A 72,089-nucleotide genomic window follows, 5' to 3' on the forward strand; every position below is an offset into this window, starting at 1 on the left:
CATGTGGTTTTGGACAGTTATCATGCAGACGTTACATGTGGTTTGGGTAGTTACCATGTAACTGTTACATTTGGTTTTACCTCCGCAAATAGTCGCCTGTTATAAACCACCTGGTTGGAGGGAACAACGCGTTGCCTGGAATTACATCCTCCCCGCCTATAATCGGCTTTTTGCACCACAGCTATGATTCCAGAGGTTTTCCATCGTTACAGGAAATGGGTTATCCACGTTAGGTCTCGACTGTAAATAAAAACAAACAGAGAGAGAGGGGAAAAATGTGTACGAGTTTGGCTGAATGGCTGAATAAGCTGAATATTGTAAAACAAATTTACCGGGCAAGGCTTAATCCTTTATTTAATTATTTGATTAACGTTACGCCATACTCAATAGGGTTACGCTATACTCACTATGGCGATCATGTTTATTGGCAGAGAAAAACAGGAAGTCACGAGAGGAAGATAACGTATCCTGCCAACTCGAGCACGAAACCTCACATCCAAAAGGTTATATTCGATCAAAACGAACACAATATAATTAAAGGCCCGCACACCAGGCTTGATGGCGAACTTTCCTAAAACAAGAAAATACTGCCACATGTAACCCTCTTAATGTCTAACAATCACATACCATTTGACATATACCAAACAGTTGACAGCCTTGACAGATAGAACGTACTGCACTTGTAAATCACGGCCTGTCTTGATCCTAACACCTTGTTTTCAGAGACAACTCACCTTGGGAAGGCTGCATTGGAATTACTCTGGTAGGGTTGCTATATCCCGTAACTGAGGGTTCTCCAACTGTTGTCCCTCCGCCAGCAAAACGACCAATCTCAACTTTGTTCTTTTTCATCATAATCTGCGCGAAAATTGGAAGAATTGGTGTGAAGCGTGCAACTAGGCATTACATCACTTTGTGCTGGTCGTCACATTACTGCACGTAATAGTTGACTTCTATTTCCTGAAATATTTATTCATATGATTTGAAAGGTAAGTTGGGAAATTGAACTCACCTTTTGTGGATAATTTAAGTCATGTATATGTCTGCCTATGTTGAATGCACTCCATAGTTGCTTAAATGGCCTCAAGGCACAATTAAAACACGTCACTATATTGCAGTAAGACCATAGCTAAAAACTTCTGAAGAATACTCAGGAATTTTAACCCCTAAATCACGCTCATTTTGAGATACAAATGCGCAATGCATACGTTCTTAGACTTCAGAAGTATGGATATGGACTGATACCTCACCTTAGGATAAAAGACCAGTGCAAGCGATGAGGTGGTGCAAAATACTATCAATGCGGACAGCAGGGCGTATCTGATGACGTACTGAACATCTGTGAGCACGTGACCAATGGGTACGGCAAAAGCACATAGAACAGTGACGTTGTACACGGACATCCCAATGGTCTTTGAATCGTTTAATCCTGGAACAGTGACTTGTCTGGTTTCCCATGCCAGAAAAGATCCCAGCAGCAGTAATAAACCTTTGTAGGAGTAAATAGCGATTTGGAACCATAATGCAGATTCACTGTGACATCGTGTGTACTCAGGCACGATGATGACGTCATCATCCTTTGAGTCTTTCTGGAAGGGCAATCATGCACACCACGATAAAAGCGAGGAGAACAAGTATCAAATTATTTCTGTTCTGAATATTTTAAGAATAATTTTGCTATTAATTGGTTTAAGTTTTATGATTTATTTATGCTAAATCCAATAGGGTGAAATCTCACATACATGAATGATCACAAGTATAACGGCAGTTTAGATAGAGACGGATAAACGTAGCTTCTTGATTAGAAACCCCATACAGCTTCAATTTAGACGACATGTGCGCGCGATTATCTTACAATTTCCGGTAAAATGACTTTCTCTCCCTTTAAAGTGTCGACGGCAATCCAGATGCCAAGGACGATGAGATCACAGATTGTCATCAGGCCGACGAAAATGAAGAGGCGAGAGTCTTTGATAACCTGGAGAAGACAGATCCAAGCGGGGGAAGATCAATAAGGTAAAGTGGATGACTTGTATCTTACACCAGACTTCACCTAGTGGTCAAGGGTTGTATATTGACACTGGCTCTACGTGAAGACTGATCGAAAACCGAGCTAGGTATTATCTGTAGGGCAGTTAGTCCATTTTCTTTCCTTGATCCCGGAAAGGAAACTAAGCAATTGTATTTCGTTAATCCCCGAAATGATTCTAAGGTTTACCACCGGATAAATCAGTGACGTGTGCTGTTGTAATCTTCCAGGAGGAAATCTGTCAATATTTATTATCATCCGAATACAAATGAAACCATGTCATTTTTTGATCTGCATGAGAAAATATTGAAAGCAGCTTTAAGTACTCACAACGAAATAAAACTCGTTTGCTTGATGATTTCCGTAAATCTCTTGAAAGACATAAAACCAAAGAACTTCTACCGTCAAGGTATTGTTATGTTTAAGAGTTTTCTTGTGAACCCACAAGTTACCTTTCTTTCTAGGGATTTGTTTGTGAAGAGCTGATGAACTCTCCACGTCTTGGAGAACATGGAGCCAAAGGCAACAGTAAAGGCCAACGTAACAAGCCACATTCGCAGCTGAAATATAAAAAGAACAAGGAGACATTCCCCAATAATATAGTTACGAGACTCCACTATATGAGAATGTGACCGCGCTGAGAAGGGTATGAACGGGGCTGCACTGTGAGGAGTATGGACGTGGCAGCTATTTGAGGAATATAAAAGTTGTCGCAATGTGAGAAGTATGGAAGTGTGTGCACCGTGAGAAGTATGGAAGTGTGTGCACCGTGAGGATCATGGAAGAGTGTGTAAACTGTGAGAGGCATGGAAGTGTGCGCCCCGTGATTATCATAAATGTGGCTGCAATATGAGCAGTTCGGAAGTGGGCTCGAAAACTCCAGTTGTTGAAAGTAGGACATTAATAAAATAAATCCATAAACAAAATTCAAAATATAAATAGTAAGGAAGAAACAAAGGGATAAAAAATAAAGATACAAGGTGGACATTTAAGTAAGTAACTGTTACCAACCCCAAAAATTTTCTTCAAACTTGTTCTGGCTTTCGCAAGGTTGAAGCCACGGCAGCTCGTTCAATGATTAACATGTAAGGCTGAATCTGGCTATCGAAATACGTGTTACTTACATGTACTTATATTTATGAAACTTGTGCTAGATCTGGAATTAATTGGATGTGGTGTATTCATGGATTTTGTGTACCACTTAACTGTTAATTTTATGTAAGCTGTGACAGAGGAATTAAAACATGGTTAAGTTGAAAATTGCCCAGAACGATCGACTTTCATCATCAGAAGTCTACAGCTGCCTTTTCGAGTACATCTGTTATACTTACATTACAAAAGAAAGTGAAGGCATCCATAGACAAGTACTTGGTGTCCAGACTGGCGATTAAAACTACCACATACATGAGCATACCACCGGTCAGTATTAGGTTGTTCAGGTTTGGACTGGACATCTTGATAACTCTACAAAACACACCAAAAGCAACACAACCAATCAGTGGAACAACAAGTTACAACAAGTCTTTTCAGTGGGTTTTCTCAACATCACACAGTCGAAATACAAGTTATATATATATAGATAAGGAATGTTCTCAACTTAATGGAGAAGCCCGGTAGAACTCGTAAATATATGTATCACTGATATCACAAAAGTCACCGCTCATGCTCATCCGACTTCAGACTCTCAGCACTTCCGTTCGTGAAGAACTATTACATTAGCGCGACATTACTCCAAGTATGCTCGTTAGAAATAACGAGCCCAATAAAGATGTTAGACCAACTTTTCATTGCGGAAGCGGATGTTGAAGACGAGGAGTGAGAGGGTGAGGATTATTCCTGCGCAGGCGATGGTGATGAACATCCACTGTAACCAGGTGGGAAGCTCCTGCTGTTCGTAACGTCGAATAAAGCTATCCTTTGGGACCTTACCACCTAGCAGAGGAAAAGGAAATGTGCATATATGACTCGCGAAGAACCTAAAACACCGTGGAAATGGATTGTCTAATTACTAACCGAGGTTATGAGAGATAGAATCATTATGGTATGCCAAATGCAATATAATTAAAAGAATAGGACTGACAGAAAACTCAGAACAATTGTTTTTTACTAGACGTCACTGGTCTGGGATTAATCAAAATGCTGTATTTTACAGACCCACTGAAGGTTTTATCCATTTATCAAGGGAGTGGTAGGTCGACAAGCTCATTGGTTTATGCTAATGAAACAATGGAAATTTCGTGACAAGGTAGCAAGATGACCTCACTCTATTCGCAAGGGAAGCTTAAAATACAGGAAATATTCATCTCCGTTTTATACTTAAGCCGAAATCTCACTGTCAACGGCGCAGTTCTTTGGCAGCATCTAATCCAAACGTGCTCAACGAATGTTCACTATAACAAATGTGGATATTTTGAGGAGCTTATAGACTTAGTAAGCAATATTAGGCCTTAAGGTAGACACTCACCAGGCCAGATGATACCGCTATCCGGGTACCATTTTAACTCGTACTGGATCTCATCAAATAGCCCCACCTCTACCATCTGTCGATCTGTGAAAAACACTTTTAATTTATGGGAATATTTGCCACTCATTTATCATCTTGATTCAGATTTATTGTCGCTGTGATAAGCATTGTGTTACAATGTAATGGCTCTAGGCTGATTTATTATCACGAAACTGTTGCGTAATTTACCGACTCTTACATCAGTCCATTATCAAGCATGGAATGCTACTCCATGTGGAGACAAAACCTAATGTTGATATCATCTCAAGTTTCATATTACAAACAGCAGAATACCGTAATTTCCGTTTTAGTTCCCACTAATGAATATATAGCCTAGGATGCCCCTCGTTTGGAAAAGGAAGGAGATAACATCATATTGTATCTAGGCGTTCAGCTGTTTGTGACAATCGGACAATTTCCTATCCAGCCCCAAATTACAAGTACAATGTGTACAACGTTCACACAAATTTTTCGAGGGCTTCAATGCATTAAGTGCATATATGGTGTATTCAAAATGAGCTTTAGATCTCATTATCAATATCTTACCTCTCCACTGGTTAATGAAGGTAATTCCGACACGACTGCCGTCTGGACGAAATGCCACAGGGCCCTAGGATGACAGAAGATGGTAAGACAAAACTTACGCCGACAGGAAATGGTTCAGCTGATCATATTCCTTTGTTAACAGTTAATAAGAACGTTGTTGATCGCCACATACCGACAGCCTTAATGAGAACTCGTGATTACACGCATTCTGTGATCGCAATGTCTAAATGCTTAACTTGAAAGGAGCTGGAATGGTAATGCGGAGAATCGGCCCCAGAGCACGAAACGGTGCACTTCAAGAAGTGAAACTGTCTATAGCTGTGATTGACAGCTGTTGACAAACTCGTACTGCTGATTCTGTTTCTGTTCTGTTTTACTCTTCTTTTCCTGTCATATGTCAAAGCATGTGACTTATAAAGCTTCCAGCATGCACTGAAGCAATGTATAGGTCATAAAATCGACAAATGGTAGCCTGTTCCAGTCACACTAAAATTAGTTTTTTTCTTTTTTTTGCATTAGACACTGTTGAGTGCGGAAATTACTTTCTGAAAAAAAAAACTCTTGAGCATACAGCTATGCACCAATCAAATTAAACACTTTTATACCAAATGTTCAGCCTTATAGTTCCGCTACGAATAACATGTTAATTTCAATGATAAATATGGCTACAGAACCGCATCTGCGCTCAACGAGGATTCACGTATGACTATTGTTACCACACCTTACGTATCACCATAATTAAACAATTATCCATTCTAATGCAAAATAACACTTACTTAATGCAAGACAGTCTATATCTTTACTCACACAAAAATATGTTGCGAAAGAAAAAAAGAAGAAAAACAAATATTCGAACTCTTCCAGCAGGTGCAACCTACTTTCCATAGTCACTGCGTTAGGACACTGTACTATGAAGGATAACTGATGGATTATGCCACAGATACGGATTTCTAACTTGCCAAAATATAACAAAACTGATCACATTATAAAGCTTAATTCTTACATATGAAGACAAGCCTTAACCAAACGAAACACTGACAGCACTCAGGAATACACACATGAAGGTTTCAGTAAAGATTTCAAAAGATATTTTTTGATCTCCATTAACGACACATTGCCTCGTTTGAACGAAAAATTGGCGTTTTTGATGGAGAGTGTATTTTCGGCGGGTTATTACTAAGCAATCATCTCTTTTATGGCAATATAGCTTTTATGGGTGATTCGACCCATACTCCTGATATGAAAATTTACAGAATTGTGCTGGGGTTTTGAAATTTGCCCCCTTCTTATCAGGTCTTTTATTGTTTATAACTGTCGTTGAAAATTTAGTCTTTTGGTCTTTTCCTTTGCAATGTACAAATATCCAACCCTCACCGATGCTCCAGCAAACTGTATTTCCTCCAACCCTTCACGAAATATCTGGCCCATTGCGAAGTCGGAATAAGTAAAGTCCTCCAGACGTTTGCCCAGTGGTACAAGTCTTTCTATGGAGTAGTTCAGGGCTAGTGCAATGGCCCAGGCGGCGTCGTAGGCATGCGGGTGGTTGTGGGGTAACTGTCCACCTGGGACAAGAGAGGAAAAGAGCCTATCCGAGCGATCCGCAATTTCCTTGGGTGTCTGGAAAACAGAAAAAAATCAGTTTCAGAGTTTAAACGGGTGACCCGTTTATTCGAGTCATAAGAGTTGTGCTGGACATATTGGACCTCTAATCGATGATTATAACGACCCTCCAGGTGTATTGTCAATATCTAATTTCGGTGCAGCCAGCTACACACTCGTGCAGCGCTTGTTGCCATGGTATTTACTTCGTGTAAGGTTATCAGTGTTGAAATTGTGGTGTATCTGACCTGAGAACAGAGTCTATATCTTATAAAATGTTAACCTCTGCTGATGACAAACGCGGTCGCTCAATAGTCAACGACCAAGCATTGCGATTATAAACAATTCATAGGGTTTCCATTAATTTGCGGCAGATATTGGCTAAGTCTGGTTTTACCGATTGCTATTAGTCTGACATGCAGACAGTTTGACATCAACAAGTCTGAAAACCCACAGGATCCGGCTATATTAATGCGATCCGTGCCATGACCTTGAACAGTTACAGATAACCTTGGGCAATGTAACTATATACAAATTCGACTACCTTAATCCTAATGCACATGCCATATGCATAAAACACACCTTGTTGTCTTCACAGTATTAATGCATTACCATTTCTCTACCAGCTAAGAAAAAAGAAAAATGCGCATAGAAAATAAACTTCAGAAAAACAGAACTAAAAACAGCAGACTCAAAAAATAACAAATCGAGATTGTGTGAATTATACTGGGTCCAAGCGGAGTTCCACCGAAAGTTCCTTAACCCTAGCCACTGGGATCACATTATCGATTGATGCTTTAAAAAGTCAGAATGTTGGTCAGGCAATTAGAGAGGTACTGTGGTTTCACATCGATTCGGCTTTGTCCGTCTTCCTTCACCCAGAAACCTAAAGCCCATCATAAAAGTGAAATATTATTGAGTACAGCATCAAACACCAATCAAGTAAATATAACAATTAATAATTAAAAAATCTGTTTTTATTACCATTCCGGCAATTGTTGGCTCCTCACTTGTGCTTAGGAATTGCTGTGACAGTCCCAGGTAGCCGTCAGCTGCTTCATGAAGCTGCTCTGTATTACAGCGAGACTCTGGTGGAGTCCCCCATGTGGTGTCGATAGAGTCAGGCCATCCCGGAGTCGCCGCCCAGTTCATCAAAATCCACACATAATTACGACCCGTTAAGCCTCTGAGGTACGCCTGTTGATAGAAGTAAGAGTCACTGAACAATTCCACAATACATCTTAGGTTGTTGACGGAATAAGGCCAGCCTTGAAACGCCGCCCTGTTCAACAAAATTAAAACGTAATTAAGCACCTGTGGTACACTTCGTGATAGAAATGAATCAGTTAACTGTTCTTCCAGAAACTGATGAAGCTGTCATATTTTTCATTTTAATGTACAACGCTATCTGTTCATGCTGAATGAACAACATCTGTGGTAAGTCGATGAACAGAGGCTGTATGTGTTGTTCACTTACAATGACAAATGTGTGTGTAGGGATCAGACAGCAGACTTGGCGTTTCTGCGTGTAAAAAAATTCTTTTGTCTGAAACGGAACAATTTTCGAAATTTGTTGACCCGTGTTTAGTAAATTACCAATTACAGACTGCTACAAAATTCCGAATTCATTCATGAAATATGATTAATGGAATGGTTGCGACTGATAAAAAACGGAAAAAAGAGCATCAAATACATCAAAAGATGAGAAACATGCATTGCCTACGCATGCTCTTTGATCATGGAATTGTAATGGCGTGCGTTTCTTGTGACTGCAGAGAAAGTCGATGATGGTGTACAAGCAACAAAACAACAACTTGCCAGAGATCTGGTAACAGAAACCTTACCAAGAGAAAGATGAACATTCAGCATAAGTGTTATCGAGCTCTGATAAGACGAACATAACTATTTCTGTCCCTGACATTTCTGTTCGTTTGTCGAATGTCAAACGGGACTATATCGGATATTTCTGTAATGAATAGGATGCGTGAATTCTTCCAGGAAGAGAGTCTGTATGCAGAAGTGGTTGGAGTAAGTCGAGTACAGTGCTTGTCGTATGCGTCACTCTGGACAACTCACCTCGCAAAACACCTGGCGGACATACAAGTCGTTAATATTGGCGACAATGATCCGGGCATCAAATTGCTGCAAGAAACCAGAATAAAGAATGTGTATTCTTTAATACTGGCCGTATCTGTGTTATCAAAACTCCGGGCGGCATCCGCGGCCGAGGTGATTAGCGTGCTAGCGCGGCGCAATGGCCCAGGTGACTCACCAAAGCGGTCGCCGTTGTCCAACTCATGTTGGGAATGTCTTTCCCTACGAGGGAAGGTCTTTCAGCAACCTGCGGATGGTCGTGGGTTTCCCTCGTGCTCTGCCCGGTTTCCTTCCGTCATAATACTGGCCGCCATCGTATAAGTGAAATATTCTTGAGCACGGCGTGAAACACTAATCAAATAAATAAATCAAAACTCAAAAAAAGGCTACTTGTGAGGTGCCTCCGTGGCCGAGGTGGCAAACAACCCTGGGCAATGCAATGACCTAGGAGACTCTCACCAAGGCAGTCACTGTGAGTTCTAGTACAGCTCATGCTGACATCCTCTCCGACCGTACGTTTGGAGGTCTACCAGCAATCTGCAGATGATCGTGGGTATCCCCGGGCTATGCCCGACTCTCCTCCCTTCCCCCGCCCCCACTTCAATGTTGACCGCTGTTGTATAAGTGAGATATCTTGAGTACGGCGTAAAATACCAATTAAATAAACGAACTAAATATATAAAGGTTACTTTGGTCTTTCAGACAAAACATTGTTCCATCATCCATCGTTAATAATATTAAGAATTAATTCCATAATAAAGGGTTTAATGAACAGGAAAAGTACAACAGCACTGCATGAAAATTAAAAAAGGGAACATCTGAAAACAATATTGACTGATGTGTAAATATAGGGTTAATCTGTTAATGATCCACTTCTGGCTTTCAATCGATTCCACGGCACACAACCAGCGGTTAAATTATCACAATTAAGGTGTTAATAACAGGTGGTTTAATTCCAGGTCGTAGGCACGTGGTCACGAAATCTATTCAGGTATGGGATATGCCATTGATCTAAGGACTAATCCGTGTTAGTACAGTTTGTATATCCAAAAGAATTGGGCCAGTGTAGCATAACGGGAATGAATCAGTGCAGGGAGAAATTCCATTCAATCCGTGCCTGGCAATTTTGACCATTTAGTTATTTTCTGTTGGCGTTACATGCTGGACACAAATGCCAGTGACATATTGGGAAAGTCAGTATACACTGAATACCTCTGCAAACAGATACAGCGAGGCTGTAGCTCTTATGGCACTCCAAAGCCCATACAAGTACTACAATTTGCCTTTGGTCAATGTCAGAAACATGTAAATCACAAGGTGGCCTTTGTCTACAGGCAGATCAGTGCAAAGCGTTTAAATAGGACATACAATATATAAACTGCTAAAGACTGGTGATGTGTATTGATTACAGATGGACAGACTGAATATGATCAATTCGTGTAGTGTGCTCACTAAGTATCCCTCGATCGCTACGAACAATACTAGTGGCAGCTGTGCCCAAAATACGAGTATATTTATTGATTTAAAACATTTACTGGACAAACATTTTAGTAACTGACGTCTTCGAGTTTAAAATATATCACAGCTACAGTCAACTTACCTTCAGTGTTTCAATATGTTGAGCTATGTAAGCGTTGGAGTTTTCAGTGAGCACTGATGACGTCACAACTGTGATATTGTTGTTTTTCATCACTTGGTGAAAGTCACTCATTTGCTGTAATGATATGATTTCAGTTAAGTGATATCAAAAGCAATTTATTTTGTCACACCTGTCAATTTCCGGTCCCCTGTAGGCGGGCAGAGAGCGCATGGAATCATCTCATAAAGCTTTTAAATAATTCATTGAACAGTTTCTGCACATGTCAACTTTTTATGGACTGTCAAGATTAGAAAAGTGCTAGTTTGCCGGAAGGAAATGTGATAAAAATGACGAAAGCACAAAATGATTGCTGGTTTATAATTAGACAGACAGCCCACTGGCTCGGAACTAAACTCTAAAGAACAGAACTTCTAAATGGAGTTGAAACCAAGGTAGACATCTTAAAAGCACGGAATTCTGGTGCAAAATCATATGCAGTATCAAGACACCCCATGATAACATAACACGATGGTATAAGTGCTACATGTTCCATCACAATGGACGTACCGAGGAAAAGGCTTCAGTGCTGAGTGTAATGGTGGCCACCTTTGTCCAGGAGAATCCCTTCATGATGGCGAGCCGCACAGGATTCAAGCTCTTGTCGATTGGATTCACGACATAGGTGCTGTTATACACAGCTCTGTTGTTAATGTCGGAAGAGCGTGCTGAGTAAATCAACTGAAGATAAACAAAATCAATTTATATACCGTCCTGCAATATATACATATACTCTGGGTTTCCCCCGGGCTTTGCCCGGTTTCCTCCCACCATGATGCTGGCCGCCGTCGTATAAGTGAAATATTCTTGAGTGCGGCGTAAAAGACAAATCAAATATAAAAATAAATGAATACACTCAGGGTTTTCGTCACATTGCCAGGCGACAACAGATTGCAAACCTTATGAAAATTGGACTGAAACACTGATATTACCCATCAGGCAATTTTTTGGAGGAGTCAATGGAAGTTTAAGCGCTGGTTCCGATTCGTAATAAAACTGCCTTTATCTTAAATAAGTTGATTCAATAAGTGATTTCCACATCCCACGGAAAAAGTATAGATGGATCTACAAAACTAAGGATTTTCTAAACTAACGGTTCTATTTGGCTTCCCAGATTCCGGATTACCTGCTAAGTGTAAACTATCATTATTTGTTAATTAACAATTATTAACCGAAAACTCTGGTGTTATACCCTTTACAGTTTTATAACCACAGAAAAACAGAGCGATATTGCTCAGATCTTATATCGAGTCCGGCTGGATTAAGCCGGGTTAACGACGGTCAAACGTCTTGTTTTGTTCTAACTCACACAGATAACTTAACAGTGAGTAACGTCTGGCATAACGAAGGGTTACTAACGACCTACAGTCATTAGTTCTCGGTGTACTGTCAAATACCGTATCATTGGTGAGCAGCAATTCTGCCATCCTGTGGAGTTCGCCAATAAGTCAAGGGGAACAAGAAAAGGAAATTACATGACAGCACAGAACTATTGATGTAAAACACCACCAGAGTCGGGACGTCTTAACGTTTTAAGTGCCCTGAAGTGTTCCCAGGATGCGAGGACAATTCATGACGATCCTCTGCTGACAGACAGCAAACTGGCATCATATCAAAGAAAGGCTATTTCAGACAGCCTCAGTATTGGCATCATGAATAATTCTAAATGGATCGTTTTGAGTTGACGTATTTTATAAAATCAAACGTACCAGACGTTTCACTCTAACATTCACTTAATTAACCTAGTACCACTGTCGTTATCGATGGCTGCTAAGGATTAAAACATGTATGCATAGGCTGGAGAAAAGATATTCTTGTTTTCTTAAAGATTAATTTATTCCGTCCTTATCTTCACCTACCAGAAGCAGGCAACACCATAAAATTCTTCCGTCGATATTTGCAAGAGAAATGCTTTGTATACTCTGAAGAGGCTCTAGACACCGTCTTCTATTTCCACTTAAGGAACACCCGACAACTACATGTTATGCTATAGGTCTTTCTACTACACTAATTCTCACCCAAGGTCGTTTCCATCAGAATATAGCTAGTTACATCGTTACACCTTGTGGCAGCCGTTTGGCGAGGAGTGGCCGTGAAAGGATTTATTTGTATACACGTTTCCCACTGGTCTAGTTCACATTTATGTGTCTGGTAAATCGTTATCTCAACAAATCAAACAGCTAATGCCGACAGACGGACTTTTCAAGTCAATATGTCGTTAAGGCAACGCACCATTTTTGTTCAGAGTATTTTTTTTCTCGCTTTGAAACTCTCTAGTTACAGTTTATAACGTATATAATATATTGGTTTTTGATCAGGTTTTTTGTTCGGTAAGCCCTGGAAACACCACAATTACGTAACTGTTATAAATGGATAGCTGCATTCTTCAGATAAAACTATTGTCAGTAGAATTCTTGTAATGGACAACCACTAATCCCAGTAAACACGTTTATGGTGAATTAAGGTAGCCTTTGTGAAGACACAAAACAACGTCAACAATTTTGTTTAAAAAAACTGAACTATTATACTGGAAATGCAGGATTTCCCTACGAAAAAAGTACAGTGACGTAAACTGTCAGGTGACATATTTCAGTAGTTTACTTTAATTTGTAGTCCAGCTTGATAACAACTTTAGCAAATGATTCTATAACCTGGGTGCAGGAATTGTTCAGAATGAAGAAGAAGTCTTCTTCTTTACAGTTATGAGCGTCTTATTGGTTGAATAACAGGAGTATGACACCTGTACAACACTCATTATATGCTGACTCATCAATATTTTCCCAGATCTCCCACGATTTATCGTGCGATCAGTCCAACATTTATACACCGAGAACCCGAGAATTTTCTGGCGCAGTTTGTCTGAACTGGTCGTAAGTGTAAACGTAACTGTGCCTTAATAGAGAAGACAACAAATAAAATAACCTGAGCTTTTTAGGAAGAGGAGTGAAAATAGACTTAAACAGTCATAAACATTTTATTAAGGTAACTCAATAACTTCTAATAAGGAATTTATTTATTAAGATAACTCTGTTATTTCTAATAAGGAATTTTAAACAACGCAATGGGATGCGCCATGTTTAGGCAACTGGAAACACACATGCTGTGTCACTCATACCTCACGCACATATGCTTAAAAGGTAAGACAAGGTTCCGTTAATGGTTCCGGTGATGGAAATAATTCGCACCTGATTGGACAGAAACTGTTAACAAGGTGACGCTTTTGATTGTTTCAGTGTGAGTGATCTGTTCTCTTTAAACTACGATTATTCCATTAAGACTTTTGTCTACCATTAACGTATATACCGATTCAGGTTTTTTATCAGGGTTTGAGAATCGGGTATACGGGCGATTATTAACTAATCTATCTTCAGAAAAAATGATAATGTTTTCCCTGCATGTCGTTATTAAATGTAAATTATATATATATAAATTGTGTAGAACGAAAGAAACATTGCAATCGTTATTTGGTGGTTTTAAACGTCTTTAATTCAAGGATATATACCCTTATCATGAAGCATCTTAGTCAACATAGTATGGAAATATATTTTCTTTAAAAAATGGTGGATCGTTCCGAAAAGACATTGAACGATTGAAGCACTGATATATAGGGTCACGAGAAAAGAGCTGAAAGGTTACCTTTCCTTTGGTTAATGATAAGCACGTGCAAGCAAAAGAAAAATCACACTAAACAGAACAGACATCTGGCAAATATTTCTTCGTTATGCAGAATGGATAAAACATTTCCATAATCACTATTTTGTGTTTGCGTTGAATAATTGATAACAGCCGGAAATGGCTTGTGGCTGAGTGACTACCATAATGTATCAAATTCAATATTTAATATGATGTAGGTTTTAGAGAAGTAATTAGATGATCTAGATAAGCTTTGTTGTATTTTATATTCGTATTGTTTGTGCTTCAATAAGACTAGAATATTGATAAGTGCTCATGTTGTGTTATATGCAGGATTTTATTGCGCATGAGCACAAATTCATTAAAACTATAACCAACACAATAAATATTTCAAAAGAATTTTTAGCAACGTTTCTTTCTTGAAACTCGACGTTATGAATCCGATTATGTTAAAAGGTTAGATATTTTTCAAATGGACGCTGCTGCAAATTTAAATTGAATATGCGCCTCGGGTCTTCAGTTCAGACAAACTGCTTACAATTTCCGCCTTTAGACCATACACACTAAATTGAACCCAAATAGTTAGACTTCAAAACGGATAAAAATCGTTTGGTTGAATCCGACCCAGATGGATATTTAGAATTATTTATCTATGGCAGTTTTCTGTGTATATTATCTAGCATTGCGGGAAATGATTGATAATCAAACCTTCCGCGATCTCATCATCTGTACTTGGCCTAGGTAGGTCTGCAATCCCAGCAGGGTATCACGGCAGACGTTATAGTATTAATCGACATCGAAAATGCGGGTTCTAGGAAGCTTATGAATCTACTGCTTGACATATTTTCATCGTGAGAAGAATTAGTCTAGGTTGTGTCTGTCGTTCACATCATCAACCTGGCAATATACTTTGTGTTTGCTTCCATTACTGTAGACTCAGCACTGAAGAGCATGCCACAGTAGTGAATGTAGCTGAGTATAAAGAGGAACAAAACCTTATAAAGCACGCTGCTATGAACTACCCTGAACTCACCTAGTTTTCCTTTTCTAACATATGAAGGATGCTTCCATTACTAGATTTATTGGCACAGGACTGATATTCGTTTATCAGCTCTTGCTGGCCTCCTCAGGGGTCGTACACGTGGGAGGTCTGTTTTCACTTATACGTTATCGTATAAGTGAAATGTTCTTGAGTACGGTGTAAAACAACAATGAAATAAATAAATCTTGTTTCCTAATACATAACAACAACATGCTGTTCGATCGTTATTTGCATTATTTGGGTCGCACACGGACAGCGTCTTCTTGTAACAAATTAACACAGTTTAAATGTATTGTGCTCCGCATAGTAAATGGTAAGTACCGTTGTGTTACAACCTGCTTGCAAACAACCATTCCACGTCATATCTTTCAGAGATGTCGGCACACATATTTTACACCGTTTGAAACAATGTATCATTCTAACACTTACAAAATGCTCATATTTTAAACCTCAGTTCTACGACAGTACCAGTACGCAAAGAGGACATGGAGATTATAGCCTTGGTACAAAGGTTGTTCGGCTATTGCCTCTGTTAGATCAGTGACACAAATGACCTTAAGTATATGTCCCATTAACTAAAGATGTCTCTTCCTCTGAGTGATCGATGGATGATCCTGTAAAGGACAGAAACATATTGTGGTCGTAGCTTACCGACATCAAATTCCACATGTGGGCCACCTGAGCAATAGCGTTGGTGGGTTCCGACTTGGCTGGCCCTATAATCATCAGTCTATTTGGGCCTTCACTGATGTATTCGAACAGTCCTTTCATGGCTAGCCCGGGATTTCCCTGAAATAAACAAGAAATAAAGTTTAATTAACACATTTAAGGGTTTGGACAAAGGGGCTGTTTTGTGGTTGGTTTTGGCATGATCGGTTGTGTGTTAATGCTTTCGAGCTATTTTCCAGCTGAACCGTTTAACGTAGTGGTATTGTTGAATTTGGGCAGAAAGCAATCCACTTGGGAGACCGTTCAGGAAAAGCCATAACCTCGCCTAGCATTGTACCATAACATTTTTATTGAATTATAAATGTATTTAAATAACACACAATTCTCCAACCATTTTTTTTTCAGAATGTGGATTTGAATACGCCCTGAAGTGATATAGAAACAAATGTCAATTAAGCTATGTCCCCAAATGGGACTAGAACAATGACATACACCACTCAGACTGCTGAACAACACACACGGACGTTTGCCGTAGGCACGTGCTTCAGACCAATATACCGAGCTGAAGAGCATTTATTACTCCATAGCACTGCTATAGCGTATGTCGAGCCCTAAAGCAGATGCTCTGTGCCAAAGGTCTCTCGAGTCGTTAACATATGGCTCCTGTAGTTAAAAATGAATATGAACTAAACAGTATGCATATGGAAATATTACCTGAGTAAAGAACACCAGACAACCAGATGTACTGAGGAAGATACAAAATTCCGGAACAGAAGGCGCAATTTAATTTACTGGAAGATCTGGAATACCAGAAGCATCAAAAAATTTCGAGCTGTTTCAAATAACTTTTTGTTTAGAAAATTGAGACATGTACATTGTTATCTAAATATAATCGGTTCAAAACGCTACATCTCCGCCCCACCGGAACCTGTCTGAAAGGCCAGAACTCTAATCCAGTTAAACATAGGATAAAGCAATTCGGACTTTTCATTAATGGTAAGGCCACTAAAATGAAAATAACGGTGATAACAAAGATCAGTGACAATTATACCAGAAAATTCATCTACTCATATTTTTAGATTTCTTTTCTCTCTCTCAGTCGAATGCACTATAATATTTACGTCCTCTGATGGACAATAATATTTACGTCCTCTGGTGGGCAATATAATATTTGTCCCTCTGGTTGGTACTATAATATTTAGATCCTCTGGTGGGCTCTATGTACACATTTCACTTGTACACATATGTTTACTTGATTCATTACTGAAGGTTCGTTTATATCATAAAGAAGATAAGCTTAGATTGATGTAATCTTTGATCAACCAGTTTAAATAGTATCATGTAGTAATATCTGAGATGAAATTATTATAGACAATGCGGCAGAATTTGGTTGATATGTAAGCGTATATTGGCCGTGGTCTTCACCGCCTTTATATTGGTCTCCGCCATGGTGTAAAAGCCCCAAGCACAAACCTGAAGACAGTCTTTCTCTGCGGATATCTAACTTCACATACTGGTTCTGACTGTGCGTTAACATTGCTTGCCTATTATCACGTGCCAGACACACAATATTCATGTAGGCCTACACAACATGCTGTCTTCCAATCGATGCAGTAGCGACTTCTTATTTGAAAACCGCGTTACGTTGGAGTGCTTTCTTTTGTGGGGTGAAATTAAAGGTAATGGAAGTTGGTGGAGAGTTGACAATAGACGGACGAGATAAGTAAACCCCGGAAACGTTGCAGTAAGTATGGTACAGCACAGGGAAAGCAAGGTTAATTGCATAAACAGCTGCAAGTAATTAAATATTAAGCTATTAAATATTAAAACTCGTCTTGATTGATTTCAGATGTTGCTATGAAACAGTAAATATTAATTTCAGACTCTTCAGCACAGGTCAGTTTACTGTTTTATTAATTTTTAGAGCGTCAGTGAGATTACGCCTTGGACGATTTAACTGACAGCATCCACTTGGGTCATTTTACCGCTAGTGTAATAGGTTGTTCGGTGTTGATCAGTTCAAAGCCTTCCTCATTTAACAGCGCCGAGAACAATACAAAGGTTTTTCTATTACAGCTTTTATGATGCAGTCTTGCTTCTGATTGTATAATTTTATTACATGGGTCATTTTATTGGTTTCATCCGATTATGGCTTGTTTCTGAAATTGATTATGTAATGCTCACGTTTTTGTTCTGGACATGTATAATATTGTCACAGAGACTATCCGTGCACTAGGTTTATCCCTTATTATTAAGCCTAGTCTTCACGTGACGGGATAAAGGGACGAGGAGTTTTATTGGCAGGGTGCCCTGAGTAACTATTGGATATGTCAACCACACAATAAACTCTTTAAATCAGACAGATGCATTTACGCCTGTGCTGATTTCTCGATTCTTTATTGACGTATAGTCGCGTAATTAACACTACACAGTAGAGAGTCACCCGCCAAATCACATCCATGCGGATCTAAAACATCCGCGTTTTGTGCGCCGGATGTAGGCTTTGACGGATTCCGCGGTTATTCCTCTCGAATGCAAAAGGAGCTTGTAATTATGTGGGCCAATACACAATGGTTAGCTAACTACTCAATATATGCCTGTCAAGAATAAAGCTTAAAAGGCACATGAAAAATTCTCTCAGCAGCTTTTCAGGGCTGCATTATTTTGAAATCATCACCTGAATATCATTTATATATGATCTATATGGCCAAGAGGTTTTTACGTGACATCAGCGGTTTAATTTTAAAAGATAAGTTAAAAGGGCACCAGATTAAAAACTAGCAGAACGATTGTGTATTACGTCTGCTAGACCCCTATCCCACGGTCCTGATCCACACAACGACAAAGGACTGGTAAATACTCCTATCCTACCGTTGCGATCTACACAGTGACAACGCGCTGGTAAGTACTCCTATCCTACCGTTCTGATTCACACACTGATCTGGCGCTGCTAAATACTCCTATCCTACTGTTCTGATCTCCCTAGTGACAACGTATTGGTAAATCCTCCTATCCTACGGTTCTGATCTACATAATGACAACGTGCTGGTAAATACTCCTATCCTACCGTTCTGATCTACATAATGACAACGTGCTGGTAAATACTCCTATCCTACCGTTCTGATCTATATAATGACAACGTGCTGGTAAATACTCCTATCCTACGGTTCTGAGTTACACAATGACAACGCGCTAGTAAAATACTCCTATCCTACTGTTCTGATCTACATAATGACAACGCGCTGGTAAAATACTCCTATCCTACTGTTCTGAGTTACACAATGACAACCCGCTGGTAAAATGCTCTCATCCTATGGTTCTCATCTACACAATGTCAGTAGTCCTATTCTACGGTTCTGGCCCATACAATGACAACGTGCTGGTAAATACTCCTATCCTACTGTTCTGATGTACACAAATGACAACGCGCCGGTGAATACTCCTATATTCCACCGTTCTGAGTTACACAATGACAACGCGCTGGTAAAATACTCTCATCCTATGGTTCTCATCCACACAATGTCAGTAGTCCTATTCTACGGTTCTGGCCCATACAATGACAACGCGCCGGTAAATACTACTATTCTACGGTTCTGAGTCACACAACGACAACACGTGGGTAAATGCTCCTATCCTACGGTTCTGACCTACACAATGATAACACGCGGGTAAATACTCCTATATTCTACGGTTATAAGTCACTCAATGGCATCGTGATGGTAAATACTCTTACATTCTACTGTTCCCATCCACACAATGACAACGCGCTGGTAAATACTCCTACATTCTACGGTTCTGAATCACAGTGACAACCCACTGGTGAATACTCCTACATTTTACGGTTCCTGCCCACACAATGACAACGGGCTGATAAATACTCTTACATTCTACAGTGCTGAGTCACACAATGACAACGCGCTGGTAAATACTCTTATATTCCACGGTTCCGATCCACACAATGACAACGCGCTGGTAAATACTCTTATATTCCACGGAGCTAAGTCACACAATGGCAACGCACTAGTAAATATTCTTATATTCCACGGTTCCGATCCACACAATGACAACGCACTAGTAAATACTCTTATATTCCACGGTTCTGAGTCACACAATGACAACGCGCTGGTAAATACTCTTATATTCCACGGTTCCGATCCACACAATGACAACGCACTAGTAAATACTCTTATATTCCACGGTTCTGAGTCACACAATGACAACGCGCTGGTAAATACTCTTATATTCCGCGGTTCCGATCCACACAATGACAACGCACTAGTAAATACTCTTATATTCCACGGTTCTGAGTCACACAATGACAACGCACTAGTAAATACTCTTATATTCCACGGTTCCGATCCACACAATGACAACGCACTAGTAAATACTCTTATATTCCACGGTTCTGAGTCACACAATGACAACGCACTAGTAAATACTCTTATATTCCACGGTTCCGATCCACACAATGACAACGCACTAGTAAATACTCTTATATTCCACGGTTCTGAGTCACACAATGACAACGCGCTGGTAAATACTCTTATATTCCACGGTTCCGATCCACACAATGACAACGCACTAGTAAATACTCTTATATTCCACGGTTCTGAGTCACACAATGACAACGCGCTGGTAAATACTCTTATATTCCACGGTTCCGATCCACACAATGACAACGCACTAGTAAATACTCTTATATTCCACGGTTCTGAGTCACACAATGACAACGCACTAGTAAATACTCTTATATTCCACGGTTCCGATCCACACAATGACAACGCACTAGTAAATACTCTTATATTCCACGGTTCTGAGTCACACAATGACAACGCACTAGTAAATACTCTTATATTCCACGGTTCTGAGTCACACAATGACAACGCACTAGTAAATACTCTTATATTCCACGGTTCTGAGTCACACATTGACAACGCGCTGGTAAATACTCTTATATTCCACGGTTCCGATCCACACAATGACAACGCACTAGTAAATACTCTTATATTCCACGGTTCTGAGTCACACAATGACAACGCGCTGGTAAATACTTCTATCCTACGGTTCTCATCTGTAGATAATGACAACGCGTTTGTAAAAATCATTTTACTGACATCAGTGAAATAATATCCCGACGCTATATCTCGAAAGGAACGAAATATTTATTTGGCTATATCTGAGGGGTTATGTCCAAAAACTACACCTGTAAAAGACTAGCAGACCCTTTGTCAGAAGAGTTGGTATTAAGGTGAAAACAGAAGTGAAAATTGCAAAATGTGAAAATCACCAGAAGTCCAGTCACGCTAGATATACGTAACTGTTCCTGAGATGGCATTTTCAATTAAGAGAGATTTGTCACGGAAATCAAAAAGGAAGTTACATACATACTATTTGGCCTTGTCAAACACTTATAACTTACAGTATTCACGAACTCCTAACTTAACAGGTATACCTGGCTGTTCCTAGTTTTTATTTACCCAGGCCTAGAGGAAGATGGACGGGGTTTTTTCATTTTATCTGACAGATAAAAGACACACCTGTCATGCTCATGAGTGATCAGTCGCTAAGCAATCAGATTTTGGTGAAAGGTGTGAGGCTTCTTCAGACATATGAGCTGAAGTTTTTGCCCTTCTATTAGCTTATTACTGACTAGATCTGATGAAATACCTACATTTAGTCCGTCCACTAATGGTCCAATCGAATTTTATTTCCGTATTTTTGGACGTGAACGCGGGTATTTATGTATTTGATGAATTTGATTGGTGCTTATAAGGTTTGGCCTGAGCAAACAGAGAGGGTCTACCGGATGGGTTTGGTGTAGGGTTGCCTGTGATCTAGTACAGGGAGTGGCTTCTATATATTTGGTTTAGGCAGATCTGACTACGGTGAAGGCTGATGTTTGAATATATTTGGATGTATTGGGATATGTGTCTAACTTACAACAGACCATAAGAGCTACATTCATGTCAAGCATAGCTAAGGCCTTTTCACGATGTTCCACTTATTGCGATTAATTTCTTGGATGAAACTTCGACTAATTCGTAGCATAAATGTAATTGGTGAACGTAAGCAAATGGTCGTAAAACCCCTTTACTTTTAGACTTGACAAAGTATGAAAGATATTAGTATATTAGTAAATTGTTTTTATCAACCGTATGCTATCTTCTTTCCTTGTCATGAGCATTTCCACGTCACAAAACCTGGACATTTCCACTGAGAAATAACATGGCAAAAACAATAACTATCGATCGTGTTGGGGGTAATTGCCCGTCGGGAGTATTACAAGTAACTTAACGGTATAATTAGGTACTTAATCATTAGTGACCACGACGAAGTGCAGTACTGTAGTACATCAACTCAACTGCCATTCGCGATGATTCTAATGATTCTACTAGATCCTCGTAATAAGTAGGTCCTCCGAAAATGCCAGACAGTGTGTGCGTGGAAAACTCCTTATTTATGACGTTTATTAACAGCCTTTGACTTCCATGACCAGCATGAAGTACCCGGATTTTCTGTAAATTTCCTTCAAAACATGTTTAGGTGAAACCGTTCCTCATTTTTCTTGCATGTTTCAAGCATTGGCCTCGGCAAAAAAAAACTTGACATTCCAGGAGAAAGTGCAACGACAAACAGGAAATAAAACAAAAAAATGCTCGGTATCTCTACAGTGTAATTTGCTTTAAAGCAGTAAAAAGATCTTACCTGGTCGTCGACCATGTCCAGGACTAACTCATAATCGGCCAGCACATCCGTGTTGTTGTTTATATCGTCAAAGGCGATTCTGATTATATCTGGAAAAACGCGGGCGTGCACAAACCAGTGGTTTGACAACGTACAAATTCCACCAATGTGAAGTTTCTGTTTTTGAGCCTGACAGACGAATAGTAAGAGAGCGAAACAATTCCCAAGAATCAGAAGTGCTAAACGGTCCTTGGCAGCCATGTTCATGGACGGAAGGCTGAGGTTGTAACGGTAAATCTGTACCGATGTTCCGCTTGTATTGATCTAAGCGCGCCGCTCTGCCTCTTTCTGATGATAGCCAGTGACTCCGCAATTGTGCAGCGTGATAGCTGCAGAAGCTCTCCAATCTCGGCCCACGCACCTGATTCACGAGTCGGGATTTTAACTTCGTTTCAGTCATGAAGAATCTACGCCATTACCCACCTAGACTTTAGTTTTTCAGGAAGCACAAGCTTCTCTTGCTACCAAGTTTCCCATTTAACATAAACTCTTATGCATAAACGCTCAAACATTGTCTAGTGTTGACGTAAAGCATGAGTGCCTGAGCCACAAACATGGTTGGAAAGCATTCAATTACATGCAGTTGTAAAAGGAACCTAGTTATAGAAAGAAAACACTTATTGGGAACTTTAAACCTTGATATATGCATGTTCATCAATCCGAAACAAAACACGAGTGCTGCTTGTAGGAATCAACGGAGGGATGGTTTCATGGCTTACAGATATGAATGAATGATTATGGCTTAACGCCACATCGGCAATATTTCAGCCATATCGTGGCGTCTTACAGATATGAGAAATTTTTTTATCGAAACACACCTCTAACGATGCTTATCTATGGAAGTGAAACAATTGAAATCATCCTCTTAGGACACTGATGTTTTAAGACTGCATTTCATAGAACATCATTTTACAATACAATTCCCGGCAAGTAGAGAAAATATAACAACTGCACTAATTTTTTTATCGATTGTTAATCAAATGTATAATTCACCGTAATGTTTCATACGCATCACAAAGCAACAAGGCATAATCAAAACCTTCCAATTTATGAGATGCAAAGTAACTTTTTTCAGTTGATGCTTAGGGTCATGTATCTTGTAATGTTAAAAGGCAGACTTGGTAACTGCAAGTTATAGGGGACTCCGTGGCTCAGTTGGTTAGCGCGCAAGCGCAGCGTAATGACCCAGGAGCCTCTCACCAATGCGGTCGCTGTGAGTTCATTTTATGGTGGCTTTCTCTCCGGGCGTACGTGAGAAGGTCTGCAGCAACCTGCTGATGGTCGTGGGTTTTCACCGGGCATTGCCCATCATAATGCTGGCCGCCGTCGTAAATAATCTTGAGTACGGCGTAAAACACCAATAAAATAAATAAATAAAATACTATAAACTGTATACCAAATTTGCTTGGCTACATTACGAGATGTACATGGTGACTGTGTGCATAAAATATTTCTATATCCAGCAGCATTCGTGCCAGCGTGGACAATTTTAATATACGTGCAGAAACCTATGATTTTGCTATGATTATTTACAATCATACAGTTGAGCAATCTCGATAACAAAGCTAACGGTAGTAGCAATGAAAGGTAAGCACTTCCTGTTTCAATGCTAACAGCGTATGTCTCAGCTAGCTATGGTCGACACACAAAGACAACAACATTACAATTGCTCGGCGAAGATCAAAACGAACAGCTGGGTGGAAATGAGATCTATCCATGTTGAATAACGACATTGTCTTGGGGATTGTGACATTAGGAAGTGGGTAAGGTGATATATGAAGACTATCGTCACAAATTACAGGATTTGACAAACTTCTAATTCAAAACGTGATAAGGCAACGAGCCACCAACTGAAGACAATTCCATTCAAAATTGAACAGTTTTTTGCTTCTACCTGTTTCCAAGACATTCAATTTTCTCGTATGTCTTTTGTCTGAGATTAATTCTATGCTCGTATCACAAAGTTCATGGAAATTGTCTTTGATCATCATTACAGGCCCAGATGAAAAATCTTCTGTTGCCAGTGGACTTCAAGACAACAAGTTGTTTGGTGGCACAAGTTATACACTGGGATACTGCTGTTTTAAGCCGTAAATCAAGCTTGCTTAAAATTAAGCTTAGATAAATCCCAGAAGTTCCCAATAGCAATGGCTTTATAAGACTATGGAACAGCGTGACCTATTTATCTGAGACAGTAGATCTGAATTAATGAAAATTGAGACGGTTCTTGGTGGTTCTCTGATTGCATAATTACAATGATTTCACTTGTTGTTTACCATTCCTTCTCTTTGTTCTGTGCGCGGCTAGATCATTGCTATTTATTACCAAGTACGTTGATTGGTAAGAATGTACTTTCTTTGACTACAAAATTTATTGTCTTTTGTCGATCTATCCAGATCTATTCTGTCAGGGACAGAAAATATTTATCATAGTATATTTTGGGTATGATAATGGGAAATGCCTCTCCGAACTTATATCGCCCTGACTTTCCGTCAGAACTTTCATGTTACTCAGTTAAAGTACAAGGACCTCAACTGTGGAACAGTGTGTCAAATCTATACGATCCATTGCATTATTCAAGGCTCGAAGCAGATCTGAAACGATGCAGTGCCGGTTGTAATCACTTACTATTGTTTATTCGATATAGCTTTAATAGATCATGGGTTTGTAACCTATATTCACTAGGTTTGTATTATTAAATTATTAACTCTTAAATGCTATGTTTCAACTTTCAACTATTCCTTTCATGAGGTCAACAGCTTACTCAATTTATCGAACTGTGACAAAACAAACCTCCCTGGGGTTTTTATATCGCCAGATATTACTTCATATATTTGATTATTGTCTTGGGAATTTATGCTTCTTGCAAGCTATCTTTATTTGTTGCATTATTTGCTTTGCTAACATATTATGCTGAATAAATCAAACTAATGCCGAGTGGATAGCTTACTTACATAGCACAGTGACTCAGGAGCTTCTCATCAGCATTTTCCTCCTGGTTCACTCCTGAGCTATTGTTCAAGGAGACTATCCACAATAGCCAGAAAGCAATTAGCTTTGTTTAAGTAGCTCCATTCGCTTTTTCTTTGTTTTTTTTTCCTTGTTTTTTCTTTTTCTTGATATCTGTAAACAGGTATAGTTGATGTAAACTGGTATAGTTGATGTACACTGGTATAGGTGATGTACACTGGTATAGCTGATGTAAACTGGTATAGGTGATGTAAACTGGTATAGCTGAGGTAAACTGGTATGCTGATGTAAACAGGTATAGCTGATGTAAACAGGTATAGCTGATGTAAACTGGTATAGTTGATGTAAACAGGTATAGCTGATGTAAACTGGTATAGTTGATGTAAACTGGTATAGTTCAAGGCGGATAGGTGGCTCAGTCATTAAGATTTATAATTAGAAAGCGTTACGTAACATAACCATGGTATTACTTTCAGCATGAAGGAACACTTAAATCATCAGGGGAAACAAAAGAACGTTACGAGACACAAAAAACGTTACCTGTCTGACGTAAAGGGGACATAGAAAACCAAAGCATACCAACATATACTTTCTCTAACAATACGCTAAGCAGGAAATATTGTTACAGGAAAGAACGAACTGAATAATGCATTATTTTCCGGCATCATCAAATGCCAACACGTAACCTACCTGAAAGAAGCAACAATCCTTCCAGCATTGTTTTCGGTGCAGTAGGATACATATGGTATGGTTTCAGAAATGTCAGTCGCTCGCATTTGTATTGTGAGATTACATTGAAAATGCACGAACATGACTGTATGAAACAAGGATTGTATTGAAGCATCCATGGATAAAGGCGCACATGAAGTTATGGTTAACAGATGTTTTTTGAGTCACTAAATGCATAACCAAATCACTACTACAAAGCATGGTTGGACTGAGCTGACGCACAATTTTCATCATAATGTTGTAAATTGACATCTGATGCTTCCGTGGCCGAGTGGTTAGCGTGTTAGCATAATGACTCAATAGCCTCTCAGCAATGCCGTAGCTGGTTATGCAGCTCATGCTTGATTTCTCTCCAGTCGCACATGAGAAGATCTGTAAGCAAGCCACTTAACTCTGTAAAAAGGGTGTTGGGTTTTGTATGTTGCATATCATTTGGGTTTTAAATGGTTATGTTAACGAAGTAAATCGTGACTCTTACATTATAAACTGAATATGTCTGATCCACAGGACTTCGGTCAACGTTCATTAAAACAAGGGTAGCAAAAACATTTCTCGGTCAAAGTTATTCACTAACGGCAGGTGTACTTATCTACTCTATTATTCTTAAATTTGGCAATAAAATAATTATGTTAATGCAATCGCATGTTGTTCAGGAAAAAACATGATAGCAATTTGGCATTGGGTAGTCCAGTTGAGTTAGTCTCTGTAACATTTCTTTGTGTGACGTTAAGTCATGATCATTCATTCATTCTCTGTAATAATTTTGTGTGTGACAAGCGGTATTTTCTCTGTTACCTTGAACGATTATTCATGCTGACGAACTGAACCATCACAGAGGCATGTACACTAAGCCAGCCACATGACAGGACCCTTGTGGTAACGGTAAATGTCCTAAATATTCGGAAACTCATTATTTATAAATATAGTGTAGTATTAGGTTTGGAATAAGCACACAAAATTTTGACCGTAATTTTAAACCTTATATCTCCCGAACAAGTGGTTTATTCTCTCTTCATCTTAATCTATGGACGTGGGAAGGTCTGGCAGCAACCTGCGGATGGTCGTGGGTTTCCCCCGGGCTGTGCCCGGTTTCCACCCACCATAATGCTGGCCGCCGTCGTATAAGTGAAATATTCTTAAGTAAGGCGTAAAACACCAATCAAATAAATAAATAAATTAATCTATAGATACGAATTTCCTTGCACAGTATTGTTAAATGTTAGGTGCCAATACTGCGTAAAAAGAAAGAAGAAGATTTACTGTACTACGAGTAAAAGTCACACGTGATATGTATCATTTAATGACGTTTTTACACTGTACTCGTTGACCTCTTCCTTGTTCCCCACTGACCTGAATGGCAGGGTTACCTACAGGTGGCCAAAATCGCGTGTGGACAAGTTTGTCTCGAACATGTAAAAACGTTGACACTTAATCGCAAATGCGTTCTATCCATGTCTGAGGGATTATACATGACGCTGACAATTGGACAGTAAAAGAAATTATACATGTTGTGTTTATCACAAATTTAGAATATAAGGGACCAATTGACGTTGTTGAATGGCCATTCTGTTCTTGTATCTTCGCGTGAATGTCACCACTCCATGCCAATGATCCGATCTACAGTGCTCACCTTACTTCTGCTGCTGCTGATTTCGTCTCAAGTCAACGGCCAATTCCGACGACGAGGTATTATAGATAATTAACTGGACTCATTGGGTCTTGCTTCTTCGCTAGTGAAAGATACAACAATTGTGAAAATTATTACATCATTCGTGATATGTTTTACTGTTCATCGAGCATCTAGAATAACTCATTGCAGAATTAACCCTTGTAGAACAGAATTACTATGATGGCTTTTGTTATACCTTCTCAGCCATACCATGTATGGGACGATTTCAAAGCATACCAAATAAGCATTATGCATGGCAATGAAATATGGGTCATTAGACTAAGCTTTTGAGAAGGCTTTTCCCGATAACAGAAGGATTCTTCTCTGTGGACCGGGTTAGGTTACCTGCTGTCTAATCCTTTAATTTGAAAAACGCACCTCCGTGAAAGTTAACGCTTCATCATTGTGATGTAGTGATGCGTCTTTGGTTTTGTCATTGTGCAGTGTAGTTAATTTTGGTCTGTACAGACGTTCCGTTTGACTCGTAAATTTTCGTACAAGTTACATTTAAGTATCTGGGCAACGCTATTTAAAAACCGCACATACTTCCTTCTGGACTATTTCATCCATTAACTGGAATCGATGAGCACTGATGCTTTGACTCATGATGATGAGTTCAATACCAGACCATGTGTAAAAATCACAATTAAGACTCAAACGCTTTGGCAATAGTGATGTTCTTCCAAACACAGAGAAACAGGTACAATGGCGTGAGAGTACTGTGTGTGTCCAATACTAAGGCAGGATAACAGTTGCATCCAGGTCTAACACAACCAAACCAGCCTACACACATACACACAGGTTATTCACATATACTGGTTTCCTCTCCGGCCGTATGTGGAAAGGTCTTACAGCAACCTGCGGATGGTCGTGGGTTTCCCCCGAAACCCACGGGCTGTGCCCGGTTTCCTCCCACCATAATAATGGCCGCCGTCGTATAAGTGAAATATTCTTGAGTACGGGGTAAAACACCAATCAAATAAATAAATAAATAAATTATTCACATATACATTTAAATCAACTTTTATTAGCTACTGGTGAATGTTTCAAACCTTGTTTCCGTCATTGTCCAATGCGCTTTACTTATAAGTCACACTTATTGGCACAATTCATTGCCATTTTTTCACATACAGATTCTCCAAACACAGTCCCATTGAGATTATAATTATGTATAAAACTGTGTTTACCAGGATATATATGACTCCTGGTTCTTGTGCTTGATTCTTCTTTTCATACCTTTCTGATATTGCCACTATGTTTATATTTCAGGATGCGCCGGGAACCTGGTACGCGCTGGTCAGATGTGCTGCAGCGGGAACCTTGTATCGCGACGAGGCCTTCGGCCTGCTTGCTGTAGCGGCAATGGTTACGACGCCAGCGTATTCACATGCTGTGGTAGGAGTTTGTATAGGACCATACCTATATTTCCCTGGCAAAGACGGTATATCTGTTGCGGGAGAGTGCCTATTCGAGTCACACCATTCAGAAGACGATGTTAACGTGCGCATTAAACTAGAGGAATATACTATATAGCACACATAAACGGTATATTTGACACAAAAATTGTACGCACCCTGACATATTCTGAGGAAGATCGGAAACCATGCATTTTTTTCTGAAAGTGTGGTTGACATATACTGTGAATCTTACAAGAGCTATTCATCCTCATTGTGGATTGTACGGAAAAGTCAATATTGTTAAAATATGAGGGCAAACTTTAAAGTTCATTAATAAATTTCAAGGACACGTATTTGTCAGCTTTATTAAAGTGACAACAGCCCAATTTGTGTATATTTGTCTCGTTTACTTTTCTAATCATTGTCTTTTTCAGTGTCATTGTAGTCATTATTTCAGTTAGATGATTAAGTAAAGCTTTTTGTTAAATGGTGACAAACTTTCTTTCAAAACCTCTTATAAATGAAAATAGCCATGGCTTATATCATGAAAATTAAAAATGTCGCGTTTGTACCTTATCTAAGCGTATGTTAGAATGTTGAGTTCAACAACGCAGATTTATCTACAGCAAAACAAACACACTCCCCCATGAAAAGTTGTCACAGAATACGACGTCGATCCACACAGATTCATTATTGCCAATGAAAAGATGCCCTTTATCAGGTACATGAACTAACAACGCCTCGATCAATACCCGACACATCTGTCATGCCTACATTTATACACCTCATAACACGTCGTCAAACACAGGCCTCAGGAGTCTCTTTCAAGAGATGCCCCTTGATTTGTGTGTCTGTATAACGAGTCAGAAGTCGGAAATATAGGAACAATTGTAAATGCGCCTCTATGCAAAACAAACGAAAAACAACATAAAAAGTCTGGTTGAAAGAGTCAACTCACTTGTAATGTTAATAGATGGAATTTGTGTAAAGGATTCAGATGTATTTTACGTGCTTCATTAATGTAGATTCTTGCTTTAATCTTCTGGCCTCATGTAGGTGATGTAACGTTAACACCAGTGTGTTCATTCAGATATCATTCAAAGGTGGGCTCATCTTTCTCATCTCGTCTCCAACATTAATGATTAGTGTTTCTCTGTTTGACCGAGAATTGTAAGTAATTCCAGGAAGTCATGATGGCACATATGCGAGGACGGGGGCCACGTTAAACTGTCACTGTTATTTAGCTGAATATAGATAAAGGCGGTAATGGAGCGGTGACTAACATCGTTTGTTTGTAATTAGTGGCAAAAAATGAACTTGGGATGACGCAATTTACATACACATCCAATAATCAAACATGAAGTATGAGTTAAGTTACAGTACTTTTTTATTACAAATTTGGAAATTACCACAATTTCATAACAAGCAAATAAAATATTAAATAACAAAAATTAACCATTACAACAAAAGAGTCACCCTATTTGACCATGAACCCTGCTTAATTAACTCTGGTATTGCCCATTTGAGACGACCAAATAACCATTGTATATTTTCTCTTCATTGAGTGCAGGCATAAGGCTACAGTTGACTTTCTTGGAAACATACGCTTTCTATGGCCGGTGAATGGCATTGATGACAAATTCCAAGCTGTGGTTTGCGTCGTCTGATGTTTAGCTGTGCAGAATACAAGTCAGTTTACATTCTTGGTTCCTGTTACATTCAGTTTCTATTGATACCGACTGACAGCCGCCTCTGGCTTCATCAAGTTTCCTTCTGTTCTGGCCACACGTCAGTTCACAATCGTGATACTCGTAACATTCAGTTTCTATTGGTGCTGACTGACATCAAATTTCAAGCCGTTACTGGATTCATCATATTCCTGGCTATACCAGAACACATGTTTGGCCAGTGTGGGAATACCGCTGACTTAGTGTTTGTCTCGTAATCCCAACTTATAAAAGCGCCAATATAGCAGTGGAGCAATTTTACTGCGGTCGTTAATTAGAATCAGGTGTTTCAGATTCGTCATGATCATGATGATGCTCGTGGTCGTGTATTAGTTGTAATAACCCGTCTCGTGGATTTCTTATTCGTTGTGATCAAAATGATGCTCGTTGTCGTTTAATAGCTGTGATAACCCGTCTCGTTGATTTTTCATTCGTTGTGATCATGATGATGTTTGTGGTTGTTTGTTAGCAGTGTCTCGTTGATTTCTGATTCGCCACGATCACGTTGATGCTCGTTCTTGTTTGTTAGCTGTGATAACCTGTCTCGTGGATTTCAAATTCGTCGTGATCATGACGATGCTCGTGGTCATCGTCCTCCCTGTCCCTCCCAAACTTCTCCGCACTTGAGGGATCCCCATGCCCCCGACCCTGACTGCCTGCCCCACACCCCTGCACTATACACACGGCTGAACCAATAGGTTCGCAAATACCTGCAACAACCAAAGACAAAGCGTCTGAACAAGCTGTATATACAAATGTTAACGTACAGGCAAAGAGTGATATGGGAGTCGTATTACGGAGAGTCCAAACTAGTGCCTAGCAAAGGAATGTAAGTAGGTATGTATCCTTAGGGGTTTAACGTCGTAATTAACAATGTTTCATATGACGACGAGGAATCATTAGGTGTGTATACATATTTTTTGTCTCCTTACGACAGGACGAGTCCATGCCGCCAAAGAGTTGCCACGACTGAAGTATCATGCCGAAGTCACCAGACATGACACCCCATCCAGTCACATTATACTGACACCGGGCCAATCAGTCTGCTATCTTAAAATCAGTGCTCTCAGTGCTGAACGCCAAGCGCGGGGCAGCAGCAAGTACTATAACAAGTCTTTGGTATGACCCGGCCCGGGTTTGATATCGAGGTTTCAAAACCTCGACTATATCTTTATTTATATACAAATACGCTTAATGGAGCGTTGTGACATCTCTGTAAAATGTTTCACAAGAAAACACTCTGGCCATGGTCTTTTCTATGCAACATTTCCTAATACGGGAAGGTATTACCACGTGATCGCGTGTAGCAACGGAAGCAGATTTTCAGTAGTTATTTTAGCAGTGACTAGTGAGAAGTTGTCTCTAGTTGATTTAGTGGAGTTCTCGAATTCGGATTGCGGATCCGGTGTGACCAAAGAGTATATCCTCTAGTTCTCTAAATAATGGTAATGTCTGCTCAATGTCGTCATGATGATGATGATATAGTTAATCGCGCCTGTCATGTCATATCGGGAAATGCTGCACCATCGTCCGTATGCATTATCTGTCGAAACAGTTCATATTGTTTCATAATTTTTTGGAGAAGGCAAGGCTTGTCTGCAAAATACTTGTTATTACATTTCATATTTGTTGTCTCCTTATTGCAGAAATTCTTAATACTTGGTCCATATACAGATGACAGAAGATACAATACAGAAGATTAGAGTTAATACAAGGAAAGGTGCACATGTTCACACTTCTGGAAGATCACTACACAACACACCGTTCACGTCCTTTCCAGTGATAAAACCAACTTGAACACGAACCACTGAGTTTCAGATGTATATACAAACAGAACATTTATTCAACTGAACAAATATACAGCTATTTTAAAATCACATGTTCGTATCACAAAATCGATTCTGCAACTAAATAATCAGTTACAATCACTGAACACAAGGGGCTACTTGGTTCCTGCACCTGCGAGAATTCAGAGGTTCACAAATACCTGGAAATCAGAAAAGAAACCAAAAAATCTAAGAATACATCAAGAGTTACAACAGCTGCTTCTTTGGAGTGATAATTAACCATTGTCGCGTGATGGTCAGCCTTGTTTGATAACCGTGTGCATGTGGAGAGAAATTTAGACGAATTCACCCTCAAAAAACAAAAACGATATCTCTTTCACAGGGTATGCATATGAAAAATAATCAGAGAAGAGTATCTGTAAACAACCTTTAATGGGTGATAAATTTATAAATTTTGACAGTTTCAATAAAATTATGTTGATGTCAATCTGCTCAGTTTCGCTCACGAAGCTGGGAATTGCTCAAACTGAGGGGTTTAGCAGAAACATGCAGAAAGGCATTTGTTATCACATGGCCCTGTTCGTCAACATGTACAACACAGCACAGAAATGGTTTTGGAACTTTAGAACAAACACAGAGTTGGAAGCAACTGTATGGTATCTTGTCAATTTCTGTATATACTTCCCTGAATCTGCATGATCATAAGTGGTATCATGCACAATCTACCAAAATAATACTCCATTAAAATCTAGTGTGATCAAGTAAAACAAATTACGACTTACAGTTGGATTAGTTCGATATTTCTCTGACGTGGATCGATTGAAGTCTATAATCGCACCAAATCCACATCCGAGTTCGCCCCATTTAAAAGCCTAATAGTTACCTGCCCTTGACAAATATGTCGAGGATGGCTATGAGAATTACCAAAAATCTGATTCTCAGACCCATACTGCTTTGAGAAATAACCTATCGACGTTGTATTTTTGAGAATTACCAAAAATCTGATTCTCAGACCCATGCTGCTTTGAGAAATAACCTATCGACGTTGTGTTTTCGGTAATTGGACAGACGTGAGGGTAAGGAAGAACATGTGCCAATGCAAACTTATTGAAGCCATGAAGACGTGTTTTACGGGATCTTTTGCCATAAACGCCGTGACAAACTGCTATCTATGACTGAAAAACTTTGGCAAACCTAACGTCAGAGTAATCTCAGGCAATAGGAGTAGCCGGCACGAGTTAAGTTATCTATCTAACTATAGGTGTGTCTGTAGATATATACAATCATACGTTTGATTTAAATATGGACTTGCGGCTGTCTGATGATGATAATATTATAGTCATGTGGATCTATCGACGACACACATGGAATGATCAGGATTCCGATAGTTACAATCGTTACGTGCAGAGAAGTCAACATAAAAAGGACAATTCAATGCTGAGACGTTATCTATAGATTTCCTGCACAACCGAGCAATGGTGTGCGTGAGGACTGTAACAAAACAAAGGAAAAATTGATCGATCGGCCAAGCACATTACGTAATTAAACAATTAAAGTGACAGGTAAAGCGTGAGGCTACCATCTCTATTATCTGTAAGAATGCAATTGTTTCCCGTCCATTTAAAAAAAGCCATGCACTCAATCATGCATACCTGGATGACCTGTGGGTCTGCCCAGGCGACGGTTTGACCCGGGGGTCCAGCGGCAGAGAGCGTCGCCCAGTTCGGCACCATTAGAAATGCCATCTCCATCCGAGTCCGCCCGGCAGAGAACTGTGTTCCAGATGTAATTGTTCACTCTAAATGCCTGTAAAACACAAAGTCAGCAATATTTATCTTAATAAAACCAAAAGGGGAAGGCGAATTAAACTATGATAAGATTGGAAATTGAAATAAATCATTGAATTGAATGCATATAAACAACTGTTGTCGAGTTGGAAAAAGATGTTCTTGCTGTCTTACCGTGCCGAATGCGTTCCTAGGCCCGCCTCCTGCAAGAGTACTGTGTCCCACCGCTGACCAGATTCCTCCACCAGCGCATGGATTGGGCACTTGGTTTCCATTCGGGATGAGCGTAGCGTACTGAGAAAAGCCATCAACATACGCAAGGCTGATGAATAACAGCGCTGCTGCAACAAGATCCTTCATGTCCCTAAAACAATCGTAGGTTGCACAGAGAGAAAAGTTAACTGTCTTTGATCGCTTGCTTGTTCTAACTAATGTACGATTTCGTAGATGTATAAATATTCTCTTGAGTCCCTTTGCACTTTGTTTTTTTACCGTCACTGTTTGACGTCCTTTACTCTTCAATCAAAAATTCTCACGTCCAGACCTGTCCGCCTTTTTAACTGGCTCCTTGAATTCCGGGACTTGACTGCATCATTTTGAGACGACTTCAGCATATTGTCAAATATAAAGGTTAAAAACGTGCCAGTATTTGTTGTGCTGGTGATAAAATTCTCTTCCTTGACGGAAATTTAACCCGGACAGCCGGCTCAGTTTATCGGCTTAACACTGAACGCCCGTGGTCTGCTGCTCACAACAGGACGATGTTAGACAGCTAGCGTTGTAAAAAGTCGGGCGAGAAAGCTCAAATCGACTTGAAACTAAACTATTTATTTTTTTTTATTTATTTATTTGGTTGGATTTTTACGCTGAAAAAGAATATTTTTCACTTATACGACGCCGGAAAACATTATAACAGAGCCGGAATGAAACCCACGACCATCCGCAGGCTGCTAGAGACATTCCAACGAACGACCGGAGAGCGAGACAGAGTGAGCTGGACTTGAACTCACAGCGACCAGATACGTGGCAAATTCTGAAGAAAACTTTAAACTATTACCCATAAAGCCAGTCTGCTATACCCTTATACAGGACTGTAACTATAGAAACGCAAACTAGCGTCCATGGGTGGAAACTCTGAAAGCCCTGTTAAACTTGTTAACAAGTACGCACAGCAGCTCACAGGAGGAGGGTGTAAGGGAGGGCGTGGGGGGGGGGGGGGCATTGCAAGAAAACACCTTAACACCATCAAAAGATTACTGTCCATCTTTGTCTAACTTGGAACTGTTAAAAAACTTGCTTTTTTGTAAACAAGAAAGAAAAAACTCCCACTGAATATAAAAGCTTTATTGCTTATCAGCTCAGTTCTCCAGGATTTAATGCTAAGTATGTAGGAAAAATCAGAACGTTGTCTGAATGAAAGATTCAAAGAGCAAGCGCATGGATCTAGTGAGATATTCTCAAGCAGATATCCACTCTGTGGTAAATTTCAGTTTTGCACAGACCTCGTTGACTTGCTCAGAGTTGAACGGAGAGACTCTCAGTCCACTTCATTATTCCTGTTGACCGTAATAAAATCTGGAATGAGCTATGTAAATTGTTAATATTTCTGCATAGACATGAACAGTTAGAATAAAACCCTGACTGAGGTAAATTACAAGGGACCGTGTTTCACCGGTTACGTGTGAGATTTGCCAGTTATCACACTGTCCTCGCTGCTCTGGTCTTATTCTCTATGCTGTACGTCCTTAATTATATTGTAACACCCCTTATGTGAATCATGACACAAATTAAAAGCCGGCAACAAATTACTTTTGTTTAAAGTAGCTCCGTTAACGTTGTTTTTTTTCTTTTTGCTTTCTTTGTTTTCTCCGTTTCTTTGTGGCATTAGCTGAAGTAAGCTTTGCTCTGCTTGTTATTGTGCATAAACTGTTTGTTATCAGAAACGTGTCCTGTATTTCCTCACGATGGCATGAAGGTATGTCCAAATTTAGATTTACCAAAACGAAAACCTTGACATTCTTTGGAATTACATTTAATACTCTGTTATGTGAAACTATCAGTGAAAACAACGCTTTCAATTTTAAATTCTTTTTTTATATCTTTCATTTTATGCTGACTATCTCAGTTTTAATCATCAACTGGCCATCACCAAGAGTAATGTACATCCCTGTTGGCGATATGGATCTAAGTCAGATATGGGACTTGGTGATTGAGACCTGTGAACCCATGTATTCTCTTTCCATACATGTGTCATAAGTTATGTTGCTGGCTGTGTGGAGACCCAGGCGGAGACAGCTTCGGGTGTTGATAGGCGGACAGGTGACTCAGTGATATGGGTTACCAAAGTTCATAAACAGAAAGAGTTACGTAACATGGTGTTATTTTTAGCGCCAGGGAACACTTAACCGAACAGGGGAAACAAAAGAATGTTACGAGACACAAATAACGTCACCTGTCTGAAGTAAAGGGGACAGAAAACCAAAGCACACCAACCTACATGTTTTCAAACAATACACGAAGCAGGTATTGTACATCGTTACACGAAAGAGCGAACTGAATAATGAATTATTTTCGGTTATCATCAAATGCCACGTAACTTACTTTGAAAGAAGCAACAATCGCTCTGGTATTGAGATACGTATCGTATCAGAAATGTCAGTCGCTAACATTTGTATTGTCAGATTTCATTGAAAATGTACGAACATGACTTAATGAAATACTAATGATTCTAGTAAAGTATCCATGGATAAAGGCGTACACGCAGTTATAGTTAACAAACGGCTGAATGAGCCCTTAAATGCGTCACCATACTCCCACTGCACGGTGTTGTTGAACTTAAATGACGCAATGTTGTAAGTTGATGTTTTAATTTTGGCTATACGTCTCTATATTAGAACACCTATGTGTGTGAAAATGGAGTATGGTAGTGAAATCATACATTTATACTACAGAATATTGAATGGCAGCATCAGAACTTACCGTTCTTTGTATTGTTTTTAACTCTTTATTCATTAATTATAATGACAGCTGCAATCTTCACCGGCATGCCCTCATTGTACGTTTAATAACTTGTAAGGGAAACGATGTCGCACCATTTCCTCGTGTCTTTGTACTAAATACAACCGGGGCATTCGTGTTTTCAGCAAGGATACACCATTTGTATATTTATGGCACGCAGAGGAAGCTCTTATAGTATTTATTTATTTATTTATTTATTTGATTGGTGTTTTACGCCGTACTCAAGAATATTTCACTTATACGACGGCGAACAGCATTATGGTGGGAGGAAACCGGGCAGAGCCCGAGGGAAACCCAGGACCATCCGCAGGTTGCTGGAAAACCTTCCCACGTACGGCCGGAGAGGAAGCCTGTATGAGCTGGACTTGAACTCACAGCGACAGGAAGCTCTTATAGACATCCATAACCCGCTATTGCTGACAGCTGATCCCACGTAATGTAAAAGACTTCTGACTCTAAGATATACAGTTTTGTCTTTGGCTAAAATCAGCTTAATCATAGGATAACGAAGGACAACTTTGATTATGACTTCTTTCATTGCATTAGAAGCTGAGTTGAATAGCATGGCAAATATATGGATAACAACATTTATTTATTCAGTTTCTGTATCGATACTAATGTTTGCTAAGGGTATTAGTACCTATACCGAAATGTCGCTCACTAATTAAACAGAAGTAGAATAGATCCATATATTTGTTAAATTAACTTCGATTATACTGAGACGATGACGATTCATGCATCCATACACATTATAAGATCTCATGTTATACGTGTAGTTTAATAATTTTGTGACTATGAGGAGCAAATGTTTGTTTAGGAATTGATGGTTGGCTGGGATTGTCCACTCAAGGACCAACTGTTGGAAGGCCAATGCTATAACAGCTTTATACCGGTATTCAATTATATCTGAAGGAAGACATTTCACCCAAATTATTGCTTTATTGAACAAGCAAAGCGGGAGTTGGCACGAGACAATATCAACGGGGAAAGATACGTCCCGATCATTGAATGAATCGAAAACGTAAGAAGAGAAGAGAGTCGTGGCGTTCGTGCTTCTCTTCCCCTTACCGTCATTATGACCCACCAGCCTCTCGCCGGGTGGAGGACCTTCCCCTGCGTCTTGCTGGCTGGGATACTTTTTAATGCGATTTAAGGATTTAAGTGTCCCGCGGTATTAAGAAGTGTTATTTGAACTCTGGGTTAGTACTCTGAGGTGAACGTCAGCAGATCAGACTGACCTGTCTTCGTATGATTAGCTTCAGTGCTGAGAAACACTTATGCCGTAGACTGCATCGCGGTCATTAATGACTCGTGCAAATTGTTCGGTATTGCATGTCATTGTAATTAATAATCATTCTAATTGCTTGAAGCTACGCTCCATGCTCTCCTATTTTATTCGCAAAGCTGTGCCTATGTAAAGGTGCTGATAGGCCGATACAACTTCACAACCGCATGATAGAGGTATCCACGCTTGAAGTCATTAATAGTTAGCTTCTGTATAAAACACATTCGGTTCCAAATGCACCATGGAAACGATACTTCCTCCAGATGACAAATTTAATAATTGATATTTTTAAATATGATATTTTTGATATTTTTTTAAATTTCTTAACTTTTTCGACGTTAATTGTCACCACAGTAGATCGATTCCCACCAGAATCAGAAGGAAAATAATCACCATATATTATCCTGTTCTACAAAAGCTGTATAAAGCGATGTTTAAGAAGCATATTACATCGAGCCAGATGAACTAAAGGGATAACGTTAGTTAACAATTTTCTACTGTATGACTTGGTATGCATATAAGGAAAACCATGGGCCAAATTGATAAAGTGTTACAACTGATAATTGTTGATAATTGTTGTTGTCTGGATAAAGTTTAAATGATGATTCCGTTCGACGACAAGATGTTATCCCATCGTTATCTTCCTAGATGCTTAATCAAGTATGACAAATGTTGTTTCATAACTGCGCTACTGATTCGATGAACCTTTTTACATTAGACCGAGTCATCATACACTGATTGATTGATTGATTGATTGATTGATTGATTGATTGATTGGTGTTTTACGCCGTACTCAAGAATATTTTAATTATACGACGGCAGCCAGCATTATGGTGGCAGGAAACCAGGCGGAGCCCGGAGGAAACCCACGATCATTGTTGATGACGGACCTCCCCACCTACAGCCGGAGAGGAAGCCAGCATTAGCTGGACTTGAATTCACAACGACCGTATTGGCTCCTGGTCATTGCGCCGGGCTGGTGTGCTAAAGCCACTCGGACACAGAGGTCCCCATCATTGATTTAAACTATGTTCGTCTGCTTATTATTGTCTTGAAAAATCTGATCTGGACACTTCAAAACGATGTTAGGGTTTAGATCGGCATACTTAGAGGTTACAGTCATACCACAAAGATGTTTCATAAATTAATGAGACCCTATTAACCTTCACATGTCTAGACATATTGTCTGTTGTATTTGAATTTAAACAGAGGTATTCCCCATTTGATTCTAAGATCTATATGTCACGTTTCAAAACGAGATCAAGATTCCTTTGCTCAAGCAGAATACAAATTATAAATAGAAATATTAATAAATCGTTTAGTTTAGTGTTAATCACAATATATCCTGCTCGCAGGAAATAACACTAGACCTGGATAAATAGGGTTTTAAGGTGTCAGGTGACATGTTTCCGTGTAGTGGGTTTATAAAACAATTACGCCTTTTATTAAGTGTCACTGGGTGTGTCTGAATTATTACGTATAGTAAAGCTTAACCTATTTTACACAAAATAGTCTTTTATATAAGGAAGATGGAACAGTCAGTTTAATAAAGTTGATATTGATTCATTTAAGTTCGATCTATCAGCTTTTGTCGAAAATCAGTATGCGGCATATTCGTCAAGCATAATGCTGCATTACAACGGAATAGACGTAACAAAACCTGGAGAAGGTGAGATGATTGCCAATGTGACTCTCTTGAAATATTTATATACTGTCAAGAAAACAACCTTGTTGAGGAACAGGAAACCCGAATGGGCAATTTCGAACACGTGATAGAAACTGTGAAACATTGATGATTCAGTGATGACATTAATGTATACAGGATGCATTCGCCAATAAGGTGCATGGTGCATCCACTGTGAGGGGCATGAAAATGAGGAAAATGAAATTGCAATCATTTAAACCTACCACTAAAGGAAGTATGGGCGTGTAGCCGAAATTGCAATAGCTGAAAGCTGGATTGCAGAAAAACAGGGACAAAGAGTCGATACAAAGTGTGCAGCTATAACCATCCATATCTACACGTCTCTTTTAAATCCACTAAACACCAGTTTGATGCTAGCGTTCTGTGCGAAGAGAAGCGTCTATACACGGAAGCACTGCGTAGTGTTTTATTAGAACACACATCGAATGTGCTGATGTAGGTGACAATTTAACATGCAGATATTTTGTCACATTTAGCCTAGTAACAAATAATAATAACAAAGAATCTTTTGTATTCTAAATGAAATTTATTAGAAATATCAAGATATTATTATTTGCTTTGTACAGGGTGTCCCAAAAGTCGTGCACTATACTGATTTTCATTTGTTTTTTCTGTGTTTCAGATTTAATACTGATTTTAATTTTTTTCTCTCTTTCAGAGTTAATTATGGCTAATAAACTAACAGTACAAGAAAGAGTTGAAATGGGGTTTATGTCTGGAAAAGATGGGGCAACACACCGCTCTGTAGCTCAAGCATTCAATCTCAACCTGGATGGTGCCCGACTTCTGAGACACCCAGTATATAGAAATGTTCAAAAGCTATAGCATTTTATTCTGTACAGAGTGCCAATAGTGTATCACCAAAAGTCCTCAGCTGGTGTTTGATTTCAACATACTGATCACCTGAATGATTGATTCGGGTTGATGACATGAAATATACTAATTAATGAATCCTTGTTCTCTGTTTGGGGCACACGGATTCAGTTGGTTTCTGCAGCGCCAGGAGTTCAAGGGTTCACAAATACCTAAAACAAACAAGCCATTTGCGGCACGTTCAGCAGGTAACCCAAAACTGGAATGGATTTCTGCTGATTTAATGCTATAAAACGTGTTTTCATTGGAATACGCATGTGAACTATTCGCTGCAGTTTTATAGCATGGTTTGGGGCAAGTATTAACATGAAACAATATGCAGGCAAGATAATGTCACTTTTGACATTATTTCCACCCAGCATTTTGACTGCCTAGTCTCGAAGTAGGCTAATTCTTTATTGGAAACCATATTCTCTCTCCAATCTCCCTACCTTATTGTTTTATGGAAATATAAAATGGTGGTTTTACAAAAGGCTGTGTTGCCGGAAATCATTATGCTATTAGTCATACTTGTAGGCATGTGGACGAATTATACAGTGTCTATAAATGCAATGTCAAGGTCATATACCCGGGTGTCCACGTGGCCTCCAGCGAGTCCTCTGACCTGGTCTCCACGAGCAGAAGGGGTCCCCGAGCTCTGCGCCGTTAGATCGACCATCTTGGTCGGAGTCAGTGCGGCACATCTGCCAATTCCAAACTAGATTGTTAGCCTCGAAGTCCTGTGCGGAAGAGACAGCAAATGATGAAGCTGTATTGATCAGTATAGTATTATGATGCGACAGGTGTAAGAGCATTGATTAGCGGTTTTAGGCTTGTATCAGAGATATACATAAGTGATACTGACTCAGTTGACAGATGAGTTGAGGGCGCTTGCCTTTAAGTCAGAAAAAAAAAATAAATTACCACTAAGAAGACAGAATAGTTATGGTAGATCAGTGATGATTTATAGGTTTATTTACTGAACCGCTGTGTGCAGGAAGCTTTCGCAATATGACCACCAACCTGACAAAACTGCTGATTTCAGCCAGAGCCCGACGTACCCAGATTCCAACGCGAGACTATTATGATCAAAAAATTCCCAGATACTATTTTTTTTACATAAATCTAATCTTCAAGGTGAAGAAAACCCCCTTTTAATGAACACTGTCGTCATTTGATATTACTGAGTTAAAACAGGCGTTGTGGATTTTCCAACTAGAAATGAATGAATTGTCACGGCTTAACATCGCATTGGCCCTTTCACACCAGGAAATCTGTATGTTTTCCATGTTAATGGCTTGCGGGAAGACCCGAGTATTCTAAATCCTGTTGATTTATATTTAATAAATATTCAAGACTGCAGTCTTCATCCAATCATTGTGGAGAGAGTGCTGTCTTCATCCAATCATTCTGGAGAGTGCTGTCTTCATCCAGTTATTCTGGAGAGGATGTACATAACTACTAGTACACAAGACAGTTGTTTATTCTGACCATCATCTCAATTCTGTTTAATCTCGGAAAAATCAGATGACACTTTACAACGGCAATTTAACTTTATTTTTGTTAACTTATGTACCTATTTTGATGAGTAAATGCGCGCCATATAAACTCATTTGCATTTTGTGATCCAAAGAAACCTTCCACATCATCCTTAGAAATGGATCCCCCAACACATACGAATATGTAAACCGGACCCTGAACATTTAAAAATGACTTTTTAAAGCGGGACGATCGCAGTATTGAATTTGACAACACACATACGCATGTACTAATTCAAAACAATTCCACACTTGTTATAACATCTCATATGACGCATAATTCTACTACCTTTGTTGAATCAGTATTGGATTTATTTATTTGATTTGTTGTTAGAATTATTTTCCATTGCTATTGAGTGTGGCGTTAAACACCAGTCAAATAAATGAATAACAAGTCAGTCAGACTCACAGTATTATGGTTGGAGGAAACTGGTGTGCCCTGGCTTCAACACGAACCTGTGGCAAATTAGTGACGATCCTTTCCACGTGTGACGTACAAATATGCTCACTACATTAGCAGAAAATGGTGGTCTTACAAAGAACGTTTGACTGTGCAAGCAAACCATGCATTGTCACCTCTGGCCCCATGAACGTTGACAACGGGAGAATCTAGAAATTCGATATCGAAGGCAGAGTTTGAAGTCGTACCTCATATGAAATGATCAACATTAATACACTTGTACTTACAGCACCAAATCTGTTAGTAGGCCCAGCACCGAGCGGAGATAAGTGTCCTACGCCAGACCAGAAGCCCTGCCCACAAGGATTGGGTACAACGTTACCATTCGGGATTGAGCCGGTCAGAGTTAAGAATGACAGGGATTGCTGAATTAGCATCATGTAACACACCACAATGTATACACAATGCATCTTCCAAACAATACTGTTCAGATCACGCCTTATAATAGCACAGCTCTTCATATATTTTCACGATCTTTTATACAATTTATTTTAAATTCATAATTTTTGTACATTTTGTGTATCGCACCAACTACGGTTTTCTAAGACGACTCCTGCCGATTCAGAATGCTAAATAATTACATTGTTTTCAGGACTGCTTTGTTTGACCGCAGATTAAATGTCTAGACGGGGTCAGCGTGACTTGAGATAAAGATACGAGAAATACTGTGACGTGTGCAGTAAGCAAGAATGAAGACAGCCTGTGGAGCACAATAAACAATGACGTCACTGGTTTAGGTACGTGACGATTCCCCACGACTATCGTGTGATTTACAGATTTAGGATAAACTCAAGAAAAAGAAGCATGGTCTGAAGAAAAGTGTCCACAAATCCTCTTTTTTTACACATATTATCTCGACACAATGTACTAATCTGGTCACGCACGTGACGAAAACCCTGAATGAAAATAATATAGGAATTTTGACAAAAAAGTAAGCCTATTTTTAGCAGATACATGTACATGTTGATTTATAGGTTGCAGATGGTCAGTGGTTTGGACACATTACTGCCAAGGATAAGGGAAGAAAGAAACAGATAAACGGTATAGCAGATGAGCGGACAATAATGGCACTTGAAGATTAAGCAGATGTTTTCTTCGAACTCACAACAGTTCTCCCTGGCAAAGGAAAGCCCTGGAGGAGAATGCAAACTGCAGCTTAGTTTCTGAAAATACGCCTGTCATTAAATGAGATCAAGTAAACATGCTCCCAGTGAGCGGGAAACAGCGGGGGAAAGAGTCAAAGCGGAGGCAAACAGGATTACAACCAGTAAAATCGGTGTGATTTATAATGCAATTAATATTTCAGGCACGATGTATAAAGTAAACCTTTTTACAAAAACTCCGTCAACCTGAGACCTTTTAGAAAGAAAAGAAAAAGAACAAAACCCGAGGAGAGTACTTGATGTAGTAAGTAAATCTACACGCACGCATACAGGGGAAAAGATCAATGTTGGATCGATGTGCGCATGTGTAAAGAGCAGCTAACATGCACTTCGTTGATTTCTCGGCGCGCGAGACAAGTACCATTGATGAAGATTCACCCCACTTCTCTGTACTGATGGTTTACACACATTAGAAGGGAACTCATGTATAATAACTAAAAATATCAATTCCCGTCGCAAACCCCATCGGAGGCATCATATCAAATACAATGTATTCTTCTCATTTTGTTATTATGTAAAATTTACAAGTTTGTAAATTCCTCCGTTTATATATTAAAGATATTGATTTTACAGATCGTTAACTTGTTTAAGGGGTATTTTGAAACTTGAAACGGATTTTATTTGTGGCAAATGAATGTACAGACGGTATTCAGTGTGTTGCTAAATGATCACACTGTTATCACTGGTAACTTAGGGTTAGAACACCTGGGGCACGTATTAAGATAATTACTGGATACATCATGAGTCTCATCATGTTTTAATTTCTAAGTTCCGTGTAGAGTAAGGTAAAATGCTGAAAATGTTGATACCAGTCAATAGAGCTTCGTTGGAAAGATAAATACAACAATTCTTGCGACAAGTAGACTTTTTTCGCCGTTGTTACCACCAATGTGGTTTTATATCATGGTTAACAGGTAACATCTGATAATTGTCACAGTGAAACAGATTCATCTGATATATACCCTTTGTTGTAAGAGCATGTCCTTTGTGGTTTTATGTCATGACTAACAGTTAACATCTGATAATTGTCATAGTGAAACAGATTCATCTAATATATACCCTTTGTGGTAACAGCATTTCTTTTGTGGTTACATATCATGGTTAACAGTTAACATCTGATAATTGTCACAGTGAAACAGATTCATCTGATATATAACCTTCGTGGTGACAGCATTTCTTTTGATTATTTTCCGTGGAAAACTGTTTTCAGTAGACAATAATGAGTAGATGTATGGAGTTACAATTAAAATGTGATACTTGTTTCATTTGTGTCTATATGAAATATGAACAAACGCTAACAGTCTGATGCTTTTGTAGACATACAGTGCTTCTTAAGATAAAGGCATCCATGAAATAACTTGGATTCAACAGTTTCAACAGACAGTTCCCTGGAACACCACAGAAATATTCGGTATGGTGTGAATGTGTTGCTATACAAAAATTTTGATAGAATATACCTAAAATCTTTCCCCCGCCTCTCATTTTATCTTACGCTTTAGTACATACAAATTAAAAATGGCTACCGGAAAACTTATTGGCCGACCTGTGATTATTATTACCGTTCTAATTATGACAGCTCTCGACACAAAATGAGGTAAGCTCAAATAATCTGTAACCACAAACGACATATTAACCCGAAATAGGTCTCCAATTACAGCTTGGACACACCAAATGGCCTTTGCCGTAATGAGCTCAGCCAACGTGTGGCCATACCAAACAGCCTTTGCCGTATTGACATCAGACAATATGTGGCCATACCAAACAGCTTTTGCCGTATTGACATCAGCCAATATGTGGCCATACCAAACAGCCTTTGCCGTATTGACATCAGCCAATATGTGGCCATACCAAACAGCCTTTGCCGTATTGACATCAGCCAATATGTGGCCATACCAAACAGCCTTTGTTGTATTGACATCAGCCAACGTGTGGCCATACCAAACAGCCTTTGCCGTATTGACATCAGCCAATATGTGGCCATACCAAACAGCCTTTGCCGTATTGACCTTAGCCAACAGTGGTCATGCCGAACAGCCTTTGTTGTATTAAGCTCAATCAACATGTGACCAATATGATTTATTTATTTACTTACTTATTTGATTGGCCTTTTACGCCGTACTGAAGAATATTTCACTTATAGCCTACGACGGCGGTCAGCCTTATGGTGAGAGGAAACAAAGCAGAGCCCGAGGAAAACCCACGACCATCCACAGGCTGCTGGCAGAGCTTCCCACGTACAGCCGGAGAGGAAGCCAGCATGAATGGCCAATATGAAGCGCCTGGTATAGGAGAAATCCGTTTGACCGATTTATCAGGATTGTCGCATAAATGAAGGCCATGAGGACTTCCTCGGCATACAGATCATGTTATGTGAAATCCTGATTGTCAACGTGAAATTCCTTCAGAAAATTAGAACTGACAAGTAATAAGTGAACTTTGTGAACGCTTTATGAATGTGGCAATAAATGAACATCACAAGGGCTAAATTTCCAATCTTGTGGCAATGGAACCCATTAGCTCTTCAGCCTAGGCTATAGATTTACACTGACCGCACTGATTGCTTTATTTAAAGCCTTTCCCTAACGGTCGTCACGAACTACTTATTGTCAGCAATAACCTGAGTACTTCAATATTTTTAGCCTCAGGCATATTCTTTGCTGTGTTGTAAGCAAAATGAATGTGCGAATCTGTATTAACATGCGTGGTGGCAAGATAGCAAATAATGCGGCAAAACCTAGCTCCTGGCGAAGAATTTCTGTATCAACGTACAAACTTGTTTGTTTATGAGTGGAATAAAGAAGACTATTGTGATACGCATCAATCATGATTTGGGAGTTGCAGCAGCTTTGGCTAGGTATTTTAGCACTGAAAATAACTTTGTACGTACTTTAAATGCACATAAAATGATAAAGTGCTACATTTACCTTCAAAGGCGTTTTTACGGTAAACTTATTACTTAAATTATGACCTAGGTGATTTAGTTTACAAACGCATGTCACTTGTTACTGTTATGGTGCTGGTCAAGTGTTTTTCCACTCAAAAATATACCTGATATACAAATTCCTACTAAGTTTGAGAATTATATTTGGAAATGTATGATCATGGTATACGTTTTCAAGGCCGTTCTATTCTTAAATGAACGTAAGCATTTCAGTTTTCAAACGCCTTTTCGGAAGAATTTATATATGCCGTCTATCAGTTATACAGAAATGTGTCAGAAACATTATAGAAGCGGCCTGCACTTCAATCCCAAGCATGTATTTTATGTAAAGGCTTTATCATTTCACCATTTATACACCGTGTTCCTTACCTTAAAGAATAAGCTTAATGGAAAAAAAAATGGCGCGCCTTGGGTAATAGGCTTGCCTGGATTGACTTTAGAATTGGAATTGTCTGCAACATATTTCTGATTGACCACATTTAGGTTTACCACATTATACATCTTTAGGGCTTTATCATTGTACATGTTTTTGACTAAAAGGTTTCAAGGAACGTATATGCCCTTATCATAACTAACACTATCATATTACAAACAATTATCAATCCAGTATATTGGTTTCCCCCGGGTTGTGCCCGGTTCCCACCCACCATAATGCTGGCCGCCGTCGTATAAGTGAAATATTCTCGAGTATGGTGTATAACACCAATCAAATAAATAAATTTACTTTGTCATATATAAGCCCAGCAAAAATATGTACACCTTTTGAGTGTAGGCCTACGTCTGATGTGGATTTGTCCAAGGGGTATTTGTTCACACCAGTATCCAAAACCCTAACTGAGGCAAACTGTATATAACAATTTGTCAACTATCACACTAATTGTAATTGACATTAACCAATGACGCCTACCACATGTAACATCAATGCATCTTTTTAACCTAATTCTACATAAGCCATTGTTCTAGATGGCGTTCATTTTGCAACTGTTTAAACATTTACAGGAACAGCTGGAATAAAACCCCGTGTAACTGAGGTAACTTGACAAGAAGTCGAATTTCACCGGTTACGAGTGACCATTTGCCAAGTATCACACTGTTGTCACTGATATGTGACTGCAGACATATCTTGTCACGTTAGGTAATGATATACTAGTATACGTCTATATAACCCCACATATAGCCTGAGACACAGCTGCTGTTTATAATAGAAGCTCATAATTATTAAAACTTTAAAAATGGCGCATCGGTCGTCTATGTCTGGCGACCAACACGTGTAGGCACAGGCTGGTGTCCCAGATTTCTAAATTCTGTGACTAAATGTGGTAGCTGCAAATTATGGGTTCGTTGGTTTTTAACGTGCACTGATCAGTAACCAGCGGATGGTCGTGAGTTTCCCCCGGGCTCTGCCCGGTTTCCACCCACCATAATGCTGGCCGCCGTCGTATAAGTGAAATATTCCTGAGTACGAAGTAAAACACCAATCAAATAAATAAATAAACTAACGTGCGCTAATCAAAACAGCCCTTAGATTCAGTCAAGGGGAGATTACCTTGATTTGACAGTGTCCTATGCTGGAGGAATTTTTATGTTGTAAAGATGTAAAGTGTAATTTTCAAACCTTTAATAAAATAAAAATAAAAGCATAAATAAAGAGAATGTTTCCCACTGGTTTCAGAACTGTTCTTTAAATGATCTTTACCTTGTCCAAAAACCACAAATGAGACAAATGTAACAAGTGACAGTGACAGTTGCACACATTGGCAATTATGCATATGTCAGCTAGTGTCCTCTCCATTAACTGGACAAGTGTATTCTCCACGATCTGGTGGTAAAACAGTACTCCTTAATTTTTGAAAAATTGATGTTACAACCACTGAAAGGAGAGGGTGTTGACAGAGCAATTAGGCACAGCATAGGCAGGCAATGACCAGGTTTAACAACATTCGTCAGGGACCCTCGCTATATATAAACTATTTTTAGTCTTATTTCAGCAGACCATTTTGACTGATTGTTCGATGGTATATTTTACCTCGGTTGAAGATTCATCCATGTCAAAACAGGACGAGCTATAATTGTCCTGCATGTGGGCGTCATCTACTGCTTATTGTCGCTATACGGGAGAGCGAGAACGGGGGATTCTCAAATCCTTGTCTTCCTCTCCGGCCGTAAGAGAGAAGGTCTGTCACCAACCTGCGGATGGTCATGGGTTTCTCATGGGCTCTGCCCGGTTTCCTCCCATCATAATGCTGGCCCCCGTCGTATAAGTGAAATATTCTTCTTTTTTATTCTATTTTCTTTCTATAAGTGAAAACACCAATCAAATAAATAAATAAATCAATCAATTCTTTGTCCAAGACAGGCACTTTGTCTGTCTTACCCACTCGGTTCCTGCCCGGCCACCCACTGATATTTCAAACCATACTCAGGAATTAGACCTACAATCCGGTACATGAATGGAGAAAACCGGAGTGCCCAGAGTAAACCACTGCCGTTCGTTAAGTACATCGCATACGTCCTGACTTATTTCCTTGATTGTTCTTTACAAATGTACTGGGGGCCCAGGGGCCTATTACCAATGCGGCCGTTGCGTGTTCAATTCTAGCTCATGCTGGCTTCCTCTCCGGTCAGACCCACCATAATGTTGGTCGCCTTCGTCTACTGAAGTGAAATATTCTTGTGTACGGCGTAAAACACCGATCAAATAAATTAAAAAAATAAATATTTCTTTAAATTCAACACCCTATGTTTAGCAAACACAAGCTCTGCTTTACAGACTGCATTTCGCTGTTCTGTTATATAATTTATACTAACCAACTCAGTCTGAAGATCTGTATATTTGACCGTTGAGGTAATTTATGATGTGCGACGACAGGCAGGCGGTATGGAAAAGATCCCACTTAGGACAAGAATGCAAAAGTTTACATTGGAAAACAAAAGGGTTTGAAAGTGTGTGGAAAAACTTTATAATCAAAGACTGAAGATATATGTAGTACCTGAATTTGTTTATGTGTTTCAAACCCAGAAGCATTGAAAATACCAGACGAAATATTTTTTCCAGGATCATGTTGACGAATGGAATAGCGTTTGTGCCAAAATGGCATATGCCATATGTGCCATATTTGAAATGATAGGCCTTTTAGAATAATAACCATCGGCAGCTATCACCGGATTTCTTCCGACTAACACACAACTGGCTGAATGCAGTAAAAATGGAAGCGATTAAGGTGTTCTGGCGGTTCGGCTCGGTTGTATGCAACAAGTTGGTACTACAAATCGCAACGTGAGAACGGGCCTTTATGGGCTGTCATGAGCCTAGTGACAAAGACAACAAACTAACATCCAGTGCCGTGTGAGAGTGGGTAGGGGTGCGGAGGTAACTCTGAAACGTTATGGGCCGTCATGAGCCTAGTGATGGAGACGACAAGCTTACATGCAGAGCCGTGTGAGAGTGGGTAGGGGTGCGAAGGTAACTCTGAAACGTTATGGGCAGTCATGCGCCTAGTGATGGAGACGACAAGCTTACATGCAGAGCCGTGTGAGAGTGGGTAGGGGTGCGAAGGTAACTGTGAAACGTTATGGGCCGTCGTGAGCTTATTCATGGAGACGACAAGCTTACATGCAGTGTGAGAGTAGGTATGGGTGCGGAGGTAACTGTGAAACGTTATGGGCCGTCATGCGCCTAGTGATGGAGACGACAAGCTTACATGCAGAGCCGTGTGAGAGTGTGTAGGGGTGCGAAGGTAACTGTGAAACGTTATGGGTCGTCGTGAGCCTATTCATGGAGACGACAAGCTTACATGCAATGTGAGAGTGGGTATGGGTGCGGAGGTAACTCTGAAACGTTATGGGCAGTCATGCGCCTAGTGATGGAGACAGCAATCTTACATGCAGAGCCGTGTGAGAGTGGGTATGGGTGCGAAGGCAACTGTGAAACGTTATTATCCGTCATGGAGACGACAAGCTTACATGCAGAGCCTTGTGAAAGTGGGTATCGGTGGGGAAGTAATGTGAAACGTTATGGGTCGTCAAAGGGCAGGTGGCCATGACGTTGTACATGAAGTGCTATCGTTACTTAAGCCGATATAAAAACTTAGCTAGGACTATTTAGGTTGTACCTTAAATATAAGAAAATTCAACGAGTATTATAAATGTTATTTAGGAAGAGGAGGGAAGACATTTTTCTCTGATGCGTTTGGTGAATGATGAGGAATTCTTTTCGAGGCCAAGGGAGAGTGATGTGCCATGTTACAGTAACAGGAAACGCGATGTTGCGTCACTAGTACCCAACGCACACATGATTAGAAACGTAAAACAGGGTTGACGTAAGCGGTAACAGACGTACCCTCACGTAAGAGAAATAACTCGCACCTGATTCAATAAAATTTATACCATGGCGGTTCTTTCGATTGTCTCAATGTGTGCGATTTTGCTTACTTAGAACTGGTATTGCAACATCAAAAAAATAAAAAGTGGTGTTGTTTTAACTTCCTGTGGGATACTTTACCGATTCAGATATACATCTAGTGTCTGTTTTAATAAAGGATAGCCTTTAATTTGTTTTACAGCGTATAGACACTTTATTCATATAAATATTTGAGATCTGAAAAGAATGCACTTTACATTAACTAAGCATGGATAACAAAATTACTTCCACAATGTGTCAGCTTTGAGGCAACATCTTGATGGACTATCAAGCGCTTTTTCTAAGTACTCAGCAGCTGGTAAACTCGCATCCAGCCTGAAGCAACAAAGTCTATGTAGCAAACATTAGAGGTAGAGACACAGTTAACTTGAAACTTTCTGGGAACATTATACATACCATCACTCCTAATAAATAATAATTGCTTTAACATTCCATGAGTAATAAAGAGTACAACTTCTGCCAGGAGCAAGTCTGAAATTAGTTCAAGAGCTTGTTCAGACATTTGATGGGGAAAAGACCAGGAAAAAATGATGTTATGCTTTGTAGTTTTTCTCTAACAAAATTTAATGAATCTGTCAAAAGTGGTCTCTGTAATATATTTCCATCCTGAAATCATATGGCATCAGTTACTATAATTGTCGACATTCCATGGTTGCTGTCATCTGTATGGCATTCTCCTAAAATCTGGCAAAGTCTACCCGCTCATTAAAATTGTCAGAAGTCAGTCAGTTAAGTTCTTTAAAATGTTTTTGTCAAGTATATTCATACAGAAACATGATACCAGAGGCTGAATAAAAGACAAGGTATAGTGGACTATTGCACCTTGTAAATACATCAACAGTTTATTTGAGTCTACATCTAAACTCTGCGGTCACAAGCTTCAGGATGACTTAGATCCAGAAAATGTTTTGACTATTTATATTAACAGTCATTATAGAAAAAACAAGACCAGTGTTTCACCACACCCATATGTTACGCTAACATAATTTTACCAAAACGAAATAAAAAAAAATTGAAACTCGGCATGATCAAATAGAGGAAGAATCAAGAACCCACTGACTTATGATACATCTTACGACTAACTTGCATACATTTAAACCGATATTTGGACGCGTCAGTGTGACGAGAACGGAATGATACTCAACCACCATAGATGAATAGCAAAACAACCTTGTTTCATGGTCATAATTCAACACGAGAATATAGCATCAGTGAATTCATGTCACTTCCATTTTGCAGAGAGTTAAGATCAACTAGTGTGTCTGCTTTTTTTATACTTTTTGGTTTGAATGTCATGTTTTTCATCATCACAGCAGTATCTCCTGTATGGCCACCGGACATTAATATTATCGCTATAGTTATATAATGCTGCCTTACTGTATGTTAGAACGTCAAAGTCATAGTACTTAGCAGGAAACCAGGCGTATAGTTTTATAGGTTATTGTATAGTCCACACCAGGGTTAAACTCCTTCACCATACCAGGTGGACATTTTCACCTCTACATAAATTGGGTATATTTATAAGTGTGTATAACATGTTAATGGACAACGATTATGTAGTTTATCACGGGTTAGGCCTACCTGATTGGGACATATGCTTCAGTTTTATTCAAGTCCTTTTCCATAAAATCAATATTTGAAGAGGATGTTAAAACGTCAGAGTGATATTTACATATACTGTACCTACATCAAGGGAAAGACTGCTGACAATCAGTTACTTTTAACTGGGTTTTCAAATACGTCTTGTGTTTTGGATGCTTTTAATACCAGATCGAGACTGATGCTATGCCACGATTTATTTAATCGTTTGTTTTCCCATAGTAATGTATCGCTTCTACATAATTACAGTTAAGCTTTGGAATAAATGTCAGCACGCGTGAAAATACCTAAATGCTGAATAATTCAAACATTTGGTATTATATATGCCACGTATAATAGGTGGGACCGAAGTAGCAGTACAGGCGACCCTGCTAGCTACCCCTCAACGACGTGTCATTACACCAGTTGTATTTGTCATATGTTGAAATTTAGTGCTGGTTGACTTAAGTACTTGTAAATGTAGAGTGTTCTGATCTGAAAATACACAACATTTCAGTATCGCAATGTTTTTATCTTTATTGTCCTAAGGCTTCCTAGGCTTAGTAAATAAAACCAATTCATTCATATCTTTTATTTTTAGTAAATCAACCGTTTATGGGACATGTATCATATCGTCTCGGCACGGTCTGATTGGTCTCTGAATGTCACCTGAGAGAGCACGGACTTGTGTGCGGTTACTCCCCCTGTGTGAACTGGCCTTTGCCTGCCACGGACAGACATTCATTTCATTTCGCTATCCCCACGAGTTTCCCGAGACGCTGCTGGGTCCCCCGGGTGAGGTCAACTCGGGGTCATAGCCTCTAACCCACATCTCTTCATACCGTGTATACAGCCATCCATCATAACGCCAGATAGTTTTTGACACTTTCAGCAGACCCGGGGAAATCGCCAAAATCGGCAAATTCAACACAGTCAAATCCTGCAGTGTCATGCAGGCCGACAACACTTGACACGCCATACACACCGTTGTATGAACTGGCAAAAGAGAAAATAAACAATAACTTTTCAACGGAGAGTCAGACCTTAATACATACTGTGTGTATTAACCTTAGTTTTAAAACCGCGAAAGTATCCATCTTCTTCGGTGTGTCGAGCAAGGACTTATGGACTGCTCCCTTGATGTGGTGAACTTGTATTTAGCCTGGTCTGTGCACATGTCACCCCTGAACATCGGTAATGAGTCCTAACATGTATAACATTAGAACTTCGTAAAACTTGAAATTTTGACACTATAAACAGAACATGTACGAGTTTGATATTTACTTACAGGCGCTAATTTGAGCGATCCTTGGGAAATATAGAAAATTTGATTGGATCAGCAAATGTGGATCTTTTGTCCAAAGTCTTCGGTCTAGCCCCTGTAGGAAGTGTTTACCGCGGTTCTTGAGATATGGGTGTTTTTAAGCGTATGTCCACGAAACAGTATATACTCCGAGTTTTGCCTCTGTGTGAGTATTACCGCACTGTTTCGCTCAGCCTTGTGTGCGTGTATGTATATTGTTCCCTTTTAAAGTCACTGTAGTGCATCAAGGCCGGGTTCTTTTTTCAGTCATCATTAGGCATTTCAACTGAGAGCCCAGAACATATTATACACGCACTGTCAAATGCCTGTGTGAGACATTCATATCATTTTACTATGTAAAGTTAGTCTCGCTTTATGTCTCATTAACACAATTTATTCATGGTTGAAAAATTTCTTCTATTTCTTTTACTCACCCCATACGATAAATCATGGTACAATTTCCTTTGATATGAGATATATGGCTTTCCCAAAACAGTATATAAACTAGTCATAAATCACTCATCCATGTATCATTCCATCCATCATCTTTTAGCCTGTTTGACTGATTACGCCATGGCCCTCTATACATTAGTGTAAAAGTAACCCCACGGGGCCTCGCTGGCCCTGACAGTTAAAGCATTGGTCGCAGCGACTGTCAAACTCTTCATCAGTGAGCTCACGTGTTTAATTCTAGCAATTTCCGTTTTGACTGCGGTTTTATCTCAGGTGATTTCTCTGGTAAGTAATAAAGATTTGCGGTGGTTTATAACGGCGTTTATCACCAAACAAATAAATTAGTAATAAGCAGCCCTTTGGAGAAAAATATTCTCAAATACAAACGTCTGCCATAATAGGTTAGCACACGAGAACATCTTCACAGCTTCAAATCATTTGTTCATTTGTTTGTGGGGACTCATGAGCATCCGCGATGGTTCCAAAAACCGGTAACCTTCTGGTTTACCGAATAATGAAAGTGCGTTTTCCAAATACTGCTAATTAATCTTAATGTTAAGAATACGGCGTGATACATGTGTTTGTTTATGTATCTAATTATTTTAATGAAAAAAATGTATTGTTATCTTCACAACATTCCTTTTTCTAATTCCACAAGCTTATAGATCAATATAAAACTTAAGTAAGAGATTTTAGGACAAAATCAGAGAATTGAATTTACAGTCTTGTTTGCATGTTTACTTTTCAGACTTTTCACTTCTTGAACTTATGGGCGTGAAGTCACTGACTTCGTTTCTGGTGCTTGAATACAGCCATATATAACATTCAGGGTCAAAATCAATGACATTCGACCTAATACTGAGCCTAGTTTGTTTCCATACTGGGAGAAAGATGAACAAAGAATTAAAATGAATTTATGGAAAATTTAATGTTATATGTGTAACCTGAAGGTAATCCGTACGAAACTGGAATTTTATTAGATTTGCCTATTGCATATTAGTGGCTTCCTCTTTGGCCCTATTGGTGGAGAAGTCTGTGAGCAAGTTGCGGATGGTCCTGGGTTTCCCTGTGGCTCTGTCCGGTTTCCTCCCACCATATTGCTGGCTGCCTTTGTATAAGTGAAATATTCATGAGTACAGTGTGAAACGCAAATCAAACAAATAAATAAATAATGAAAGATTTGCACCAAGCATTTAGAGAGCAGGTTCTAATTACCCTCCATACACATGTATATGCATCTAGTCTGGTGACTATATAAAGAAAGTCTATGAAATATCACCTGGTATCCCAGATATCACTGAAATCCTCAATACGTGTGCTACATGTACGCGTAAATACAACTTAGAGTTTGTGAAATCTTTGAATCAAGCTTTTAGAAATGACTTAAATAAATATTCCAGCAAAGCTGTGGCAAATTATTTCCAAGGCCAGGCTCTACTACAGCTTGTCACCCACAGTTTTCACTTCTTGTTGACATTTGACCCGAACATCTGCTTTCTTCCTTTTTTCAAAATGTTTATCTAAGCCTCTTTTTTATAACATCGTATAATGTACTCTGTTAGAGAAACTCTTACTCTTAAAAAATATAAAGAGACCAAAATAAAACTGACTTACGCGGGATTTCAAAAATTATGTATTTTGTGCAAACAGCACGTGGTGCGCCGAAATACAATTTTAATACAAAACATATGAATGAGGACAGTGGGTGAATTATCAAAAACAAAAAAGCAAACTGTTATTTAATACACTCTTCCACGGGGTCATTGAGTTCTTCACAAAATGCAATTACGTGTAAATGCTGAGCTTGCAAAATCAATGAATAGTTTTAATATTCTGTAGCCCGGACCTAAGTCACGTGACATATGTAGAAAAGCCTTCTGTAGGTCGAAGAACACCCAGACTCCTCGAGCGAAAACGCAGCTGTTCTAGCAAAAGCTTTCTCTGAACCTGTCTACATGCTCAGATTTTATCACACTGCAACTTAAACATGAAAAAGTAAGCTTGGGCAAGGTTGGATTGCACAGTGCGTTTTCCTCAAACTGGCTGGATTTATAACTCTAGTGGTGCAGGTTAATCTTACAGTACTGCAGATGACTCTCTCATATATGGGACTGAGACATCATAAAGCAAGTTCTACTCGTGTAGACTGGTTGATGTATACGTTTCATTGGTGCAAGAATTCTGATTTTCATACAAATTTCCAAACTGGTTGACTCTAAGCACTCAAAAACTTGTGTTGTTTTCGTTCAACACAGAAATGTGCTACCCCAACACTAAAAATGTGTTAAACAAATGTGAGGTAACAAAATAATAAAACGCAAACTTATGCTGAACCAAAATGAGATAATTTATTCAATACAACAAAAAAATTGTGTATTTGCAACAAGTATTGTGTATAACAACCAACACCTCTTGTGTTGATACAGTTGGTCAAATATGGTAGAGTTATTAAAGTTTGACATAAGAGTTTTGTTGGAAAGAACACAAGTTTGTGTTCGTACAACACAAGTGTTTTTGTGTGTGTCTATATTAAACAAACATTTCCTACCAATACCTCGTAATGAGCTCATCATCACAAGCAATCATGCCAATATTTTTCAGGTGTAGGCCATTCGATTTTATGTGATCTATCGGAAAGTGCCATTTCCCAGTGATCAATCTAACCTGGAGAGTCACACTTCCCAAAAAGTCTCACCCTCTCAACACAATGGAAAATCTACAGCCACGACATCGTGACACCGATACGATATACGGTGTATCTGAATCGATGGTGTGTGCTTGGAAAACCACATCCCTACGTGTACTTCCCAAAGTGGTCAATACATATGTAGTCGGGAATGTCTTGTATGCTTTTTTAGAGTGCTTGGACCATGACTCATTTCATCTTGTCTTGCAGGAAATTCCATTTTATGCCGATTTTCACCCCATTAGCAGTGGGCGTTGATATCTAAACAGTACTGAGTTTTCGAGTCGACCTGACATGCTGTACGTGTAATCGTCACAAAACAGCATGCCCAACGTACAGTTTATTATGTGGTATATTTCCTGGTAGTAGTCTCGATGCCGGCTTATGATTGTGCTACCTCACTGCATCGCCATGCACTGTTACAGTATTCTGACACTGGGCTTAGCCCCTTATTATGATGAGCACCAATTCATACCGTATCAAGTCTCTTCACGCAGGCCGACCAGGGGTCCGCCTTACAACTCCGTCACAACGCTAGGTCAAGGTCAAGCACATTTACCATGATGACGTATCTTTCACTACACGGGTTGCCACTTTTGGAATGTACGTAAGGCGTACGACTGCTTCATGAGACTAGTACTTGACCTGCCCTTTTCATACTATAAATCGCAGTATGCTAACAGCGAGAATAACGCCAAATGGTGAGCGCCAGTTGATACCGTATGACGTTATAATGTATAATGACTTACACTGGGTCAACAATATATTTAACCTATCCTCTCGCTGTAATAAGAAAACATTGTTTTGCTATATAATATAATGTGCTGCCAATTTGGGATACAGGGCGGGCATTTCCAGTAAACAAACAGCTGATGGCACTATAAATTTACAAAAACACTAATCAAATAAATAAATAAATAAATAAATTTACATTTGCGTAGTTGCATAGGTAAAGTTATGTACAAGCACAGCATCATACCAAAGTGCTGCACACGATTAAATGTACACCATCACCATATGAAGTTGCACCCAAAATCGGAGAACGTCATTCTATGGTAAATCAATATTGTAACCCTCAAGCGGGTAAGCAGCTAAGCATACTCCAACAGGTATTGGTGCGATAATTTTGTTAGATCTACTCCACTTGTCTTTGTTAAGTATTTATGGCGCTTTTCTCTGTCCTAAAATACAGCACGGTATTCTGTGTAAATATGCAAATGCTTACGCTGAGCGCCTATAGTGGTACCGTATAGGGGCGTTCCAAGGAAATTATTACAAGGCTCATTTCCAAAACAACCTATAACACCATTTCCCGAAGAATGTAAGAAATGATAGATAAACAGAAAGTTATATTATACTGACACCGAACCTAACGCCAAATGCTGAATGCCAAGTGATACTGTGTCAAGTCACAGTATACGGACACCGAACATAACCCCAAATGCCAAGTGATACTGTGTCAAGTCACAGTATACGGACACCGAACATAACCCCAAATGCCAAGTGATGCCAAGTCACAGTATACAGACACCGCGCCTAACTCCAAGAAATGAATGCCGAGTGATACTCTGTCAAGTTACTGTGTATTGACACCCGGACTTAACGCCAGATGATGAATGCCAAGTGATGCCAAGTCACAGTATACTGACTTCGGGCTGATAGTACGTGTCCTATTCCTTATGCTGAGCACTAAGTCAAGCTGTGTGAAGTAACTGAGTCCCTGCCGACCAGTACTTGGCCTATTAATTATACTGAGCGCCAAGTGATGTCACGTGAAAATATACTGAGCCTCCGCCGACCAGTACTTGGCCTGTTAATGATGCTGAGCGCCAAATGATATCACATCAAAATATACTGAGCCCCCGCCGACCAATGCTAGACCTATTCCCTTATAAAGAAGCACCAAGTGATACCGTATAAAGTCACAATATACTAAGCCCCTGCCGACCAGTACTTGGCCTATTCCCTTATGCTGAATGATACGGTATCATACTGACACTGGACCGGCCAGTACATGACCTAGGGTGAAGCCTCAAGTAATATCACGTCACAATATACTGAGCGCCTGCCGACCAGTACTTGGCCTATTCCCTTATGGTGAAGCGCCAAGTGACATGTCACAATATACTGAGCCCCGGCGACCAGTACTCGGTCTATTCCCTTATGGTAAATGATACCGTATCATACCGACACTGGACCAACCATTACTTGGCTTATTCCCTTATGACGAAGCACCAGATCCAAGTGACACTGGATTCCGTAAGTAGGTAGTCCAGACAAACAGATGGTTTCATTCGGAAGTAAGTATACGTATACAAATGGCTGGCAGTTTTTGCAATTTCTTTTTGTAATGGAAACATTTTTGGATCTGTGAAAAATGAAAAATGCGTACATATAAATTCTCAACTGGCATTATTCAGAAACCAAAGAATAGTTGATAATTGTCAAAAGATGTCGTAAAGATGATGGTCGAAGGTATAAATTGGGCTATTTAATTGGTCGATCGTCCAAAATTTGATGGAGTGTGGATTCAGCAACGAATGGAGCTGTTAGGCTCCGTGTGAGGTATCTCTCTGTACGTCCATGGGTAATGCAGTATATAATTTCAGCCATTTGTGCTGTATAGTACTACAGCTGAGAAGAGCCACGTGTTCGGGGGACCGTTATAGACGGCTTTCATGGACAGTTAGCTGTGGTGGGCTACTGGTGTACTTACTGCTTGAGGTACTTGTCGTGAAGCTTAGGAAGCACCAACTCAGCATTACAGTCTTACTTGTTCAGGGCTGCTGGACGGAAGGTGTTTACCCTAAGGAATGAGGGGGACGCGATGTCAGTGAACTTACCTCTACATCTATCCTGGACTCAATTCAGTTGCTGCACATACTGCAGATTTTGGTGTGGAACACTTAACAGGTCAAATGTGCACTGGAAAACACGTCCATCGTGTTCGTTTATCACAATTGTGGGGTCTCGGTTTTGAGATCAATTACGCTGACTCCAGTGGATAAATTTAACCCGTTATTGGCTAGGATAAAAGGTGAGTACTTTACACAAGTATTTATTTCTCTCAGTATACATTTCCCGGAGTCTAAGCATGGTTTGTTTATAGAAGGTCTACTACACCAGTGCTATATCCTACATGTACCTATGAATGAATTGGCCACACACGCCACATGGTCTGAGCAGGCGTATATCTATATGCAGGCTTATTTATTCAACTGGTCCCGACGGATTCGTTACTGACCACAGGCCGACACTTTTCCATCTCCAGAAGCTGTGAACAGAACCTGTGGCCCTTAACAAGAATTATTTTCTTGTCGGTACAAATTTATTTTTACAGTGAGATATACGCCCTTTCTCACTGGAGGCGAGTAACTATCATGGGACGCAAAAATCGAATTTACATGCCCGATAGAATTAATGGGGCTGATAAAGCCTGGTGCATTTAAGTCGATGAATAAGTTACATGAAATTCACATTTTGGTGTACAAGTTTTGGCGTAAATTGCTACATTTGCATATCTGTCAGCCATTGCTAGTGTGAAAAGTTTTAAAATCACTGCATCGTGTAAACAACCATATTGTTAAGTAAAATGATTGTCATAGTACAATAAATTGAGTCAGAAATGCAGATCAGTTTTAGATGTTATGGTCAGTTCGGCTTCCGTAACATGCCAGTGCAAGGCACTATATAATGTTCACTTACATAAGGCAGGGCTCCAGACGTGTTACATGATTAACTCTTCAGACTTGAGTTTAGCAGCATGATGCAGGGCATGCATTTTAGATCTGTCTGGTTTACAGCCCACCAGTTTTTGTATAATCCATCTCTATGGTACATTAAGTTTGCAATTAACCGTGCGAACCACGAAGCATGCAGACAGTGAATGTGTCTGATAAAGTCTGCAGCTTGGTAACGAGTTACAGATGGTGCAATACACAGAGATTGGTGATGTCATAATTGTCCTAATGTAACGGTTTGCTGTTATAGATTAGACTTGGAGCAGCGCAGTAACTGTATCCATATACATCAATTCTAGCCAGCGCCTCGCCAGGGAACTGTTCTCACTTTCACTCATCTTCAGCGCATGTATATATTTGATGTTACCATTCAGAGCTGTCTTGTAAGTCCACGCAGATATATATCTCTACAGCATGTTTTCTCTCAAAATTTGGTTGCTTTATTCCTGACTGGGACACTAAGCGTTCGATCCAACGTACTCCTTGGGTATCACAGTATTTTGCATCCTGGAAGGCCATGCTGCCATTATTGGAGAGGCTATAAGTTGGCTGGCTAAAACGTTCAATTCACCCAGCAAAAAATGTTTTAAGAAAGTCCAAGACTGAGCGTGACTTGTGGCCTTGGTGTCTATTTTTTCTCTTTGTCCTGTAGGTGCTATGAACTTTCAGTTAGAGAAAACGGTAGAAATATGGAGAGCAGATGCCGCACTAACAGTAATTGGTGAGGTCATGCTATCTGTTTGATGTCTTTGATCATTTACACGATCATCCGTAACGGAAACTTCCCAGTTAGACAGTAATCTGCAATATTCTGTTCCTGTCCGTCATCATGTCCTTGAACGTGTGAAGAAACATTCAGCCTCCCAATTCAGCGTTAACACATCTGTATCAAGGACGACCTCCAGTCTTAACATTACGGTTACCACTTTTTTGGTTCCGATTTCCAACTTGCAGTGTGGTCCTGCTGGTTGGTTTGTATTAGACGTATGGAGATTTAATCATATCTCTATTAACAACTGTGTATGTTTCGAATGATGTAGGGAAACCTGAGCCAGTTTGGTTAATGTAACCCAGACTGGATTCCAACAGACGGGAAAGTAGACCTTTGGGGCGACCCGTTGAACTATTCCAAGTCCAAATAAATCTCAGCTTGTCTTCTCATCTTCTCTTATTCACATTATCAGCTAAAATCATCACTGGTGGAATTGGTTGCCATTATGTCAGACGCGGTTTGGTATCCGTCAAAAATGCCAGAATTAACAACAATTTCCAAAAGTGACTGAACTGTGTGGCTTTATGACAACTCGTTCTAGTTAAGTCATAGATGAATCAGTACCTGTTGATATGTCACCGTTACAATTTCGTCTTCATTGAAGTGACAACATGGTGTGCTGATAGCAGAGGTTATACTGACTCACAATTTCGTTTTTAAGTGTGACCTTATGTCGAATAAATAATTACTCATGGAATAGATCCACAAATTGTCCAATACGGCACAATACATGTTTTCATGCCAAGGTCTTTTACATGGAAACAAAAAGAACAAAAAACTTCTTCGGCTTCGTGTTGAATCGCGTTATTCGAATATGAACTAAAACTAGTTCGGTTTCAGAGCCATTTTAACCATTATAGCTATTGCCTAGAAAACAGTAATTCTTGACTGTAAACGTTTATTCCTCACTCATAAATTGCAGGATTACGTTGTCGTGCTTTGAACAACCACGTATTTTTCATAAGTATTTTTCAAGGATTTGAACTTTCGATTGTTACATTTGTCTGCTTCCCGTGGGATTCTATGTTTAGAACGTCCAGGAAGTCAGCGCGTGACCACGTGCGCTGCCCGCGACTGTCCAACATATCCGCATCTACCATTACCCTCCTACTGTGGCAGCTATGGCTTCTAACAATACATTTGCCATAAAATGGTAAACCATATGGAATAGTTAGAAACTGACGTATACATACTTCCGAGTGAAACCATCTGTTCATCTGCCATCTGGGAAGCCAATATCGAATATAATATTACGGCGATATATTCCTTGTCAGGATAGGTGTCATAAAATATATCTATATCCGTATTCTTATACGGATTGATTGGAAAATTCCAATAGTATTTTCTGCTTGGTAACGGATTTATAGCGAAAGATGCTATATCCACTGCTTATTCAGTGACTGAGGCCACACTGTCCCACACCGTCACATATGGCCAACATATTACACAGATTCTTTTCTAACAGGCGTCCTTGTATGAAACAAAGCAAAAGATTTATGAGTTTAATACTGTGTTGCATTCTTCTCAACATTTTTCATCGAGATGTGCGTTACACTACATGAGAGATTAGTTAGTAGTATAATGAGTGAGAGTTCAAAAGACGGCAATATGAACAATATGAATATGTTTCTGTATCTACCCTCCATTTTGCTAGTATTATTGGACATTTCCACTAATGACTACTGGGACTGTATTGGCATAGTCGGCTCTGCATTAGTAGATGAGAGTTATAACAGGCGTAATATCCCAGCAAAATAGAAGCTCTGTAAGGCACGTTCTTAGACTGAAAATTGACAGGACCTGAGTTAAGCATATAGAACGACATTGACCTACTTGTAGTCCTGATGACGACTTTTTTAAGGCATGGATGGTAAATTTGTGCCTTTTTCAGAGTAAAATCACCAGAGTGGAGTCACGTTCGACAAGCGATCCGAAGTTAATCGACCAGATGGTGTAGGTCAAATCCACAGCCCTGGGAAGGAAATGTCTCACAGGTTTCTCCTCGAAGTTCACATCGGTTACTTATCCTGTGGTATAATACAGCATCGCCGTAGACACTTCCGTTATGTGCGTGAGGCGAACTCACTCTTATTATTTGCGATTAACTTGCGGTTAATATGTCTGAGTCTTACCTCAGTCGTCTTGTATGCAGACTTGAATCTATACCCACACGGACTGATCCGTTTCACGACGTAAATCCAGCTATTTACTAGAAACATTTGTTTTTTGTTCTTACGAAGAAACCGGAACGGGCGAAACCTCGACAGATCCAACCACAAAGAACGCTAAAGGGACTTTTGGTGCAGTGACGCCTCCATTGACACACGCAGTGTTGACTTAGTACAATCACACTTACATGTACATATACAGAAGTTACAACACGGGGCGCGGCACGACTTAGCATTATATACGATTATATGTCACGGGTTTTACTCTGTGTGCTGTTAGTCCTTTATATTGTATTCCTGCATAAAACAGGATTTTCCTGGTGGACTAAGCATTCCAGAGGCCTGATCCCTTTGTATTGTTATCATGTTATTGTATTTCACATGTGTTGACAGCAGGGCATTTTGAGTAATGCCAAACCAATGACGTCTAATAAACTGCAACAAACATCAATGCATTTTTTTTTACGTAATCCCTCATAAGCGTAAACTGACAAGTGCACCATGCTAGTGTATGTTAGATGTCGTGAAATCTAATATCCGCCTCAGTCGCGCTTTGATTGCATCTGTTTATATATCCAACGTGGTCTCCTTGCAGAATGCTCGCTATGACAATACTTTTATAGCAGTAGTAGACGGTGTACATTGTAGCAGAATCGCCCCGATGACGACACACCTATAGCATAGGTGCCTCACGATGGTGTCTCGTTGACAGTCCTATAACATTAGTGCCTCATGACCTTGTCACTTTGCAGCGGATTGGTCGCTATGGTGACACATTTATAGCACTAGTAGACTATGTACATTGTAGCAGAATTGCCCCGATGACTACACACCTATAGCATTGGTGCCTCACGATGGTGTCTTCTTGTAAGAGAATAAGCTAATGCAGAGCAATGACTCTCGCCAGTAGCTGTAATTTCAAGTCTTACTCTTCGGTCTTTCGCGGTAAAGTCGGTCAGCAAGGAGCGGATGATCGTGGGTTTCCCCCGAGGTCTGCCCGGTTTCCTCCCACCATAATGCTGTCACCCGTCGTGTACGTAAAATATTCTTTAAAAAGGTGTAGAACAACGATCAAATAAATAAATAAATAAATCCAATTTAGCAGAATAGCCCCGATGACGACATACTTATAGCTGCAGTACCTCACAACGGTTTCTTGTAGCAGAGTACTGCTAATGACATCTTTCGTATAATTAAAGACGTACAGCATAGATAGTAAACCCAGAGCAGCGACAAAGGTGTGATAGCTGGCAAATGGCCACACGTAACCGATGAAATACTTCCGCTTGTCAGTTTATCTCAGTCGGGTTTTTATTCTAACTTCACGCAAATGCATAAATGGTAGCAATTTACACGCCCCCTAGCACCATGGCCTAAGGACAATTAGGTAAAAAAAAAATGCAGTTATGTTAATTGCAATTTATTAGACGTCACTGGTCTAGACATGTAGTCAAGACATCATACCTGACACCCTACCCAATGAGGTGAATTTACAGTCTTCTTTGGAGACCTGTTTGGAGTGAAATCACTGGCTTCGTTTCTGGTGATTGTGTACAGCCAGATATAACATTCAGGGCCAAAATCAATGACATTCGACCGAAGACAGAGCTTAGTTTTTTGGCACACTGGGAGAGAAATTGACAATGAATTAAAATGAACTCATGAGAAATGTAATGTTATATGTGTAAACTGGAACTTTATTAGATTTACCGATCGTTATCACATGCTTTTAATACAATATTAGTGGCTTCCTCTATGGCCATACGTGGGAAAGCCTGTCAGCATGTTGCGGATGGTCGTGGGTTTCCCCCGTGGGATCTTTCCGTAAAACACCAGTCAAGTAAATAAATAAACATTCTGACACCAGACTGATCTATGAACTGGCTCCTATCCCCTAATGATGATTGCCAAGCAGGGAAATAACAAGGTTGCCAATTTTAAGGTCTCAGGCACAATCGTGTCCCACAAAGCACTTAAGCTAAGCTCATTGTAACTACAAGTACAAAATATGTGTTAAAGGCATTGAGTTTTTGCTACAGTAGTTACAGTATATTTCGCCTACGCTTGATCTGAAGTCTGGGTCCTATTCAGCATGGGGCTAAAATCTGTGTCTTGTAATGAAGACGAGGACCTTCTAACCTCACAAAGAGTTTCGTTATAATTTTTACACCTTAATGATTTTTTTTTTTTGATTGGTGTTTTACGCCGTACTCAAGAATATTTCACTTATACGACTGCGGCCAGCATTATGGTGGGTGGAAACCGGGCAGAGCCCGGGGGAAACCCACGACCATCCGCAGGTTGCTGGCAGACCTTCCCACGTACGGCCGGAGAGGAAGGCAGCATGAGCTGGTCTTGAACTCACACCGACCGCATTGGTGAGAGGCTTCTGGGTCATTACGCTGCACTAGCGCGCTAACCGACTGAGCCACGGAGGCCCCCACCTTAATGAATTATAATTATTCATAAGTTTTTTAAAATTTTTTATAATTATTAATAAGCCTAAACAGATTTTGTCAGTGATATATAGGTGGTGGCCTGTATGTATAGAATGACTGCAAAGTCTGACTTAAACATGAATGAAACATTATGCTTATTCCACGTTCCACTTGTAGTATCTGACGGGATAGTCGATATGTTTAAGAAGTGGGTCGGGGAGAGGGTGAGACACTTTTCATGTAGGAAAACATAGGATTTTAGTTACTGTATACTTGTGTAATCATACCCAAACATCTTCATCTGACCCCGGTGTGTTTGAATGGCCGCTGATAGTCTCTTCATGTCTGACTTCCATTGCCACGGGTGCATTAACCCAACTTCTGAGTACGCCCCTGTATTAAGCTCTTATTGCGACATACCCAACTTCTGAGTAGGCCCCTGCATTAAGCTGTTATTGTGGCATTCCAAACTTCTTAGTAAGCCCCTGCATTAAGCTGTTATTGTGGAGTCCCCAACTTTTGAGAAGGCCTCTGCATTAAGCTGTTTTTGTGGCATCCCCAATCTCTGAGTAGGCCTCTGCAATAAGCTGTTATTGTGACATCCCAATCTTCCCAGTAGTCCCCTGCATTAAGCTGTTATTGCGGTATCCCCAACTTCTGAGTAGGCCCCTGCATTAAGCTTCTATTGCGGTATCCCCAACTTCTGAGTAGGCCCCTGCATTAAGCTGTTATTGCAGCATTCCAAACTTCTTAGTAAGCCCCTGCATTGAGCTGTTATTACGGCATCTCCAACTTCTGAGAAGGCCCTTGCATTAAGCTGTCATTGCGGCATCCCCAACTTCTGAGTAGGCCCCTGCATTAAGCTGTTATTGCAGCATTCCAAACTTCTTAGTAAGCCCCTGCATTGAGCTGTTATTACGGCATCTCCAACTTCTGAGAAGGCCCTTGCATTAAGCTGTCATTGCGGCGTCCCCAACTTCTGAGTAGGTCCCTGCAATAAGCTGTTATTGTGACATCCCAAACTTCCCAGTAGGCCCCTGCATTAAGCTGTTATTGCGGTATCCCCAACTTCTCAGTAGGCCCCTGCATTAAGCTTCTATTGCGGCATCCCCAACTTCTGAGCAGGCCCCTGCATTAAGCTGTTATTGTGATACCCCCCAACTTCTATGTAGAGCCCGGCAATAAGCTGCTATTGCGGCATCCTCAACTTATCAGTAGGCCCTTGCATTAAGTTGTTATTGCGGCATTCCCAACTTCTGAGTAGGTCCCTGCTTAAGCTGTTATTGTGGCATCCCCAACTCTTGAGTAGGCCCCTGCATTAAGCTATTATTGCGGCATCCCCAACTTCTGAGTAGGCCCCTGCATTAAGCTGTTATTGCGGCATCCCCAACCTCTGAGTAGGCCTTTGCAATAAGTTGTTGTTGCGCCATCCCCAACTTCTCAGTAGGCCCCTGCATTAAGCTGTTATTGCGACATCTCCAACTTCTCAGTAGGCCCCTACATTAAGCTGTTATTGCGGCATCCCAGACTTGTCAGTAGGCCCCAGCATTACGCTCTTATTGCGACATCCCCCACTTCTCAACAGGCCCCTGCATTAATCTGTCATTGCGGCATTTCCAGCTTCTCAGTAAACCTATGTTCCTCTCTAAGTACGGTAAGTTAACACAGAGAGAAAAGAATTGTCTACAGCACAGGCATTTCTTCTGCTTAAACGGCATTCTGTTTTTTTCTTACATGGGGAAAAAAAAGCTTAAGCCTTTTAGAAATTGATATGCCTGTCGAGTTTATGAGGTTGTTTTTAATTTTCAACACCGCGTTATATTCCCGCCAAATATTAAAAAAGTGTTATTTATGATGAGGGGAATTCGCTGAACCTGTGCATGGGGCAGACCTTCAGCATCTGGTGGTTATTGGGGAGTCGACCTAGAGTCATTCAAAGGTCTAAGGGGATATTACTAACGGGTGGCAGCATAAGTCTCACCATGGTGTGATTGTAAGTGGTAGCAGGTAATACCCTAACACATGCTCGCCAGCGCCGGCTTCACGTTCAACGAGCCAAACAAAAAGGACGTAACTCGTGGTACTAAATTACAGAGAGTCTGAGTGGGACATCTTACTCAAGCTACGGTTTTCTTTTTTAATACTTGTTTGTTTCATGTAACATGGTTTCTAAGCCCATGTAGATACATCCCCTGATTCCGTGTTTCTTTTTGATGCTAACCCAAAAAGGTTTATTTCGTAGGACGATGAGTTTTTTTTTTAAAGTGTTCAGGTAAACATACGTGCCGATACTATGGAACAGTATATAAGCTGATTGAAACAGGAGTTGGGTCTAAGATCAGTCTCAGAGTATGAAGAAAGATGAGAGCGTACACTATGGTAGGATGTATCTGACAATTAAAGCAGAACCGAATTTCTTCTAAGATAACGGCGGTTTTGTTATAGTGACTTGCCTTCGTGCAAATCATTATACAACCAACAGCGTTCAGTTTACAGCCTTGGTGTTCTTTATCCTCGAGACGAGCGGTATGTTAGTTGATAGTTTATCAACGTAGCGTCTATAATTATGCAGTGCGTACACGAAAATAGCCTTTCCATTCTGTATGTGTAACAAATCAACTGGTGTACAGTTCTCATTACCTGCTAAACACAAAACAGCTGTTTATTAGTCAACAAACCCAGAGATAGGTCGAGATCTTCTGCGTCTTGTTAGGGATCATTGGCAGCTCCATGTAACCTTAGCAAATAAAGTCTTTGATGAAACCAGGCCTTTAGACACGGGCCCTGACAAAGCTCATCACATGGCATCACTGACATCGCACATGATGGATATGGTGGCACGACATGGACTAAGCACCACCTATCCGTTTTGTGTAACGGCGAAAACGTTTTCATCGCCAGCTTTACTTGAGGAGACTGCCACAATATTCGCCCGTTGCCTTTTCCGAAGTTGCACTGGTTCGTTTTTTATGTATATCCTCGTGGGGCCTCCGTGGCTCAGTTGGTTAGCGCGCTAACGCAGCGTAATGACCCAGGAGTCTCTCACCAATGCGGTCTCTTTGAGTTCAAGTCCAGCTCATTTTGGCTTCCTCTCCGGCCGTAAGTGGGAAGGATGGTCCTGCGGATGGTCGTGGGTTTCCCCCGGGCTCTGCCCGGTTTCCACCCACCATAATGCTGGTCGCCGTCGTATAAGTGAAATATTCTTGAGTACGGCGTAAGACACCAATCAAATAAATAAATAAATAGCTCCAAGCTATTCGGCATGCAGGTATACTCCATTCCACCAAGCGGAAGTTACAAAGATACAAAGTTCAGGCGAGGTAAACTTTATCGTTGTTTATTTTCACCGTACAAGCAGCACACATTGCACAGGGACTGGAGTGTTAGGGAACATTGTTTATTTCCACCATTCAAGCCGCACACACTGCACAGGGGCTGGAGTGTTAGGGAACCTTGTTTATTTCCACCGTACCAGCAGTACACATTGAACAGGGACAGGAGTGTTAAGGAATATTGTTTATTTCCACTGTACAAGCAGAACACATTGTACAGGGACTGGAGTGTTAGGGAACATTGTTTATTTCCACCGTACCAGCAGCACACATTGCAAAGGGACTGGAGTTTTAGGGAACACTGTTTATTTCCACCGTAAAAGCAGTACACATTGACAAAAGCACAGAAGTGTTAGGGAGCATTGATTATTTCCACAGACTGTACAAGCAGCACACACTGCACAGGGACTGGAGTGTTAGGGAACATTGTTTATTGCTACCGTACAAGCAGTGCCCATTGCACAGGGACGTGTGTTCGGGAACATTGATTATTTCCACCGTAAAAGCGGTACACATTGACAAAAGCACAGAAGTGTTAGGGAGCATTGATTATTTACACTGTACAAGCAGCACACACTGCACAGGGACTGGAGTGTGAGAGAACATTGTTTATTCCCACCGTACAAGCAGCACACATTGCACAGGGACTGGAGTTTTAGGGAACACTGTTCATTTCCACCGTACAAGTAGCCCACATCGAAAAGGGACAGGAGTGTTAGGGAAAATAGATTATTTCCACCGTAAAAGCAGTACACATTGACAAAAGCACAGGAGTGTTGGGGAACATTGCTTATTTCCACCGTACAAGCAGCACGCATTGAAAAGGGACTGGAGTGTTAGGGGACATTGTTTATTTCCACCGTATAAGCAGTACATATTGGACAAGTTGAGAAGTGTTAGGGAACATTGTTTATTTCCACCGTACAAGCAGCACACACTGAAAAGGGACAGGAGTGTTAGCGAACATAGATTATTTCCACCGTACAAGCAGCACACACTGAAAAGGGACAGGAGTGTTAGGGAACATAGATTATTTCCACCGTAAAAGCAGTACACATTGACAAAAGCACAGGAGTGTTAGGGAACATTGTTTATTTCCACTGTACAAGCAGCACACATTGAAAAGGGACTGGAGTGTTAGGGAACATTGTTTATTTCCACCGTACAAGTAGCACACACTGAACAGGGACAGGAGTGTTAGGAACATTGTTTATTTCCACCATACCAGCAGTGCATATTGAAAACTCTATTTAAAAATAATACCAGTTTGTGCAAGTTTATGTTTTGTCTCAGTACTTTTTAAGTTAAAAGATATACAAAAAATCACTTTTATTGCAAATTTCTGACTTCTTACCAAACGAATTTCTGAAGGGGTCTTAGTTTGGGTTTCAGATGGAATGTTTCATAATTCATAAATATGCTAGCTTATTTCTTTGCCGGATCATCCGCTCTGCATAAGAATGGTCTTGCCAATGTATATTGGTCAAACAGGTAATTTTTTAACAAAAAAGATGAGTTCTGCATGGCTACCATACATTGGAGTCAAATCCTTTTTGATACATATTGGTATGGAAAGGAGAATCATTTAATAAAGATAGCAATACCCTGAATCTTAGTTTGTAATGGGAACGTCGAATTTAATTGTACACGAATGTTTATGAAATTTATATTTATTT

At 39.9% G+C, this 72,089-nt stretch overlaps 3 protein-coding genes across 3 annotated transcripts in view; all 3 read right to left on the reverse strand.

Annotated features, from left to right (window-relative positions):
* Nucleotides 1–229: 229 nt before the first annotated feature.
* On the reverse strand, nt 230–22,696 carry LOC135466584 (gamma-aminobutyric acid type B receptor subunit 2-like). Its single transcript, XM_064744182.1, has 16 exons — nt 22,457–22,696; nt 15,734–15,871; nt 10,918–11,088; nt 10,372–10,485; nt 8,754–8,819; nt 7,662–7,874; nt 6,453–6,695; nt 5,079–5,142; nt 4,494–4,577; nt 3,811–3,961; nt 3,361–3,493; nt 2,482–2,589; nt 1,856–1,978; nt 1,251–1,589; nt 735–858; nt 230–240 (listed from the first exon to the last, which is right to left on the reverse strand). The coding sequence occupies exons 1-16, from the start codon at nt 22,694–22,696 to the stop codon at nt 230–232; spliced, it is 2,322 nt and encodes a 773-aa protein (XP_064600252.1).
* A 10,177-nt stretch (nt 22,697–32,873) lies between these two features.
* Nucleotides 32,874–34,921, reverse strand: LOC135466655 (temptin-like). Its single transcript, XM_064744311.1, has 3 exons — nt 34,736–34,921; nt 34,427–34,580; nt 32,874–32,974 (listed from the first exon to the last, which is right to left on the reverse strand). Exons 1-3 carry the CDS (start codon nt 34,919–34,921, stop codon nt 32,913–32,915), a joined length of 402 nt encoding a protein of 133 aa, XP_064600381.1. The 3' UTR covers nt 32,874–32,912.
* Nucleotides 34,922–71,924: 37,003 nt separating this feature from the next.
* Nucleotides 71,925–72,089, reverse strand: part of LOC135470677 (ependymin-related protein 1-like) — an 8,062-nt gene continuing 7,897 nt past the window's right edge. Inside the window, exon 6 of the mRNA XM_064749715.1 lies at nt 71,925–72,089. This exon is cut by the window's right edge and continues 306 nt beyond it. The gene's annotated coding sequence lies outside the window, so the exon portion shown is untranslated.

The sequence above is a fragment of the Liolophura sinensis genome, chromosome 1 (assembly GCF_032854445.1).
Source record: "Liolophura sinensis isolate JHLJ2023 chromosome 1, CUHK_Ljap_v2, whole genome shotgun sequence".
NCBI lineage: Eukaryota > Metazoa > Mollusca > Polyplacophora > Chitonida > Chitonidae > Liolophura > Liolophura sinensis.

Coding starts and splice junctions, on each gene's coding strand:
- LOC135466655 (XM_064744311.1), bottom strand. CDS start 34,921: ATGAAGGATCTTGTTGCAGCAGCGCTGTTATTCATCAGCCTTGCGTAT. Junction 34,581..34,735: donor CTAGGAACGCATTCGGCACG/GTAAGACAGCAA, acceptor TGTGTTTTACAG/GCATTTAGAGTGAACAATTA. Junction 32,975..34,426: donor CAGACCCACAGGTCATCCAG/GTATGCATGATT, acceptor TCTGATTTCCAG/GTATTTGTGAACCTCTGAAT.
- LOC135466584 (XM_064744182.1), bottom strand. CDS start 22,696: ATGGCTGCCAAGGACCGTTTAGCACTTCTGATTCTTGGGAATTGTTTC. Junction 7,875..8,753: donor TCCGCCAGGTGTTTTGCGAG/GTGAGTTGTCCA, acceptor TTCTATCAACAG/GCGTACCTCAGAGGCTTAAC. Junction 1,590..1,855: donor AAGTCATTTTACCGGAAATT/GTAAGATAATCG, acceptor TTGCCCTTCCAG/AAAGACTCAAAGGATGATGA.